The following is a 72,089-nucleotide window of genomic DNA, read 5'->3' as shown; positions in this document are numbered from 1 at the left end:
TTTTCTCCTCTCGCCCGGTACTTCTTTCTTGTTTCTGCAGCCATGGCCCTCTCCTCCCTCGTCATGTCCCTCTGGAGGAATACTTTTTTGAATTCTCCCACATTTTGCAGGTGGCTCTTCCTTGTTAGAATCTTCTCCATTGAGGCCTCGTTTGCAAACACTATCTTTAACACACGGTTTCTATCCTTGTTGTACCAGCCCATGTGTGTGTGTGTGTGTGTGTGTATGCGTGAGTGCGCACGTGTGTGTGTGCGTGCATGCGACTGTTTGTGCGAGCGTGTTTGTGTGTCCTCGTATTTGTGTGTGGGTGTGTGTAAGATGGATGGGTGGCAGCGATCCAACTGAGGTCAGAAGAAAGGATTGGGGGAGATGGGGAGGAGAGGGAGAGAGAGGGGGGAATGGGAGAGAGAAGGGGGAGAGGTAAGAGGAAGAGAGAGGGGTGGGAGAAGGGGGAGAGAGAGGGAGGAGAGAGGGAGGGAGAAGGGGGAGAGAGGGAGAAAAAGTGTGTTTATGGGTGTATGTGTTTATGGGTGTATGTATTTATGGGTGTGTGTGTACGCACCTATTTGTGCTTGCAGGATCGAGCATTGGCTCTTGGATCCCGCCTTTCCAGCAATCGGTTGTTTACAGCAATGACTCCTGTCCCGTTTCCCTATCATACCTAATTTAAAAAGTATGAATAGAGTTTGCTTCCACAAACTGTTCCCCAAGTGCATTCCATTTTTCCACAACTCTCACGCTAAAAGAAAACTTCCTAACATCTCTGTGACTCATCTGAGTTTCCAGTTTCCACCCATGTCCCCTCGTTCTGTTTTTATTCCATGTGAACATTTCATCTATTTCCACTTTGTCAATTCCCCTGAGTATTTTATATGTCCCTATCATATCTCCTAGTGCCGTAAGGTTCAGTTCCCTCAGACGTTCTTCATATCCCATCCCTCGTAACTCAAGGGACAAGCCTCGTCGCAAACCTCTGAACCTTCTCCAGTTTCCTTATGTGTTTCTTCAGGTGGAGGCTCCATGATGGCGCGTCATACTCTAAGACTGGTCTCACGTAGGCAGTGTAAAGCGCCCTAAAAGCCTCCTCACTTAGATTTCTGAATGAAGTTCTAATTTTCGCTAGTGTAGAGTACGCTGCTCTCGTTATCCTATTTATATGTGCCTCAGGAGTTAGATTAGATGTCACATCCACTCCAAGGTCTCTTTCTCGAATCGTTACAGGTAGGCAGTTCCCCTTCATTGTGTACTGTCCCTTTGGTCGTCTATCACCTGATCCCATTTCCATAACTTTACATTTACTGATGTTGAACTCCAGTAGCCATTTCCCTGACCATCTCTGCAACCTGTTTATGTCCACTTGGAGGATTCTACTATCCTCATCTGTCACAATTCTTCTCATTAATTTTGCGTCATCCGCAAACATTGACATGTATGATTCCACTCCTGTAAACATATCATTTACGTAAATTAGAAAGAGGATTGGGCCCAGCACCGATCCTTAAGGTACTCCACTCGTTACTGTTCGCCAGTCCGACTTCTCGCCCCTTACCATTACCCTCTGGCTCCTTCCTGTTAGGGAGTTCCTCACCCATACTAGGGCCTTTCCGCTTACTCCTGCCTGCCTCTCAAGTTTGTAAAGCAGTCTCATGTGCGGTACTGTATCAAAGGCTTTTTGGCAGTCAAGAAATATGCAGTCTGCCCAGCCTTCTCTGTCCTGCCTTATCCTTGTTACTTTGTCATAGAGTTCTAAAAGGTTTGTTAGGCATGATTTCCCTGTCCGGAACCCATGTTGGTGCTTGTTTACAAACCCAATGCTCTTCAGGTGCCCAACAAGTCTTAGCCTAATTATTCTTTTAAGTATTTTGCAGGGGATGCTTGTCAGTGTTATGGGTCTGTAGTTAAGTGCCTCCTCCCTATCACCTTTCTTGAAAATCTGAACGACATATGCCTCCTTCCAGCAATTAGGCAATTCTCCCGACATAAGTGACTCATTAAAGATCATTGCCAGAGGCATGCTGAGAGCCTGCACTGCCTCTTTTAGTATCCACGGTGATACTTTGTCTTGTCCAACAGCTTTATTTGCATCCAGTATTGTCAACTGTTTCATTACCTCCTCTGCTGTCACCTCTATATCTGATAGTCTTTCATCTAGGGTAATCTCTTCTAACAATGGGAGTCACTCAGGCTCGGTTGTGAACACTCCTTGGAAACTTGTATTCTGTACCTCGCAGATTTCCTTGTCGCTTTCTGTATATGCCCCTACTGTTTTCCTCAGTCTTGTCACTTGGTCATTTACCGACATCTTCCTTCTTATTTGGCTATGAAGCAATTTAGGTTGCTTTTTCGCTTTGATTGCAATATCATTCTCATAATTTCTTTCCGACACTCGCCTTATGTTAATGTAATCGTTCCTAGCTCTGTTACATCTAATCCTGTTGTCCTCTGTCCTTTGTCTTCTGTACTTCCTCTACTCCCTCCTGCTTCTCACTTTTGCTTCCTGACACTGTCTATTAAACCATGGGTTATTATATTCCCTCCTGCTTTTTTTTTCTTTTGCTGTTGGAATAAATCTCTCTTCAGCCTCCTTGCATTTCCATATGACTTGGTTCATCATATCTTGCACTGTTTTTCCTCTAATTTCTTCCTCCCAGTGCACTTCTCCCAGGTAGTCCCTTATTCTCCTGTAGTCCCCTCTTCTGTAATCAAGTCTCCTTACTCGGACCTCTTGTCCTTTGGTCACAGTTTTAAGCTCCATCATATAGTCAAAGACTAGGAAACAATGGTCACTGGCTCCTAGTGGTAATTCATGTTCTAAATGCTCGATGTCTTCTACATTCTGGGTGAAAACGAGGTCTAATAGGCTGGACGTATCCCTTCCTTTTTCCCTAGTATCTTCCATCACATGCTGTGTTAGGAAATTCCTGTCAATAACGTCTACCAGCTTCGCTCCCCAGGTCTCCTCCCCGCTATGGGGATTCCTCGTTTCCCAATCTATCTCGCTGTGATTTAGGTCCCTCATGACCAGCAGCTTCGCTTTCATTCTATGCGCTTTAGTTGCTACCCTCTGCAGTTCATCTACACATGCCTTGTTGCTGTCTTTATACTCCTGCCTGGTCCTTCTACTGTTTGGTGGGGGATTGTAGAGTATCAAGATTACAATCTTCTTCCCATCTACTGTCAGAGTTCCATGTATGGAGTTCGTGCTTTCATTGGTACTCGGATTTTCCAGCTCATCAAACATCCATTTCCGCTTTATTAGTAGTGCCACTCCTCCTCCCTGTCTCTGAGTCCTTTCTATTCTTATCACCTGGTACTCCTCTGGAATGATTGCATCATAGATCATGCCATTTATTTTAGTTTCCACTATTGCCACTATGTCTGGGTCTGCCTCACTAGCTCTTTCTTCTATCTCTTCAGCTTTATTGGATACCCCATCAGCATTGGTGTACCAAACCTTGAGACTCTTCTTGGGAACTCTGGTGCCAGAGTTCCCCCTTTCACCAGGGGTCTGGGGGGTACTGGGGGTGTCTGTGGGGCGAGTGGGGGCTGTGGGATGTCTGGGGGGGTGCTAGGGGGGTGCCTGGAAGGCGAATGGGGTCCGAGCATCTAGAGGGGTAGGAAGGGCATAATGGGTCTGAAAGTTTGGGAGAGTCTGATGGCATAGGGGGGTTGAGAAATAGAGTGAGACTGAGAGTCAGATAGAGGTTAAGAGGTTGGGAGGGAGAAGGATATTGAGGGCAGAGGGCTGAGAGGAGAATGGAACATGGATGCTGGGAGTGGAAGAGAGGGTGTATTAGTTAAGGGGGAATCGGGGGTAGGTGGGGGTTTTGGGGCAGAAGAGGGGAAGAGGGAGATGGGGGAAGGTGTTAGGGGGTCACAAGGGGAGGGGGTTAAAGGTGGGCTGCAGGTGCATAGGAGGGGTGAGGGTTGGGTGGGGTTTGGGGGTGAGTGGAAGAGGGGTGCAGTGGAAGCTGGAATGGAGTAGTGTGTGTGTGTGTGTGTGTACTCACCTAGTTGTGTGTGTGTGTGTGTGTGTGTGTGTGTGTGTGTGTGTGTGTGTGTGTGTGTGTACTCACCTAGTTGTACTCACCTAGTTGTGTTTGCGGGGGTTGAGCTCTGGCTCTTTAGTCCCACATCTCAACCGTCAATCAAAAGGTGTAAAGATTACTGAGCCTATTGGGCTCAATCATATCTACACTTGAAACTGTGAATGGAGCCAGCCTTCACCACATCACTTCCTAATGCATTCCATTTGTCAACCACTCTGACACTAAAAAAGTTCTTTCTAATATCTCTGTGGCTCATTTGGGCGCTCAGTGTGTGTGTGTGTGTGTACTCACCTAGTTGTGTCTACACAACTAGGTGAGTACACACACACACACACACACAACTAGGTGAGTGTGTGTGTGTACTCACCTAATTGTACTCACCTAATTGTGCTTGCAGGGGTTGAGCTTTGGCTCTTTGGTCCCGCCTCTCAACCGTCAATCAACTGGTGTACAGATTCCTGAGCCTACTGGGCTCTATCATATCTACATTTGAAACTGTGTATGGAGTCAGCCTCCACCACATCACTTCCTAGTGCATTCCTTTTACTAACTACTCTAACACTGAAAAAGTTCTTTCTAATGTCTCTGTGGCTATTTTGGGTACTCAGCTTCCACCTGTGTCCCCTTGTTCGCGTCCCTCCAGTGTTGAATAGTTCATCCTTGTTTACCCGGTCGATTCTCCTGAGGATTTTGTAGGTTGTGATCATGTCCCCCCTTACTCTTCTGTCTTCCAGTGTCGTAAGGTGCATTTCCCGCAGCCTTTCCTCATAACTCATGCCTCTTAGTTCTGGGACTAGTCTAGTAGCAGACCTTTGGACTTTTTCCAGTTTTGTCTTGTGCTTGACAAGGTACGGGCTCCATGGTGGGGCCGCATACTCCAGGATTGGTCTTACATATGTGGTGTGCAAGATTCTGAATGATTCCTTACACAATTTCCTGAACGCCGTTCTGATGTTAGCCAGCCTCACATATGCCGCAGACGTTATTCTCTTTATGTGGGCTTCAGGAGACAGGTTTGGTGTGATATCAACTCCTGGATCTTTCTCTCTGTCTCTTTCATTAAGTACTTCATCTCCTATTCTGTATCGTGTGTCTGGCCTCCTGTTTCCACTGCCTAGTTTCATTACTTTGCATTTACTCGGGTTGAACTTTAACAGCCATTTGTTGGACCATTCACTCAGTCTATCTAGGTCATCTTGTAGCCTCCTACTATCATCCTCTGTTTCAATCCTCCTCATAATTTTTGCATCGTCGGCAAACATTGAGAGGAACGAATCTATACCTTGTGTGTGTGTGTGTGTGTGTGTGTGTGTGTGTGTGTGTGTGTGTGTGTGTGTGTGTGTGTGTGTGTGTGTGTGTGTGTGTGTGTGTGTGTGTGTGTGTGTGTGTGTGTGTGTGTGTGTGTGTGTGTGTGTGTGTGTGTGTGTGTGTGTGTGTGTGTGTGTGACCTCGTCTCGTAATTTCGAACTCTTCCAAGGATACCTGGTTTACCTCCCTTTCTCCTAGCACAGTGACCTCACCAGTGTGTGTACTCACCTAGTTGTGCTTGCGGGAGTTGAGCTCTGGCTATTTCGTCCCGTCTCTCAACGGTCAATCAACAGGTGTACAGGTTCCTGAGGCTATTGGGCTCTATCATATCTACACTTGAAACTGTGTATGGAGTCAGCCTCCATCACATTACTTCCTAATGCATTTCATTTGTCAACCACTCTGACACTAAAAAAGTTCTTTCTAATATCTTTCTAATATCAGTTTCCACCTGTGTCCCCTTGTGCGTGTGCCCCTTGTGTTAAATAGCCTGTATTTATCAACCCGGTCAATTCCCTTCAGAATCTTGAATGTGGTGATCATGTCCCCCCTAACTCTTCTGTCTTAAAGCGAAGTAAGGTTTAATTCCCGTAGTTTCTCCTCGTTGCTTATACCTCTCAGCTCGGGTACTAGTCTGGTTGCAAACCTTTTAACCTTTTCCAGTTTAGTCCTATCCTTGACTAGATATGGACTCCATGCTGGACCCGCATACTCCAGGATTGGCCTGACATATGTGGTATACAAAGTTCTGAATGATTCTTTACACAAGTTTCTAAATGCCGTTCGCATGTTGGCCAGCCTGGCATATGCCACTGATGTTATCCTCTTGATGTGTGCTGCAGGAGACAGGTCTGGCGTGATATCAACCCCCAGGTCTTTCTCTCTCTCTGACTCTTGAAGTATTTCATCTCCCAAATGATACCTTGATTAGGTGTGTGTGTGTGTGTACTCACCTAATTGTGCTTGCGGGGGTTGAGCTTTGGCTCTTTGGTCCCGCCTCTCAACTGTCAATCAACTGGTGTACAGATTCCTGAGCCTACTGGGCTTTATCATATCTACATTTGAAACTGTGTGTGGAGTCAGCCTCCACCACATCACTTCCTAGTGCATTCCATTTATTAACTACTCTGACACTGAAAAACTCTTTCTAACGTCTCTGTGGCTCATCTGGGTACTAAGTTTCCACTTGTGTCCCCTTGGTCGTGTCCCACCCCTGCTGAAGAGTTTGTCTTTGTCCACCCTGTCAATTCCCCTGAGAATTTTGTAAGTGGTTATCATGTCTCCCCTTTCTCTTCTGTTTTCCAGGGATGTGAGGTTCAGCTCCTTTAGCCTTTCCTCGTAGCTCAATCCTCTCAGTTCCGGGACGAGCCTGGTGGCATACCGCTGAATCTTCTCTAACTTTGTCTTGTGTTTAACTAGGTATGGACTCCAGGCTGGAGCTGCATACTCCAGGATTGGTCTTACATAAGTGGTATACAGGGTTCTGAAAGATTCCTTACACAAGTTTCTGAAGGCAGTTCTTATGTTGGCCAGTCTAGCATATGCAGCTGATGATATTCTATTGATGTGGGCCTCTGGGGACAGGTTCGGTGTGATATCAACCCCCAGATACTTCTCTCTATTTGACTCTTGCAGGATTTCCTCTCCCAGATGGTACCTTGTGTTCAGCCTCCTGCTCCCTTCGCATAATTTCATTACCTTACACTTTCCTGAGTTGAACTTTAGCAGCCATTTTCTAGACCATTCCTCCAGTTTATCCAGGTCATCCTGTAGTCTCTGTCTATTCTCATCCGTCTTGATTCTTCTCATAATTTTTGCATCATCAGCAAACATCGAGAGCAATGAGTCTATACCCTCTGAAAGATCGTTCTAATATATATTAGAAACAGGATGGGTCCAAGTACTGAGCCCTGTGGGACTCCGCTGGTGACATCTCGCCACTCTGATGTCTTCCCCCCTCACCGTTACTCGCTGTTTCCTGTTGCTTAAGTACTCCCTTATCCACTGGAGCACCTTCCCTTTTACTCCTGCCTGTTGCTCCAACTTTTTTAACAGCCTTTTATGGGGTAATGTGTCAACGGCTTTTTGGCAATCCAGGAAAATGCATCTCAACCCTTCTCTTTCCTGCCTAATTTTTGTTGCCTGGTCATAAAACTGTGAGGCACGATATACCATCTCTGAACCCATGTTGGTGGTGCGTTACAAAGTTATTTCCCTCCAGATGCTCTACGAGCCTTTTCCTCACGATCTTCTCCAGCACCTTGCATGGTATACAAGTTAAGGAAACTGGCCTGTAATTCAGTGCCTCTTGTCTGTCACCCTTTTTATATATTGGGACCACGTTAGCTGTCTTCTAACTTTCTGGTAAGTCTCCTGTTTCCAGTGACCTGTTATACACCATAGAGAGTGGCACACTTAGTGCTTCTGCACCTTCCTTTAGTATCCATGGTGAGATTCTATCAGGCCCAACAGCCTTTGTCACATCCAGCTCCTGCAGACACCTTTTGACCTCATCACTGGTGAGGTCAAATTCCTACAAGGTTGCTTGGTTTGCCGCCTTCTCATTTAGTGCAGGGGCTTCTCCTTGTTCTATTGTGAAGACCTCCTGGAATCTCTTGTTGAGTTCTTCACACACCTCCTTGTCATTCTCTGTGTATCTGTTCTCCCCTTTCCGCAGCTTCATCACATGTTCCTTCACTGCTGTTTTCCTCCTGATGTGGCTGTGGAGCAGCTTTGGTTGGGTCTTGGCTTTACTCGCGATGTCATTTTCAAACTGTCTCTCTGCTTTCCTCCTCACTCTGATGTACTCATTTCTGGCCCTCCGGTATCTCTCCCTGCTCTCCGGTGTTCTGTTATTTCTGTAGTTTCCCCTTGTACAGTTGGTTTGCAACCTTGCATTCCTGGTTGAACAATGGGTTTTTCTGTTGTTTTTCGTTTTTCTCCTTTTAGACGGGGATAAACCTGTCTGCAGCTTCCTGGCACTTCTAGGTGACTTCTTCAAAATCCATCATGTCCTGCACATTCATGACTCTAAGTTCTGTTTCCCATGGTATTCCCCTGAGGAAGTTCCTCATCTCGTCATATTTTCCTCTTTGGTAAATTAGTCTTTTCCCTCTGATCCCATCCTTGGATAGGTTATCCCTACCTCCACCAAGTACTAAAAAATCAGTACACTGTGGTCACTCATTCCTATGGGGGCTTCAACTTTGACTTCCTTTATTTCTGACTCATTCAGGGTGAATATCAAGTCGAGTCTAGCTGGTTCATCATTGCCTCACACTCTCGTGGGTTCCTTGACATGCTGGGTCAGACAGTTCCTTGTGTGTGTGTGTGTGTGTGTGTGTGTGTGTGTGTGTGTGTGTGTGTGTGTGTGTGTGTGTGTGTGTGTGTGTGTGTGTGTGTGTGTGTGTGTACTCACCTATATACTCACCTATATGTGCTTGCAGGATCGAGCATTGACTCTTGGATCCCGCCTTTCGAGCATCGGTTGTTTACAGCAATGACTCCTGTCCCATTTCCCTATCATACCTGGTTTTAAAATTATGAATAGTATTTGCTTCCACAACCTGTTCCTGAAGTGCATTCCATTTCCCCACTACTCTCACGCTAAAAGAAAACTTCCTTACATCTCTGTGACTCATCTGAGTTTCAAGCTTCCATCCATGTCCTCTCGTTCTGTTACTATTCCGTGTGAACATTTCGTCTATGTCCACTCTGTCAATTCCTCTGAGTATCTTATACGTTCCTATCATGTCCCCCCTCTCCCTTCTTCTTTCTAGTGTCGTAAGGCACAGTTCCCTCAGGCGCTCTTCATACCCCATCCCTCGTAGCTCTGGGACGAGTCTCGTTGCAAACCTCTGAACCTTTTCCAGTTTCATTATATGCTTCTTCAGATGGGGACTCCATGATGAGGCGGCATACTCTAAGACTGGCCTTACGTAGGCAGTGTAAAGCGCCCTAAATGCCTCCTTACTTAGGTTTCTGAATGATGTTCTAACTTTTGCCAGTGTAGAGTACGCTGCTGTCGTTATCCTATTAATATGTGCCTCAGGAGATAGATTAGGTGTTACGTCCACCCCCAGGTCTCTTTCACGCATCGTTACAGGTAGGCTGTTCCCCTTCATTGTGTACTGTCCCTTTGGTCTCCTATCTCCTAGTCCCATTTCCATAACTTTACATTTGCTCAAACGGTTAGGTGGGCAGGAAATTCTCATAAAGTTTCAAAACGGTATGAAAAACATTAATGGAATGTGTGTGTGTGTGTGTGTGTGTGTGTGTGTGTGTGTGTGTGTGTGTGTGTGTGTGTGTGTGTGTGTGTGTGTGTGTGTGTGTGTGTGTGTGTGTGTGTGTGTGTGTGTGTGTGTGTGTGTGTGTGTGTGTGTGTGTGTGTGTGTGTGTGTGTGTGTGTGTGTGTTTGTGTGTGGGGTGAGTGGTGTAAGGTGAAATAAAAACTAAAAACACTGTACACACAAAAACACAAACACTGGAGTATGTGTATGGGGAGGTTAGGGGGAGAGATATTGAGAGGAAGGGGGAGAGGCACAGAAGAGATCTATTTGCGAATGCTTAAGGGGGAAGAGGAAGGAGGAGGTTGAGAGATTGGAGGTATATTCAGTTGTCCAACAGTTGTCAACTAAGTGTCAAAGGCCCCTATTTAGACGGTTCCCATTCAATGGGAGGGGGGAGGGAGTGTTTTGGGCCAGATGGGGTGGGTCCGAATTTGGACGTAATTTGAAATTGAAAAAAAAATGAAAATAAATTTGGGATTTTTTTTTTCAACAACAGTAAGTTAAGGGTCCTCTGATAGGTTAGGTGGGCAGGACATTCTCATAAAGTTTCAAAACGTTATGAAAAACGTTAATTTAAAGTGTTCTCTTATAACCTCTGTGCGTACGCTGGACGACTCCAAGGATATCATCTATACGATGTAAAGGGTACAACCTGTCCTCTTAAAAAGAACGTCGCTTTTGGCCGTTTACCCGTATGGCCGAATATGGACGTAATTTGAAAATAAAAAAAAATGAAAATAAATTTGAGATTTGTTTTTTCAACAACAGTAAGTTAAGGGTCCTCTGATAGGTTAGGTGGGCAGGAAATTCTCATAAAGTTTCAAAACGGTATGAAAAACATTAATGGAAAGTTGCCTTTTCTAAGCTTGCCGAGTAAGCCGGACGACCCAAACAGAAAACGGAACAGTACGTCACTTTTGTGAGTCGATTTCATTTCAAATTACGTCCAAATTTGGCCATAGTGCGCATACGAGCCAAAAGTGATGTTATTTTTAAGGGACGGGTTGGGGAAAGAGGAGGGTGGGAGGGGGGTTTATCCTGTGACTGGCGTGATGTTTCACATAAGTGAAAACCCTTCGTATTTTGATTTACTCCATCCCTTTACTGTGTGTGTGTGTGTGTGTTTGTTTGCTTGTGTGTGTGTGTGTGTTTGCTTGTGTGTGTTTGTGTTTGCTTGTGTATGTGTTTGCTTGTGAGTGTGAGTGTCACGAGCGTCCCCTATGTGTCCCACTTCTACCCGGTATGAGCCACTTTGTGAGTCTAAATGTATATGATGATCTGAACAAGATTTCTCTTATAATTGACCTTACTGTACACCAGTTAACCGACAGGAGCAGGCAGTACTCACCGGCCAAAACCGTCCCGCTCACACAACCAGGTGAGTTTATAATGATTTCCTTATGTCGTGGGCCTCGGTGGATTCGTCATCTCTCCACGTGGTGTGGGGTCCCACTCTTCCACTAAGTGCCAGTGGATCGGTGCTGGTGGCTGTTTCAGTATGCTGAATCCTTTCGCCTGTTGTGTTACCGTTCACTAATTTACTGTATCACTGTTCTCTATAGTCCAATTATAGCTTGATACAAATATGTAAACATAGGCCTTGTGACACTGTGTTGTTGTCTGGACTCTCCTTACAAGCTTAATGGTTCGCTATGGTGAACACAAAAGTAAATATTTCTATATAACGTGCATATATATTGTGTAATAACAGCAAAAGGAGTATGTTGGGAGGAGCCATTTTTGTGAGGAAGGGAGTAAGGCTGTCGTCTGCTGGCTGGTGTGTGACATGTCATGCCATGTATTGTGGCCACTATGCTGTTTGCACACCATACTAGCTTAGTTGTACAATTATGGTGTATAAAAGATTAAGATACTTATATAAAACGTGTGGATATAGTTTAATTAATGCGCAAACAGTATTGTAGGAGGAGGAATGCTGGCGAATAAGGTGTTGAAGGAGTGAGGGAGATGGCGTCTGCTGGCTGGGTCTGGCAGTTCACTCTTGTTGTTTGGACTCACCATTCCAGTTTTGTGGTTCGCTATGGTGGACACAAATGTATATACCTATATATAACCTGTGTATATATATAGTGTAATAACAGCAAAAGGATATGCTGGGAGGAGGCATTTTGGTGAGGGACGTGTTAGTGTGGGAGGGAATGAGGCTGTCGTCTGTTGTCACTTGTCATGCAGATTCTTGTGGCCACTATGTTGATTGGACATCATACCTACCAGCTTTGTTGTACAATTATGTTGAATAAAACATGTAGATACGTATATATATACACTTACGAATAAGTGTTTATATATAAACACTTACGAGATGGAAAAGGATGGGAAACTGCCCTTTCTAGATGTAACAGTCATGGAAAAGAGCGGAGGTTTCCACACTGCAGTCTACACTAAGGAAACGAACATAGGAATGTGCCTAAATGCCAACAGCGACTGCCCAGACAGGTACAAGAGGAGTGTTGTTAACGCATATGTCGACCGTGCTCTAAGCCACAGCTCAGAATGGAAGCCAGTCGACGAAGAACTCTGTAGGGTAAGGCAGGTCCTAGTCAACAACAGCTTCTCCAATGGTTTCGTCGAAGACATCATAAGAAGGAAAGTGAAACGCCATGCAACCTCTGAAGAGACAACTAACACAACACCTATACCCCCTATTAGACTATTTTACAGGAACTTCTTTTCCACAGCTCATAAAACAGAGGAAAGGGTCCTGAAAGATATTGTTAATAGAAACTTTATCCCTACAGACAAAAATCAGAGGATACAACTGACGATTTACTATAAAACCAGAAAAACGGCCAGCCTACTCATGAGAAACTCTCCAGACACAAAGCAGAACGCTTTAAAAGAGACCAACGCCGTCTATGCCTTCAAATGCCCACTTGGGGACTGTAAGCTCCAAAAAACCCAGTATATAGGCAAGACAACAACATCTCTTTCTAGGCGTTTAACGATGCATAAACAACAGGGCTCCATTAAGGAACATATAATCTCTTCCCACAACCAAACCATCGCCAGAGAAATCCTAGTAAACAACACAGAAATCATCGATAGATACAGCGATAGCAGGCGGCTTGATGTTTGCGAGGCACTACACATTAAGAAGTCAACACCAGCAATCAACAGCCAATTAATGCACAACTATATTCTACCCACCTCAAGACTCCGCTCCAATATAGAAGCATCAAGAAATATGGACCAATAGGCTTTCTACAATCACTTCCATTTCAATACCCATTGTTTCGTGTTCTGTCTTGTGTTGATGAAATTAATACCTTATTAATGCCACCTCACCCCATCCACCTCACTCAAATGTAGATATAAACAAAATCGTAGATGTTTAAGTTCTATTCAATTGTGTATTTGTAAACTAAAGTCTTTTAAAATGTAATAAGTTTTACGAAACGCGCTCGTGTAGCGTCAGGCTAGAAATAAAAATGAATTTTGGAGAATTGATTTTTGAATTACCTCCAACAGTGAAAAGAAATGTACGAAAGATTGAGAAAATTCGTGTTAGAATTATTAATCTTACTTTTTCGGTCATATTTAATAATAAATATATATATATATATATATATATATATATATATATATATATATATATATATATATATATATATATATGTCGTACCTAGTAGCCAGAACTCACTTCTCAGCCTACTATGCAAGGCCCGATTTGTCTAATAAGCCAAGTTTTCATGAATCTTCTGGATTTACCAAAGTCGTTAAAGACTTCATGTGCTAAGGAGGAAACAGTAACTGCTGGATTTCGCAGTTAAGAAGGCTCACTTGGATTTGGAATTTCTACAAACCTGTAAGGCGCATCGTTTGGTCCCAAGATTCCTCAGGTTTAAAGTGTATTCCGACAAATTTGCGTTGACAAGTGAATATAATTCTTGGTTATTAAGATTGTTGGACTTTGAAATATCTGAAAAGCAGAAGCGGGTAAATAAGCTGAAAAGTGAATTGCACGTATACTTGGAGAAATTCAAGATCTTGGTTTCCTGGGTTGATTTTGCATCTTTAAAATGTAAATATGAAAATTATAATGAAAAAAGGGTTAACAAATGTAGACTTATTCACGAGAAGAAATTGCGTAACTTGGATATACCTTCATTTAATTCGGTGGACCCTGATAACGTGGTTTTCAATTTTTCAAAGAGAGTTCTGTCTCCCATTGAGAAAGAACGTCTCTCTCTAGGGTTGGACTTCGGGTTGACGTGTAAAAAACCTAAATTTGTTAATCATTTTTTAGGTTTTGAGCGGTTATGCAACACATTGAAAACTTGTACCCTAAGGACTGGTACAAATTATAGTTGGACCAATATCATCAGTACTGTTTCCTCCTTAGCACATGAAGTCTTTAACGACTTTGGTAAATATATATCTACATTCCCTCCTTTTGACAAAAGGAAATTGGAGTGTATTAATGGCTTAAAGAACGATAGGAGTATTTGCATTACCGGGCCAGATAAAGGTAGGGGTATAGTGGTTTTGGACAAGTTAGAGTATGTTAATAAGGTGGAAAGGTTGTTAGAAGACCCCTCTAAATTTACGTTGGTTGATATAGACCCATTCTCGTATATTTTGAAATGTGAGGTTAAACTGAATAGAGTTTTAAGAAGTTTGAAAGACTCTCTTTTCGATGATACTAAATTACTTGCAACTGGCTCTAAGCCTGGCATCTTATATGGGTTACCTAAAGTTCATAAAACAGGTATACCGATTCGTCCTATTTTATCAGCGATTGGCACTTTTAATTATAAACTGGCTAAGTTTCTGGTTCCATTTTTAGAACCATTAACGCATAATGAATTTACTGTGAGAAATTCTCAGGATTTTGTAGAAGAACTTTCCTCTTTAAATTTTGAGTTCCCAACTATAATGGCCAGTTTCGATGTTGAATCACTTTTTACTAATATTCCTCTGTTGGAAACCATTGATATCTGTGTAAGTCAATTATTTGCTGACACTAACTTAGTGTCTGGATTTTGTAGTAAAATATTCAGACGGCTGTTAGAAATAGCAGTTAAAGACTCCATCTTTATGTTTAATAATATTTATTATAAACAAATTGATGGAGTAGCAATGGGGTCTCCTTCAGGTCCTGCACTGGCTAATGCTTTTTTTAGTTTTCATGAAATAAATTGGCTTGATAATTGTCCTTCGGCCTTTAAACCAGTCTTGTACAGGAGATATGTAGATGACACTTTTTTGTTGTATAGGGACCAGTGTCATATTGAGAAATTTAGAGAGTATCTTAATGCAGAACATAGTAATATACGGTTTACTGCAGAGTGTGAAGTTGATAATTCATTGTCGTTTCTTGATGTAAAAGTGAATAACCTCAATGGGTTCAACACTAATGTTTTTAGGAAACCAACCTTTACTGGTTTAGGTTTAAATTTTAATTCCTTTGTTCCTGATATTTTTAAGAAATATGCTATTAACACTCTACTGAATAGGGCCTTTGTTTTATTTTCTAATTGGAATAACTTTGATCAGGAAATTAATTTTCTTGTGAAATTTTTTTCAAATAATGGTTATCCTGTGCATATGGTTTATACTTTTATAAGGAATTTCTTAAATAAGAAGTTTCACCCATCGTGTAGGATTACTACAGTGGAAAGGGATCTTAAATATATTAAATTACCATTTTATGGCAGTATTAGCTTTTCTGTAAGGAGTCGTTTGAGGAGACTGTTGCAGCAGTGTTATCCTCAAGTAGACTTTAGATTTATTTTTGTCAACACAAATACCATAGGCTCTTATTTTAAATTTAAAGATAAAGTGCCTACCCCCTTGTGCTCAAATGTCGTATATATGTATAATTGTTCCAGCTGTAATGCTGGATATGTCGGGAGTTCCATTCGGAACTTTAAGATTAGGATACTTGAGCACCGGGGATTATCTTTTAGGACTGGATTACCATTGTCTAAACCAGCATTTTCGGAGATTAGAAACCATTGTTATGAGTTTGATCATTCTCTGCTGGAATCTGATTTTAAAATTCTGGACACTTGTATGAATGGCCAGTCAGATTTGAGAGTAATGGAATCCTTGTATATAAAGGAGCTGCGGCCTCTGTTAAATAGCAACCTTTCAGCTGTTCAATTGTACACTGTATAGTGCACAGTAGGCCCTGTAATTTGATTTTTAGTTTATTTTGGTAGTTTAATTTTGTTTAGTTTACCATGTCTTTGCCCTTTCTTACTTATTTCAAGTCTTAACATTGTACATTAATATAATCTTTTATTTAGGATATATAATACATTTTTTGGTATTTAATTTTATTTAATATTTGAGTTTTTATAAGATTTTGGTTAGTACTTTATAATTGTCGTTTATTCTGTTTGTATTTTACATAAATTTTTTGTAGATTTGTAGTCATTATATAAATATTTGTTATAGTGTTTTGTATCTATGTGTTAGGTATCAAGTTTCACTTCTGATCACTTTACGTAAGTTGAATGGAATGGTTTGTTTTAGTAGTTATAAATTTCATCTTGTAGTTTAATGGATTTTAAATTAGTTTTAATATATGTGACAGTTAATAAGTTTTATTTGTATTGATCACTTTAAGTGTGCTTAAGTGTTTTGTTTTTTAATCATTTTCCTTTCTTTGATAGGCAATTATATTCAGTATGAGTTCTTTGTTTACCAGCTATTTGATTGTGATTTCTGTTTTTTCTTTTAGATCTGATGATGAATACGATAAGTATTCGAAACGTTATGTTTTTTAAAGTAAAGATTCTGATACAAGATGTTCAGTATATCCCTGGTTTTCCTATTCATCTTAAAATTAAGATTCCCGAAGGGAACATCGATCATAAATAATTTATATATATATATATATATATATATATATATATATATATATATATATATATATATATATATATATATTTATTTATATATATATATTTATTTATATATATATATTTATTTATATATATATTTATTTATATATATATATTTATTTATATATATATATATATATTTATTTATATATATATATATATTTATTTATATATATATTTATTTATATATATATATATATATATATATATATATATATATATATATATATATATATATATATATATATATATATATTATTAAATATGACCGAAAAAGTAAGATTAATAGTTCTAACACGAATTTTCTAAATATTTCTTATGTTTCTTTTCACTGTCGATGGTAATTGAAAAGTCAATTCTCCAAAATTCATTTTTATTTCTAGTCTGTCGCGAAACTTGAACGCGTTTCGTACACCTCTTGGACCTCATCATGTCCAACAGGTACCTGATGTCAGACATCTGCAGGAGCTGAAAGAGGCATTTGAGCGGAATTCTGTGTTGCGTTTCACTTACGAGATGGAGAAGGATGGGAAGCTGCCCTCTCTAGATGTAACGGTCATAGAAAGGACCGGAGGTTTCCACACTGCAGTTTACACCAAGGAAACATAGGAATGTGCCTCAATGCCAACAGTGACTGCCCAGACAGGTACAAGACGAGTGTTGTTAACTCTTATACCGACCGTGCTCTCAGCCACAGCTCAGGATGGAAGCAAATCGATGAAGAACTCTGTTGGGTAAGGCAGGTCCTAGTCAACAATGGCTTTTATAATGGTTTCGTTGAAGACATCATAAGAAGGAAGGTGAAACGCCATTCAACCTCTGAAGAGACAACTAACACAACACCTTTACCCCCTATTAGACTATTTTACAGGAACTTCTTTTACACAGCTCATAAAATGGAGGAAAGGGTCCTGAATGATATTGTTGATAGGAACGCTATCCATACAGACAAAAATCAGAACATACAATTGACGATTTACTATAAAACCTAAAAAACGGTCAACCTACTCATAAGAAACTCTCCAGACACAAAGCAGAACGTTTTAAAAGAGATCAACGTCGTCTATGCCTTCAAATGCCCACTTGGGGACTGTAAGCCTCAAAGAACTCAGTATATAGGCAAGACAAAAGCATCTCTTTCCAGGCGATTAACGATGCATAAGCAACAGGGCTCCATTAAGGAACATTTAATTTCTTCCCACAACCAAACCATCACCAGAGAAATCTTAACAAACAACACAGAAATCATCGATAGATACAGCGATAGCAGGCGGCTTGACGTTTGCGAGGCACTACACATTAAGAAGTCAACACTAGCAATCAACAGCCAATTAATGCACAACTATATTCTACCCACCTCAAAACTCCGCTCCAATATAGAATCATCAAGAAATATGGACCAATAGGCTTTCTACAATCACTTCCATTTCAATACCTATTGTTTCGTGTTCTGTCTTGTGTTGATGAAACTAATACCCTATTAATGCCACCTCTTGTTCTGTCTTGTGTTGATGAAATTAATACCCTATTAATGCCACCTCTTGTTCTGTCTTGTGTTGATGAAATTAATACCCTATTAATGCCACCTCACCCCATCCACCTCACTCAAATGTAGATATAAACAAAAATCGGAGATGTGTAAGTTGTATTCAGTTGTGTATTTGTAAACTAAAGTCTTTGAAAATGTATTAAGTTTTACGAAACGCGCTCGTGTCGCGTCAGATTAGAAATAAAAATGAATTTTGGAGAATTGATTTTTGAATTACCTCCAACAGTGAAAAGAAATGTACGAAAGATTGAGAAAATTCGTGTTAGAATTATTAATCTTACTTTTTCGGTCATATTTAATAATATATATATATATATATATATATATATATATATATATATATATATATATATATATATATATATATATATATATATATATATATATATATATATATATATTATTTATATAATATATATATATATATATATTATTTATATAATATATATATATATATATATTATTTATATAATATATATATATATATATATATATATATATATATATATATATATATATATATATATATATATATATATATATATATTATTTATATAATATATATATATATATATGTGTGTATATCACGAAAATAAACACGTGATTAAGAATGTGACAATGTCAGACCACGGAGGAAAAATGAAACAGGAAATTTCCTTAAGTACTTTCGTATATTAAATACATCTTCAGAAGGTCATTTTACAGATCGAGTGATGGGTATAAATAGGCAGGAGAGAGTGGTGAAGTAAGGTGAGGTACAATACTTGGACAACGCAGAAGGCCCATTGGCCCATCAGATGCACCCAATTGGCCCATCCGATGTAGCCCAATGGCCCATCTGATACAGCAGACATACAAGCATAATACATAGGTAATTATAACATAAAGAGGTAAATATATACAATAAATTAGTGAGACAAATGTTTTTCAATGATTCTACTTAAATCGCCCTTTAGCTGATCTATTAGAAATGGATCTAAGTTATATAGACCACTGCTAATATTCAAATTACTTTCTTTGGTGATCTGTATCAAAGCGGATTCAATTATGTTTCTGTTATAGGTGCTTTTACAATTTGTTATTGAAGACGCACTCTCCCTTGCATTTGTCAGAAAAAGCTCACCAAATTGATTGGGAGAGTGCGTCTTCAATAACAAATTGTAAAAGCACCTATAACAGAAACATAATTGAATCCGCTTTGATACAGATCACCAAAGAAAGTAATTTGAATATTAGCAGTGGTCTATATAACTTAGATCCATTTCTAATAGATCAGCTAAAGGGCGATTTAAGTAGAATCATTGAAAAACATTTGTCTCACTAATTTATTGTATATATTTACCTCTTTATGTTATAATTACCTATGTATTATGCTTGTATGTCTGCTGTATCAGATGGGCCATTGGGCTACATCGGATGGGCCAATTGGGTGCATCTGATGGGCCAATGGGCCTTCTGCGTTGTCCAAGTATTGTACCTCACCTTACTTCACCACTCTCTCCTGCCTATTTATACCCATCACTCGATCTGTAAAATGACCTTCTGAAGATGTATTTAATATACGAAAGTACTTAAGGAAATTTCCTGTTTCATTTTTCCTCCGTGGTCTGACATTGTCATATATATATATATATATATATATATATATATATATATATATATATATATATATATATATATATATATATATATATATATATATATATATATATATATATATATATATATATATATATATATATATATATATATATATATATTATATATAATTATATAGGTCATATGTTTTTGAATTGAATCCGCTTTGATACAGATCACCAAAGAAAGTAATTTGAATATTAGCAGTGGTCTATATAACTTAGATCCATTTCTAATAGATCAGCTAAAGGGCGATTTAAGTAGAATCATTGAAAAACATTTGTCTCACTAATTTATTGTATATATTTACCTCTTTATGTTATAATTACCTATGTATTATGCTTGTATGTCTGCTGTATCAGATGGGCCATTGGGCTACATCGGATGGGCCAATTGGGTGCATCTGATGGGCCAATGGGCCTTCTGCGTTGTCCAAGTATTGTACCTCACCTTACTTCACCACTCTCTCCTGCCTATTTATACCCATCACTCGATCTGTAAAATGACCTTCTGAAGATGTATTTAATATACGAAAGTACTTAAGGAAATTTCCTGTTTCATTTTTCCTCCGTGGTCTGACATTGTCATATATATATATATATATATATATATATATATATATATATATATATATATATATATATATATATATATATATATATATATATATATATATATATATATATATATATATTTATATATATTATATATAATTATATAGGTCATATGTTTTTGTATTTTTGCTGATTTGTTAGTAAATAATAAAAGAAATATAAATTATTTGATTTTTTTACCCTTAAATTGGTTTTAATATTTAAATTGAAAATAATATAATATAAAATAAAATATAACAAAAATAATAATACTATATAAAATATAATAAAAATAATAATATAAAATAATATAATTTAATTTCAAGAAAAATAACTTTAAACACAAAGATGCGAAAAGGGTTCAGATTAGGCTCAAACCTTTCACAAGAAATTCATATTGGTATATGAATGGATTATGAATGATTCATGTTAGGATTGTAAAGTTGCCACAACATCTCAAATTAGTGTTAGATACGTAGGTTTTGGTTATAATTTTTGGAAACCTATTTAAGTCCACACACAATATCGTATCTGATACGATAAAACAAACGTTTCCAATCCTTTCAAATACTTTCCACATATGTTGTGGCAACCTTAAATTGTTTGCTGGGTAGTTCCGTGATTTGGGTGTTCATGGTAGGTTGTTCTATTCTTATGTGAATTGCCTCAAGAATTTGTAATCTTCTTGCATCTTGGGTTTTGTCTATTTTGCAGGTATTCTTGTTCAACATTTCTCTTGTTAGGGTGATGCCATGGGCTTGTCTCATGTGATTCCTAGGGGCACCGGATTGAAGATGGCATGTCAAACGCCTCGTCAGCTTGGTCGACGTCATACCTATGTACTTAGATTGAAAGTTACATCCTTCGTGGGGGCAAGTGTACATGTATACAACGCTTGACTGCTGTAGAGGGTTCTCCGTCGGCTTCGGGCTGTTTTTGATAAGGAGTTTAGAAGTCTTCTTGGTTTTGTAGAATATTATCAGGTTTATGTTTTGGTTAGGAGTAGTGCTTTTTACTCCTTTAAGAACATAAGAATAAAGGTAACTGCAGAAGGCCTATTGGCCCATACGAGGCAGCTCCTATCTATAACCACCCAATCCCACATCATATACTTGTCCAACCCACGCTTAAAACAATCGAGGGACCCCACCTCCACCACGTTACGTGGCAATTGGTTCCACAAATCAACAACTCTGTTACTGAACCAGTATTTACCCAAGTCTTTCCTAAATCTAAACTTATCCAATTTATACCCATTGTTTCGTGTTCTGTCTTGTGTTGATATTTTTAATACCCTATTAATATCCCCCCCTGTTATGTCCATTCATCCACTTGTAAACCTCTATCATGTCACCCCTAACTCTTCGCCTTTCCAGTGAATGCAACTTACATAAGAACAAAGGTAACTGCAGAAGGCCTATTGGCCCATACGAGGCAGCTCCTATTCTATAACTACCCAATCCCACTCATATACATGTCCAACCCGCGCTTGAAACAATCGAGGGACCCCACCTCCACCACGTTACGCGGCAATTGGTTCCACAAATCAACAACCCTGTTACTGAACCAGTATTTACCCAAGTCTTTCCTAAATCTAAACTTATCCAATTTATACCCATTGTTTCGTGTTCTGTCTTGTGTTGATATTTTTAATACCCTATTAATATCCCCCCCTGTTATGTCCATTCATCCACTTGTTAACCTCTATCATGTCACCCCTAACTCTTCGCCTTTCCAGTGAATGCAGCTTAAGCTTTGTTAATCTTTCTTCATATGAAAGATTTCTAATTTGAGGAATTAACTTAGTCATCCTACGTTGGACACGTTCAAGTGAATTTATATCCATTCTATAATACGGCGACCAAAACTGAACTGCATAATCTAAATGGGGCCTAACCAGAGCAAGATATAGCTTAAGAACCACACCAGGTGTCTTGTTATTAACGTTTCGATTAATAAATCCCAGTGTCCTATTCGCCTTATTACGAACATTCATGCATTGATCCTTTTGTTTTAAATTCTTACTAATCATAACTCCCAGATCCCTTTCGCAATCCGACTTCGCAATCTCAACACCATCTAGCTCGTATCTTGTAACTCTATCATCATTACCTAGCCTCAGAACTTTACATTTATCAGCATTAAACTACATTTGCCAATCCTTTGACCATTTCAAAACCCTATCTAGATCAACTTGAAGTGATGGTGAGTCCTCCTGAGAATTAATTTCCCTACCGATTTTCGTATCATCGGCAAATTTGCAAATGTTGCTACTCAAGCCTGAATCTAAATCATTTATATATATTTTAAACAACAGAGGTCCCAGGACAGAGCCCTGAGGTACTCCACTAACAACATTATCCCACTCTGACTTAACCCCATTTATACTAACTCTCTGTTTCCTTTGGAATAGCCATGCCCTAATCCAAGTCAATGTAGCACCCCCAATACCATGAGCTTCTATTTTTTTAATTAGTCTTTCATGTGGCACTGTATCAAAAGCTTTGCTAAAGTCAATGTACACAACATCACAATCCTTACCACTATCAACTGCCTCAACTATGCTGGAATAAAAAATTAGCAAATTTGTTAAACATGAACGGCCATTTGTAAAACCATGTTGCAACTCATTTAATAATTTATGTTTTTCAAGATGGAGACGAATTGTATTTGCAATTATTGATTCAAGTAACTTTCCCACAATAGACGTTAGGCTAATTGGCCGATAGTTTGACGCAAGTGATCTATCTCCTTTCTTAAAAATTGGTACCACATTAGCTACCTTCCATGACTCTGGCACTCTGCCTGACTCTATTGATTTATTAAATATGGTAGACAGCGGCTCGGAAAGCTCCTCTTTGCATTCTTTAAGCACCCTGGCAAACACTTCATCCGGCCCAGGGGATTTGTTTGGTTTTAGTTTTTCTAATTGTTTAATTACATCCTCCCTGGTAACTGCTAAACTTGTCAACCTGTCCTCATCCCCACCCACATAGACTTGTTCGGCTGAAGACATATTGTTAAGTTCTTCTTTAGTAAATACAGTTATAAAATATTCGTTAAAAATACTACTCATCTCCTTGTCATTATCCGTTATTTGACCTGTCTCAGATTTTAATGGACCTATCCTTTCCCTAGTCTTAGTTCGATATAACTGAAAAAAACTTTTAGGATTTGACTTTGCTTGCTCTGCTATGCGAACTTCAGTTTCTTTTTGCTTTCCTAATCTGTTTTTTAACATTTCTAACTAGTTGTATGAATTCCTGTTCTAAACTGACTTCCCCATTCTTAATCCTTTTGTACCAAGCTCTCTTTTTACCTATAAGGTTCTTTAAATTATTTGTTATCCACTTTGGGTCATTAGTATTCGATCTATTCAATTTGTATGGTATGCTACGTTCCTGTGCTTTGTATAGAATATTCTTAAATAAGTTATATATTAAATCCACATCGAAATCCCCTTTTTCGTTACCTATCGCTGAGATCATATCTCGCTCCAAGACCGGCCCACACCCCATACCCAAGCCTTTCCAATCTATTTGACCCAAAAAATTTCTTAGGCTATTAAAATCAGCTTTTCAAAAATCTGGCACTTTAACAGAATTTTCTCCTACAGATCTATTCCATTCTATGCTAAATCTGATTACCCTGTGATCACTGTTCCCTAGCTCACTCCCTATTTCGATGTCATTAATTTGTGTTTCCCTGTTAGTTAACACTAAATCTAAAATGTTATTTTCCCGCGTTGGTTCCTTAATGTGTTGCGTAAGAAAGCAATCGTTAATTTATTCTAGAAAATCTTCTGCTTCACTATTCCCTGTTTTGTTCACCCAATTTATTCCACTAAAATTAAAGTCACCCATGACATAAATACTGAATATTTGCGGATTATTTCTTTCATTATTCTTTCCTCTTTTATATGTTCACTGTGCATGGTTGATTTGTAATATAATTTTATTGGAGGTGTTGTGGTTTCTGTTCTAGGTTCTGGATTATACCAACGGTCCAAGTGTCTTCTTATAGCAGCGTTTATTTCAGCGTTGCTATATCCGTTGTTCACCAATACCTGAGTTACTCTTTCAAACTCTCTACTCACGTTGCTCCATTCAGAGCAGTGGGTAAGCGCTCGACGAATATAAGCATTGAGAACACTGGCTTTGTATCTTTGGGGGCACTCTCTTCTACCGTTCAGGCATAATCCTATGTTGGTGGGCTTGGTATATACGTTGGTGCTTAAAGAGGTTCCTGTTTTTGTTATTAGTACATCCAGGAATGGCAGACTGTTATTTTCACTATTTTCATGTGTAAATCGGAGTACTGACTCTCTCTCTAGATGTCTTTTTAGATCAATTAGTTCATCTGAGTCTTTTACTATTACGAATATGTCATCTACATAACGGCAATATACAGTTGGTTTTTGTCTGCTACTGAAGACCCTGTCTTCAATGGTTCCCATATAAAAATTATCAAATAAAACTCCAAAGGGGGGAGCCCATTGTTACTCCGTCTATTTGTAAATACATGTCTCCTTGTGGACTGATGAAAGGGGCTTCCTTTGTAAATGTTTCGAGAAGACTCTTCAAGTGTGGCTCAGGTATGACTAATTTGGGGGTGCTCTCGTCTCTGTATACTCTGTCCAGTATCATTCCTATGGTTGTGTCGACTGGGACGTTGGTAAATAGGGATTCAACGTACAGAGATGCGATGATTCCATCGGGCTTGGTAGATTTGATGAATTCTAGGAAAAATTTTCCTAGATAATATATATATATATATATATATATATATATATATATATATATATATATATATATATATATATATATATATATATATATATATATATATATATATATATATATATATATATATATATATATATTATAATACTTTATATATATATAACGTCCAGGGATGCGATGATTTCATCGGGCTGGGTAGATTTCATCAATTCTAGGAAAATTCTTCCTAGAATATATATATATATATATATATATATATATATATATATATATATATATATATATATATATATATATATATATATATATATATATATATATATATACATATATATATATATATATATATATATATATATATATATATATATATATATATATTTATATATATATATGTCGTACCTAGTAGCCAGAACTCACTTCTCAACCTACTATTCAAGGCCCGATTTGCCTAATAAGCCAAGTTTTCCTGAATTAATATATTTACTATAATTTTTTTCTTATGAAATGATAAAGCAACCCTTTTCTCTATGTATGAGGTCAATTTTTTTTTATTGGAGTTAAAATTAACGTAGATATATGACCGAACCTAACCAACCCTACCTAACCTAACCTAACCTATATTTATAGGTAAGGTTAGGTTAGGTAGCCAAAAAAAGCTAGGTTAGGTTAGGTAGGTTAGGTAGACGAAAAAACATTAATTCATGAAAACTTGGCTTATTAGGCAAATCGGGCCTTGAATAGTAGGCTGAGAAGTGCGTTCTGGCTATTAGGTACGACATATATATATATATATATATATATATATATATATATATATATATATATATATATATATATATATATATATATATATATATATATATATATATATATATATATATATATATATATATATATATATATATGTCGTACCTAGTAGCCAGAACTCACTTCTCAGCCTACTATGCAAGGCCCGATTTGCCTAATAAGACAAGTTTTCATGAATTAATGTTTTTTCGTCTACCTAACCTAACCTAACCTAGCTTTTTTTGGCTACCTTACCTATAAAGATAGATTAGGTTAGGTAGGGTTGGTTAGGTTCGGTCATATATCTACGTTAATTTTAACTCCAATAAAAAAAAATTGACCTCATACATAGTGAAAAGTTCAGCTTTATCATTTCATAAGAAAAAAATTATAGAAAATATATTAATTCAGGAAAACTTGGCTTATTAGGCAAATCGGGCCTTGCATAGTAGGCTGAGAAGTGAGTTCTGGCTACTTGGTACGACATATATATATATATATATATATATATATATATATATATATATATATATATATATATATATATATATATATATATATATATATATATATATTATATTATTAAATATGACCGAAAAAGTAAGATTAATAATTCTAACACGAATTTTCTCAATCTTTCGTACATTTCGTACAGAACACGAAACAATGGGTATTGAAATGGAAGTGATTGTAGAAAGCCTATTGGTCCATATTTCTTGATGCTTCTATATTGGAGCGGAGTCTTGAGGTGGGTAGAATATAGTTGTGCATTAATTGGCTGTTGATTGCTGGTGTTGACTTCTTAATGTGTAGTGCCTCGCAAACGTCAAGCCGCCTACTATCGCTGTATCTATCGATAATTTCTGTGTTGTTTACTAGGATTTCTCTTTCGATGGTTTGGTTGTGGGAAGAGATTATATGTTCCTTAATGGACCCCTGTTGTTTATGCATCGTTAAACGCCAAGAAAGAGATGTTGTTGTCTTGCCTATATACTGTTTTTTTTGGAGCTTACTGTCCCCAAGTGGGCATTTGAAGGCATAGACGACGTTGGTCTCTTTTAAAGCGTTCTGCTTTGTGTCTGGAGAGTTTCTCATGAGTAGGCTGGCCGTTTTTCTGGTTTTATAGTAAATCGTCAGTTTTATCCTCTGATTTTTGTCTGTAGGGATAACGTTTCTATTAACAATATCTTTCAGGACCCTTTCCTCTGTTTTATGAGCTGTGGAAAAGAAGTTCCTGTAAAATAGTCTAATAGGGGGTATAGGTGTTGTGTTAGTTGTCTCTTCAGAGGTTGCATGGCGTTTCACTTTCCTTCTTATGATGTCTTCGACGAAACCATTGGAGAAGCCGTTGTTGACTAGGATCTGCCTTACCCTACAGAGTAATATATATATATATATATATATATATATATATATATATATATATATATATATATATATATATATATATATATATGTCGTACCTAGTAGCCAGAACGCACTTCTCAGCCTACTATGCAAGGCCAAATTTGCCTAATAAGCCAAGTTTTCCTGAATTAATATATTTTCTATAATTTTTTTCTTATGAAATGATAAAGCTACCCATTTCATTATGTATGAGGTCAATGTTTTTTTATTGGAGTTAAAATTAACGTAGATATATGACCGAACCTAACCAACCCTACCTAACCTAACCTAACCTATCTTTATAGGTTAGGTTAGGTTAGGTAGTAGAGAAAGTTAGGTTAGGTTAGGTTAGGTAGGTTAGGTAGTCGAAAAACAATTAATTCATGAAAACTTGGCTTATTAGGCAAATCGGGCCTTGCATAGTAGGCTGAGAAGTGAGTTCTGGCTACTAGGTACGACATATATATATATATATATATATATATATATATATATATATATATATATATATATATATATATATATATATATATATATATATTAGTATATTTTGGTAGCAGTCTTTCCTGTAGACATATATTATTAAATATGACCGAAAAAGTAAGATTAATAATTCTAACACGAATTTTCTCAATCTTTCGTACATTACGCTTCACTGTTGGAGGTAAATCAAAAATCACTTCTCCAAAATTCATTTTTATTTCTAGTCTGACGCGACACGGGCGCGTTTCGTAAAACTTATTACATTTTCAAAGACTTCACAAATACACAACTGATTAGAACTTACGTCTCTCTGATATTATATCTACATTTGAGTGAGGTGGGAAGGGTGATGTGGCATAACACAAGACAGAACAGGAGGGGATATTAATAGGGTATTAAAAGTATCAACACAAGACAGAACAGAAACAATGGGTATTGAATAGAAGTGTTTGTAGAAAGCCTATTGGTCCATATTTCTTGATGCTTCTATATTGGAGCGGAGTCTTGAGGTGGGTAGAATATAGTTGTGCAATAATTAGCTGTTGATTGCTGGTGTTGACTTCTTGATGTGTAGTGCCTCGCAAACGTCAAGCCGCCTGCTATCGCTGTATCTATCGATGATTTCTGTGTTGTTTACTAGGATTTCTCTGGCGATGGTTTGGTTATGGGAAGAGATTATATGTTCCTTAATGGAGCCCTGTTGCTTATGCATCGTTAAACGCCTAGAAAGAGATGTTGTTGTCTTGCCTATATACTGGGTTTTTTGGAGCTTACAGTCCCCAAGTGGGCATTTGAAGGCATAGACGACGTTAGTCTCTTTTAAAGCGTTCTGTTTTGTGTCTGGAGAGTATCTCATGAGTAGGCTGGCCGTTTTTCTGGTTTTATAGTAAATCGTCAGTTGTATCCTCTGATTTTTGTCTGTAGGGATAACGTTTCTATTAACAATATCTTTCAGGACCCTTTCCTCCGTTTTATGAGCTGTGGAAAAGAAGTTCCTGTAAAATAGTCTAATAGGGGGTATAGGTGTTGTGTTAGTTGTCTCTTCAGAGGTTGCATGGCTTTTCACTTTCCTTCTTATGATGTCTTCGATGAAACCATTGGAGAAGCCGTTATTGACTAGGACCTGCCTTTCCCTACAGAGTTCTTCGTCGACTTGCTTCCATTCTGAGCTGTGGCTGAGAGCACGGTCGACGTATGCGTTAACAACACTCCTCTTGTACCTGTCGGGGCAGTCGCTGTTGGCATTTAGGCACATTCCTATGATTGTTTCCTTAGTGTAGACTGCAATGTGGAAACCTCCGCCCTTTTCCATGACTGTTACATCTAGAAAAGGTAGCTTTCCATCCTTTTCCGTCTCGTAAGTGAAACGCAGCACAGAACTCTGCTCAAATGCCTCCTGCAGATGTCTGACATCAGGTACCTGTGTAAAAATGTCGTCAACATACCTGCAGTATATGGCCGGTTTCAAGTTCATGTCGACTAAGACTTTTTGCTCGATGGTACCCATGTAGAAGTTTGCAAACAGGACACCTAGGGGAGAACCCATGGCGACCCCATCGCCATGGGTAGATGGGGTCGCCATGGGTTCTCCCCTAGGTGTCCTGTTTGCAAACTTCTACATGGGTACCATCGAGCAAAAAGTCTTAGTCGACATGAACTTGAAACCGGCCATATACTGCAGGTATGTTGACGACATTTTTACACAGGTACCTGATGTCAGACATCTGCAGGAGCTGAAGGAGGCATTTGAGCAGAGTTCCGTGCTGCGTTTCACTTACGAGACGGAAAAGGATGGGAAGCTGCCTTTTCTAGATGTAACAGTCATGGAAAAGGGCGGAGGTTTCCACACTGCAGTCTACACTAAGGAAACAAACATAGGAATGTGCCTAAATGCCAACAGCGACTGCCCCGACAGGTACAAGAGGAGTGTTGTTAACGCATACGTCGACCGTGCTCTCAGCCACAGCTCAGAATGGAAGCAAGTCGACGAAGAACTCTGTAGGGTAAGGCAGGTCCTAGTCAATAACGGCTTCTCCAATGGTTTCATCGAAGACATCATAAGAAGGAAAGTGAAAAGCCATGCAACCTCTGAAGAGACAACTAACACAACACCTATACCCCCTATTAGACTATTTTACAGGAACTTCTTTTCCACAGCTCATAAAACGGAGGAAAGGGTCCTGAAAGAAATTGTTAATAGAAACGTTATCCCCTACAGACAAAAATCAGAGGATACAACTGACCATTTACTATATAACCAGAAAAACGGCCAGCCTACTCATGAGAAACTCTCCAGACACAAAACAGAACGCTTTAAAAGAGACTAACGTCGTCTATGCCTTCAAATGCCCACTTGGGGACTGTAAGCTCCAAAAAACCCAGTATATAGGCAAGACAACAACATCTCTTTCTAGGCGTTTAACGATGCATAAGCAACAGGGCTCCATTAAGGAACATATAATCTCTTCCCATAACCAAACCATCGCCAGAGAAATCCTAGTAAACAACACAGAAATCATCGATAGATACAGCGATAGCAGGCGGCTTGACGTTTGCGAGGCACTACACATCAAGAAGTCAACACCAGCAATCAACAGCCAATTATTGCACAACTATATTCTACCCACCTCAAGACTCCGCTCCAATATAGAAGCATCAAGAAATATGGACCAATAGGCTTTCTACAAACACTTCTATTCAATACCCATTGTTTCTGTTCTGTCTTGTGTTGATACTTTTAATACCCTATTAATATCCCCTCCTGTTCTGTCTTGTGTTATGCCACATCACCCTTCCCACCTCACTCAAATGTAGATATAATATCAGAGAGACGTAAGTTCTAATCAGTTGTGTATTTGTGAAGTCTTTGAAAATGTAATAAGTTTTACGAAACGCGCCCGTGTCGCGTCAGACTAGAAATAAAAATGAATTTTGGAGAAGTGATTTTTGATTTACCTCCAACAGTGAAGCGTAATGTACGAAAGATTGAGAAAATTCGTGTTAGAATTATTAATCTTACTTTTTCGGTCATATTTAATAATATATATATATATATATATATATATATATATATATATATATATATATATATATATATATATATGTATATATATTCCTAGTAGCCAGAACGTCGTACTCGGCCTGCTATGCAAGGCCCAATTTGCCTAATAAGCCAAATTTTCCTGAATTAATATATTTTCTCTAATTTGTTTCTTATGAAATGATAAAGCTACCCATTTCATTATGTATGAGGTCAATTTTTTTTTATTGGAGTTAAAATTAACGTAGATATATGACCGAACCTAACCAACCCTACCTAACCTAACCTAACCTATCTTCATAGGTTAGGTTAGGTTAGGTAGCAGAAAATTTTAGGTTACGTTAGATTAGGTAGGTTAGGTAGTCGAAAAACAATTAATTCATGAAAATTTGGCTTATTAGGCAAATCGGGCCTTGCATAGTAGGCTGACAAGTGCGTTCTGGCTACTAGGTACGACATATATATAAATATATATATATATATATATATATATATATATATATATATATATATATATATATATATATATATATATATATATATATATATATATATATATATATATATATATATATATATATATATATATATATATATATATATATATATATTATTAGTATATTTTGGTAGCAGTCTTTCCTGTAGACATATATTATTAAATATGACCGAAAAAGTAAGATTAATAATTCTAACACGAATTTTCTCAATCTTTCGTACATTTCTTTTCACTGTTGGAGGTAAATCAAAAATCAATTCTCCAAAATTCATTTTTATTTCTAGTCTGACGCAACACGAGCGCGTTTCGTAAAACTTATTACATTTTCAAAGACTTTAGTTTACAAATACAGAACTGAATATAACTTACGCATCTCCGATTTTATATCTACATTTTAGTGAGGTGGATGGGGTGAGGTGGCATTAATAGGGAATTAATTTCATCAACTCAAGACAGAACAAGAGGTGGCATTAATAGGGTATTAATTTCATCAACACAAGACAGAACACGAAACAATGGGTATTGAATAGAAGTGTTTGTAGAAAGCCTATTGGTCCATATTTCTTGATGCTTCTATATTGGAGCGGAGTCTTGAGGTGGGTAGAATATAGTTGTGCATTAATTGGCTGTTGATTGCTGGTGTTGACTTCTTGATGTGTAGTGCCTCGCAAACGTCAAGCCGCCTGCTATCGCTGTATCTATCGATGATTTCTGTGTTGTTTACTAGGATTTCTCTGGCGATGGTTTGGTTGTGGGAAGAGATTATATGTTCCTTAATGTAGCCCTGTTGTTTATGCATCGTTAAACGCCAAGAAAGAGATGTTGTTGTCTTGCCTATATACTGTTTTTTTTTGGAGCTTACAGTCCCCAAGTGGGCATTTGAAGGCATAGACGACGTTGGTCTCTTTTAAAGCGTTCTGCTTTGTGTCTGGAGAGTTTCTCATGAGTAGGCTGGCCGTTTTTCTGGTTTTATAGTAAATCGTCAGTTGTATCCTCTGATTTTTGTCTGTAGGGATAACGTTTCTATTAACAATATCTTTCAGGACCCTTTCCTCCGTTTTATGAGCTGTGGAAAAGAAGTTTCTGTAAAATAGTCTAATAGGGGGTATAGGTGTTGTGTTAGTTGTCTCTTCAGAGGTTGCATGGCGTTTCACTTTCCTTCTTATGATGTCTTCGACGAAACCATTGAAGAAGCCGTTGTTGACTAGGACCTGCCTTACCCTACAGAGTTCTTCGTCGACTTGCTTCCATTCTGAGCTGTGACTGAGAGCACGGTCGACATATGCGTTAACAACACTCCTCTTGTACCTGTCTGGGCAGTCGCTGTTGGCATTTAGGCACATTCCTATGTTCGTTTCCTTAGCGTAGACTGCAGTGTGGAAACCTCCGCTCTTTTCCATGACTGTTACATCTAGAAAGGGCAGCTTCCCATCCTTTTCCATCTCGTAAGTGAAACGCAGCACGGAACTCTGCTCAAATGCCACCTTCAGCTCCTGCAGATGTCTGACATCAGGTACCTTTTGTAAAAATGTCGTCAACATACCTGCAGTATATGACCGGTTTCAAGTTCATGTCGACTAAGACTTTTTGCTCGATGGTACCCATGTAGAAGTTTGCAAACAGGACACCTAGGGGAGAACCCATGGCGACCCCATCTACTTGCTTATACATGTGCCCATCCAGGCTCAAGAAGGGTGCCTCTTTAGCACAAGCTTGGAGTAGTTTCCTCAGAATATTTTCTGGTATGTCAAGAGGAGTAAAGGCTGGATCACGATACACTCTGTCGGCTATCATCCCGATTGTCTCGTCCACAGGTACGTTGGTAAACAGCGATTCTACGTCCAACGAGGCTCTTATCCCTGTGGCCTGTGTGCCCCGCAGTAAGTCAACAAATTCCTTTGGAGACTTCAGGCTGAAGGCGCAGGGAACATAACGAGTCAGCAGGCCGTTGAGTCGCTTCGCCAGTCTGTACGTGGGTGTGGGTATCTGGCTAATGATTGGCCGAAGTGGGTTTCCAGGCTTGTGTGTCTTGACATTTCCATACGCATATCCAGGTTTATATTCCCCAATGATCTTTGGCAGGTGGAGTCCGGATTTCTTGGCGTTCACAGTTTCGATCAGTTTGTTGACCTTTGCTTTCAATTCGGCTGTAGTGTCCTTCCTTACCCTTTGGAACTTAGTTTGGTCAAAGAGTATGAGGTTCATTTTCGCCAGATATTCGTCTTTTTTAAGAATGTTCTTAAAAGTTTTGAATGTTTTTAAGAACATTTCATAAGAAATGTTTACCATTTAATACCTGGTTGATACCTGGTTGATGGGGTTCTGGGAGTTCTTCTACTCCCCAAGCCCGGCCCGAGGCCAGGCTCGACTTGTGAGAGTTTGGTCCACCAGGCTGTTGCTTGGAGCGGCCCGCAGGCCCACATACCCACCACAGCCCGGTTGGTCCGGCACTCCTTGGAGGAATAAATCTAGTTTCCTCTTGAAAATGTCCACGGTTGTTCCGGCAATATTTCTTGTGCTTGCTGGGAGGACGTTGAACAACCGCGGACCTCTGATGTTTAATTCATAATTCATAAGAAAAAAATTAGAGAAAATATATTAATTCAGGAAAACTTGGCTTATTAGGCAAATCAGTCCTTGCATAGTAGGCTGAGAAGTGCGTTCTGGCTACTAGGTACGACATATATATATATATATATATATATATATATATATATATATATATATATATATATATATATATATATATATATATATATATATATATATATATATATATGTGTCGTACCTAGTAGCCAGAATGCACTTCTCAGCCTACTATGCAAGGCCTGATTTGCCTAGTAAGCCAAGTTTTCATGAATTAATTGTTTTTCGACTACCTAACCTACCTAACCTAACCTAACCTAACTTTTTCGGCTACCATACTTAACCTAACCTATAAAGATAGGTTAGGTTAGGTTAGGTAGGGTTGGTTAGGTTCGGTCATATATCTAAGTTAATTTTAACTCCAATAAAAAAAATTGATCTCATACATAATGAAATGGGTAGCTTTATCATTTCATAAGAGAAAAATTAGAGAAAATATATTAATTCATGAAAACTTGGCTTATTAGGCAAAATGGGCCTTGCATAGTAGGCTGAGAAGTGCGTTCTGGCTACTAGGTACGACATATACATAGTAGTAGGCATCCATATATATATACATATATATATATATATATATATATATGACAATGTCAGACCACGGAGGAAAAATGAAACAGGAAATTTCCTTAAGTACTTTCGTATATTAAATACATCTTCAAAAGGTGAAGACACCTTCTGAAGATGTATTTAATATACGAAAGTACTTAAGGAAATTTCCTGTTTCATTTTTCCTCCGTGGTCTGACATTGTCACATTCTTAATCACGTGTTTATTTTCGTGATATACACATATATATATATATATATATATATATATATATATATATATATATATATATATATATATATATATATATATATATATATATAGGGAAGGGGGTACCACCTCTGGCTGGAAGAAGGGGGACCCATAGCCTCGGAGGAAACCACACATAACGCATTGGAGGGAATGTGGGTCCCCTCCAATACAGTTTCTGTGTGCTTTTCTCCTACCACCCCCTTCCCTTTTTTTTCCTTTATTGTGTATTTAAAGGTTATATATATATATATATATATATATATATATATATATATATATATATATATATATATATATATATATATATATATATATATATATATATATATATATATATATATATGTCGTACCTAGTAGCCAGAACGCGCTTCTCAGCCTACTATGCAAGGCCCGATTTGCCTAATAAGCCAAATTTTCCTGAATTAATATATTTTTTCTAATTTTTTTCTTATGAAATGATAAAGCTACCCATTTTATTATGTATGAGGTCAATTTTTTTTATTGGAGTTAAAATTAACGTCGATATATGACCGAACCTAACCAACCCTACCTAACCTAACCTAACCTATCTTTATAGGTTAGGTTAGGTTAGGTAAACGAAAAAGTTAGGTTAGGTTAGGTTAGGTAGGTTAGGTAGTCGAAAAACAATTAATTCATGAAAACTTGGCTTATTAGGCAAATCGGGCCTTGCATAGTAGGTTGAGAAGTGAGTTCTGGCTACTAGGTACGACATATATATATATATATATATATATATATATATATATATATATATATATATATATATATGTCGTACCTAGTAGCCAGAACGCACTTCTTGGCCTACTATGCAAGGCCCGATTTGCCTAATAAGCCAAGTTTTCATGAATTAATTGTTTTTCGACTACCTAACCTACCTAACCTAACCTAACCTAACTTTTTCGGCTACCTAACCTAACCTAACCTATAAAGATAGGTTAGGTTAGGTTAGGTAGGGTTGGTTAGGTTCGGTGATATATCTACGTTAATTTTAACTCCAATAAAAAAAAATTGACCTCATACATAATGAAATGGATAGCTTTATCATTTCATAAGAAAAAAATTAGAGAAAATATAATAATTCAGGAAAACTTGGCTTATTAGGCAAATCGTGCCTTGCATAGTAGGCTGAGAAGTGAGTTCTGGCTACTAGGTACGACATATATATATATATATATATATATATATATATATATGTCGTACCTAGTAGCCAGAACATCGTTCTCGGCCTACTATGCAAGGCCCGATTTGCCTAATTAGCCAAGTTTTCCTGAATTAATATGTTTTCTCTAATTTTTTCTTATGAAATGATAAAACTACCCATTTCTTTATGAATGAGGTCAATTTTTTTTATTGGAGTTAAAATTAACGTAGATATATGACCGAACCTAACCAACCCTACCTAACCTAACCTAACCTATCTTTATAGGTTAGGTTAGGTTAGGTAGCCGAAAAAGTTAGGTTAGGTTAGGTTAGGTAGGTTTGGTAGTCGAAAAAACATTAATTCATGAAAACTTCGCTTATTAGGCAAATCGGGCCTTGCATAGTAGGCTGAGAAGTGCGTTCTAAGCTACTATGTACGACATATATATATATATAATATATATATATATATATATATATATATATATATATATATATATATATATATATATATATATATATATATATATATATATATTGTTTATATATATATAATATATATTATATATATATATATATAATATATATATATATATATATATATATATATATATATATATATATATATATATATATATATATATATTATACCTTACAGAAGGACAAGAGACACCTGCTGGATCCAGATCCAGCAGGTGTCTCTTGACCTCTTCTCTCATAATTTCGAACCCTTCCAAGGCCGCCTGGTTTACTTCCCTTTCTCTTAGCACAGTGACCTCACCTTGTTCTGTTGTGAAGACCTCTTGGAACCTCTTGTTGAGTTCATCACACATCTCTTTGTCATTCTCTGTATACGTGTCCTCGCTTGTTCTAAGTTTCACTACCTGTTCTTTAACTGTTGGTTTCCTACTGATGTGACTGTGGAGTAGCTTTAGTTCGGTCCTGGCTTTGTTTGCTATATCATTTTCATAACTTGCCTCTGTTTCTCTTCTCACCCTGACATACTCATTCCTGGTTCCCTCGTATCTCTCTCTGCTTTCTGGTGTTCTGTTATTCCAGAAGTTCCTCCACGCCCTTTTCGTTCAGTTTCTTGGCTTCCGTACATGCCTTATTATACCATGGATTCTTCTGTTGCTTCTCGGATTTTTCCCTTTGGGCCGGGATGAACCTGTTTACTGCCTCCTGACACTTTTGGGTGACGTAGTCCATCATATCTTGTACTGACTTAGCTCTGAGGTCTCTGTCCCAAGGTATTGCCCCTTAGGGAACTTCTCATCTCCTCACAATTTCCTTTTCGGTATGTCAGCCTTTTGTTTCCTAGTTCTTTTTTGGGGGATATAATTCCTAGCTGTACCATGTACTCAAAGTTCAATACACTGTGATCACTCATTCCCATGGGTGCTTCCATCATAACTTCCCTTATAGCCCACTCATTTAGAGAAAATATCAAATCAAGCATTACTGGTTCATCTTCTCCTCTCATTCTTGTTGGTTCCTTGATGTGCTGGCTTAGAAAGTTTCTTTTTGCCACGTCCAACAGCGTAGCTCTCCATGTTTCTGGTCCTCCATGCAGGTCTCCGTTCTCCCAATCAATCTTCCCATGGTTGAAGTCTCCCATGATTAATAGTCGAGATCCATTCCTGCTAGCAACAGAAGCTGCTCTCTCTATTATGTTAATCGTGGCCATGTTGTTTCTATCATATTCCTGTCAGGGTCTTTTGTCATTTGGTGGTGGATTATATATGACTATGACTATATTTTTTTTGCCCTATAGTTTATGGTGCCTGTTATGTAGTCACTGAAACCTTCACAGCCCTGAATAACCATCTCCTCAAAATCCCAGCCTTTTCTTACCAGCAGAGCGACACCACCACCACCTCTTCCTTCTCTTCTTTCCTCATAACATAATAGTCTTGTGGAAACTTTGCATTTGTTATGGTTTTCGTTAGCTTTGTTTCTGTGAGAGCTATTATATCTGGGTTTTCCTCTAGTACCCTTTCTCCAAGCTCATTTGCTTTATTTGTAATTCCATCTATGTTAGTGTACATCGCTTTGAGGCTCACTTTCTTCTGTCCCTTCTCAAATCGCGTCCTTGGTGAGTGTTCTGCTGGTGGGGGAAGCGTTCCATGGGTGTGAGGATTTGTGAGATGGATAACAGGGTCTCAGAGGATACTGGGATGATGGGTGGGGGGTCAAGTGAAAGGGGGGAGACAGGGAGGGTATGGGGTGAAGGGGAAGGGAGGGCAGGTAGGAAAAGGGGGGACATGGCGGGAGGAGGGGAGGAGTTGAAGGGTGGGGGATTGGGGGTGGGAGGAGGGAGATTTGGCTGAGTATTTGTGTACTCACCTATTTGTTCTTGCAGGATCGAGCATTGACTCTTGGTGCCCGCCTTTCCAGCTATCGGTTGTTTACAGCAATGACTCCTGTCCCATTTCCCTATCATACCTAATTTTAAAAGTATGAATAGAGTTTGCTTCCACAACCTGTTCCCCAAGTGCATTCCATTTTTCCACTACTCTCACGCTAAAAGAAAACTTCCTAACATCTCTGTGACTCATCTGCGTTTCCAGTTTCCACCCATGTCCCCTCGTTCTGTTTTTATTCTATGTGAACATTTCATCTATTTCCACTTTGTCAATTTCCCTGAGTATTTTATATGTCCCTATCATATCTCCTCTCTCCCTTCTTTTCTCTAGTGTCGTAAGGTTCTGTTCCTTCAGACGCTCTTCATATCCCATCCGTCGTAACTCTGGGACAAGCCTCGTCGCAAACCTCTGAACCTTCTCCAGTTTCCTTATGTGTTTCTTCAGGTGGGGGCTCCATGATAGCACGGCATACTCTAAGACGGGTCTCACATAGACAGTGTAAAGCGCCCTAAAAGCCTCCTCATTTAGGTTTCTGAATGAAGTTCTAATTTTCGTCAGTGTAGAGTACGCTGCTGTCGTTATCCTATTTATATGTGCCTTAGGAGTTAGATTAGGTGTCACATCCACTCCCAGGTCTCTTTCTCGAATCGTTACAGGTAGGCAGTTCCCCTTCATTGTGTACTGTCCCTTTGGTCTCCTATCACCTGATCCCATTTCCATAACTTTACATTTACTGGTGTTGAACTCCAGTAGCCATTTCCCTGACCATCTCTGCAACATGTTTAAGTCCTCTTGGAGGAACCTACAATCCTCGTCTGTCACAACTCTTCTCATTAATATTGCGTCATCCGCAAACATTGACATGTATGATTCCACTCCTGTAAACATATCTTTTATGTAAATTAGAAAGAGGATTGGTCCCAGCACCGATCCTTGAGGTACTCCACTTGTCACTGTTCGCCAGTCCGACTTCTCGCCCCATACCATTATCCTCTAGCTCCTTCCTGTTAGGTAGTTCTTCACCCATGCTAGGGCCTTTCCGCTTACTCCTGCCTGCCTCTCAAGTTTGTATAGCAGTCTGTGTGAGTGTGTGTGTGTGTATTCACCTACTTGTGTTTGCGGGGGTTGAGCTTTGCTCTTTCGGCCCGCCTCTCAACTGTCAATCAACTGTTTACTAACTTCCCCCCCCTCAGGAAGCAGCCCGTGACAGCTGACTATCTCCCAGGTACCTATTTACTGCTAGGTAACAGGGGCATTCAGGGTGAAAGAAACTTTGCCCATTTGTTTCTGCCTCGTGCGAGAATTGAGCCCGCACCACAGAATTACGAGTCCTGAGCACTATCCACCAGGCTATGAGGCCGTGTGTGTGTATATGTATGTATATATATATATGTATGTACTCAACTAGTTGTGTATGCCGGGGTTGAGCTCTGGCTCTTTGGTCCCGCCTCTCAACCGTCAATCAACAGGTGTACAGATTCCTGGGCCGATTGGGCTCTGATATGGAAACTGTGTATGGAGTCAGCCTCCACTACATCACCTCCTAATGCATTCCATTTGTCAACCACTCTGACACTAAAAAAGTTCTTTCTAATATCTCTGTGGCTCATTTGGGCTCTCAGTTCCACCTGTGTCCCCTAGTGCATGTGCCCCTTGTGTTAAATAGCCTGTCTTTATCTACCATATCAATTCCCTTCAGAATCTTGAATGTAGTGATCATGTCCCCCCTAACTCTTCTGTCTTCCAGCGAGGTGAGGTTTAATTCCTGTAGTCTCTCCTCGTAGCTCATACCTCTCAGCTCGGCTACTAGTCTGGTGGCAAACCTTTGAACCTTTTCCAGTTTAGTCTTATCCTTGACTAGATATGGACTCTATGCTGGGGCTGCATACTCCAGGATTGGCCTGACATATGTGGTATACAAAGTTCTGAATGATTCTTTACACAAGTTTCTAAATGCCGTTTGTATGTTGGCCAGCCTGGCATATGCCGCTGATGTTATCCTCTTGATATGGGCTGCAGAAGACAGGTCTGGCGTGATATCAACTCCCAAGTCTTTTTCTTTTTCTGACTCCTGAAGAATTTCCTCTCCCAGATGATACCTTGTATTTGGCCTACTGCTCCCTACACCTATCTTCATTACATTACATTTGGTTGGGATAAACTCTAACAACCATTTGACCATTCCTTCAGTTTGTCTAGGTCTTGTTGAAGCCTCACACAGTCCTCTTCTGTCTTAATCCTTCTCATAATTTTGGCATCGTTCGCAAACATTGAGAGAAATGAATCGATACCCTCCGGGAGATAATTTGCATATATCAGAAACAAGATAGGACCGAGTATAGAGCCCTGTGTGAATCCACTGGTGACTTCACGCCAATCCGAGGTCTCACCCCTCACCGTAACTCTCTGCTTCCTATTGCTTTGGTACTCCCTTATCCACTGGAACGCCCTACCAGTTACTCCTGCCTGTTTCTCCAGCTTATGCATCAACCTTTTATGGGGTACTGTGTCAAAAGCTTTCTGAAAGTCCAAAAAATGCAGTCGCCTGATCGTAGAATTCTATCAAGCCTGTAAGGCAAGATTTACCCTCTCTGAACCAATGTTGATGGGTTGTCACGAAGTCTCTTCTCTCCAGATGTGTTACTAGGTTTTTTCACAATCTTCTCCATTACATTGCATGGTATACAAGTTAAGGACACTGGCTTGTGGTTCAGTGCCTCTTGTCTGTCACTCTTTTTGTATATTGGTACTACATTAGCAGTCTTCTATATTTCTGGTAGGTCTCCCGTTTCCAGTGACCTACTATACACTATGGAGAGTGGCAAGCAAAGTGCTCCTGCACACTCTTTCAATACCCATGGTGAGATTCCGTCCGGCCCAACAGCTTTTCTCATATCCAGCTCCAATAGGTGCTGCTTGACCTCATCTTTTGTAATTTCGAACCTATCCAAGGTCACCTGGTTTGTTGCCACCTCTTCTAGCGCTGTGACTTCTCCCTGTTCTATTGTAAAGACCTCCTGGAACCTTTTGTTGAGTTCTTCGCACACCTCTTTGTCGTTCTCTGTGTACCTGTCCTCGCCCATCCTAAGTTTCATCACCTGTTCCTTCACCGTTGTCTTCCTCCTGTTGTGACTGTGTAATAGCTTTGGTTCAGTCTTGGCTTTATTAGCTATATCTTTTTCATACCTTTTCTCAGCTGCTTTTCTCACACTAACATACTCGTTCCTGGTTCTCTGGTATCTCTCTCTACTTTTTGGTGTTCTGGTATTACAGAAGTTCCTCCATGCCCTTTTGTTCAGCTCCTTTGCTTTTATACATTTCCTATTAAACCACAGATTCATCCTTTGCTTCTCTGTTTTTTCCTGTCGGGCTGGGACAAACCTGCTTACAGCCTCGTGACATTTTTGGGTGACATAGTCCATCATGTCTTGTACGGACTTGGTTCTGAGTTCTGTGTACCAATGTATATACCATAGGAATTTATTCATCTCCTCATAGTTTCCCTTTCGGTACGCCAGCCCTTTGTTTCCCAGTTCATTTTTGGGGGTGATAATTCCTAGCTCAACCAGGTACTGAAGGCTCAATACACTATCATCACTCATTTCCAATGGGGCTTCCACTTTAACTTCCCTTATATCCGACTCATTTAGGGTAAATATCAGATCAAGCAAGGCTGGTTCATCCCCTCCTCTCATTCTTGTCGGTCCCTTGATGTGTTGACTTAGGAAGTTTCTTGTTGCCACATCCAGCAGCTTAGCTCTCCATGTGTCTGGGCCTCCATGTGGGTCTCTGTTCCCCCAATCTATCTTCCCATGGTTGAAGTCTCTCATGAGTAGTAGTCTGGATCCGTTCCTGCTAGTCACAGAAGCTGCTCTCTCTATTATATTGATGGTGGCCAAGTTGATTCTTTCATATTCCTGTCTGGGTCTTCTGTCATTTGGTGGGGGGTTATATATGACTACTTCTATAATTTTCTGTCCTCCAGTTGCTATGGTGCCTGATATGTAGTCACTGAAACCATCACAGTTCTGAATTCTCTCAGTCTCCGTGGTGTAGTGGTAAGACACTCGCCTGGCGTTCCGCGAGCGCTATGTCATGGGTTCGTATCCTGGCCGGGGAGGATTTACTGGGCACAATTCCTTAACTGTAGCCTCTGTTTAACGCAACAGTAAAATGTGTACTTGGATGAAAAAACGATTCTTCGCGGCAGGGGATCGTATTCCAGGGACCTGCCCGAAACGCTACGCGTACTAGTGGCTGTACAAGAATGTAACAACTCTTGTATATATCTCAAAAAAAAAAAAAAAAAAATTACCATTTCTTCGAAACTCCAACCTTCTCTAAGTAGCAAATCTACACCACCTCCTCCTCTCCCTTCTCTCTCTTTCCTAACTACATAGTAGCCCTGTGGAAACACTGCTCTTGTTATAGTTTTCGTTAGCTTTGTTTCTGTGAGTGCTATTATGTCTGGGTTGTCTTCTAGTGCCAATTCTCCGAGTTCACTTGTTTTATTTGTAATCCCATCTATGTTAGTGTACATTGCCTTGAAGCTCACTTTCTTCTGTTCATTTTCTTGTCCCTTTCTTGGCGAGCATTCTGCTGGTGTGGGAAGCTGTTCCGTGGGTGAGAAGATCTGTGAAGTGGTTTGTAGGATCTCAGAGGATTTAGAAGTGGGGGGTGGGGGTTTTAGGGAAGGGGGGATGGGTAGGGTGTGGGTTAAGGAGATAGGGGGGACATGGAGGATACAGGGTGAGGGGGGAGGAGGGATAGGGGAGAGTATGGGATGAAGGGGGAGGGGAGACAGGGGGGACAGGTGGGATGGGGGACATGAAGGGAATGGGGAAGGGGTGACAGGGTCAGAATGGAGTGGGGGGGAGGGAGGGTTGGGTGGGGGCAGGTAGGGTGAGGGGAAGGGAGGGTTTCTATGCAGAGGGGGTGGTGGCGTTGCCCTCGCCTCTAGTGTTGCTGGGATGCTGGTCTTGGGTTCCCCTCTTGTCTCTAGGACTGTTGTGTTTAGGGCTGTGATTTCCTGGTTTGCTCCTCTCTCCCTGCGCTTCCTCCTTGCCTCTGCTGCCCTGGCTCTCTCCACCTTCGTCCTGTCCCTCTGCAGGAATACTTTTTTCGTATCCCTCCACATACTGCAGACGACTCTTCTTTTCGAGAATATACTCCTTCGTTGTTTCATTTGTAAACACCACCCTTACAAGTCGGTTTCTGTCCTTGTTGTACCAGCCTAACCTGAAAACCTTCTCAATGTTTTGTTAAGCTCCTTACATTTGTAACCCCTTTAGTAGCCCATGTACTGCCTCTCTATCCTTGCTATTCCATTCTTGCCTGTTGGATCCTTCCTGTTCTTTGATGCCTACAACTATCACTGATCTTTTTCTCTCTAGCAGCTGAGTGGTGCATCTTGCTGCTTCCTGTGAGGTAGCAGCTTGCATGGCTACCTCCCTCACTGTTGCCATTGCTTCTGAGCTCTTTTTCAGTATGTCCGCAAATGTTTCAGGTACAGATGCATTTCCTTCCAATGTAACATTCCCACCTTCCCTTTGGACGATAATCTGATGCTCGGTCTCTTTATTTTTCTCTATGAGGGATTTGATCTCCTCCCTTGCTGATGTCAGCTCACTTTGCAGATTGTTAATTGTAATTCTCATTTCATGCATCTCCCTCCTGAATTCCTCCAGAACTTGGGTTAACATTTCCTTCGTTTGGTCACTCTGGCTGTTTCCTGTGTCCCTGTTGCATCTTCCTACCATTTTGCCCCTTGTCAAGAGAGAGAGCAAGTGAGCAAGAGAGAGAGAGAGAGCTAGAGAGAGCAAGAGAGCAAAAGAGAGAGAGCAAGAGAGAGCAGGAGAGAGAGAACGAGAGAATGAGAGCAAGAGAGAGAGAGAGAGAGAGAGAGAGAGAGAGAGAGAGAGAGAGAGAGAGAGAGAGAGAACGTGTGTGTGCGTTTGTGTGCGTGGGATAGGGGTTAAGAAGAGGTGTGGTGTTGTCTGCAGATTACGGCAGGAAAGAGAGGGGGGTAAGAGAAGGGGTAAGAGAGGGGGGTGGATTATCGGTGATGTGTAATCCCCTTTCCACGAAAGGTGTTAATCCCTTCTAGCCTGACTGGACTTATGTGTGCGTGCGTGTGTTTGTTTTTGCGTGTGTGTGCGTGCGTGTGTTTGTTTTTGCGTGTGTGTGCGTGCGTGTGTTTGTTTTTACGTTAGCGTGCGTGTGTTTGTTTTTGCGTGTGCGTGCGTGTGTTTGTTTTTGCGTGTGCATGCGTGTGTGCTTGCAAACGTACATGTGCATGCGTGCGTATGTGTGTGCATGCGTGTGTTACGGGAGTCTTGAGGGACAGGGTCTGGAGGAACAGCAGTAGCAGTAGAGTCAGCTGGCTGTGGTCGTGCAGCTTGTGCACGGGTGGTCACCAAAACCGGAGGAGAAACTTCATCACTCTCTTGAACCTTTGCTGGAACATACTCAAAGATGGGATTATCCATTACAGAGGTACACACCTGGGGTTTGTCCATGACGATCAGGTTGGTCGGTTGCAGGTCTTCTGCCAAGTCGTTGCCCAGGAGAAGTTGCATTCCAGGCATGGGAAAAGGCTTTTCCCTGATGGCGACTTGGACTTCACCGGTCACGAAGGGACAATCCAGGTGGACTCTGGCGAGTGGATAAGGAGTGGTAGCAGTGAGGTCAGTGATGAAGACGGTTTCCCCGGTGTAGACGATATTGGGCACAGCTGATTTCAAAATGATTGATTGAAGAGCCGCTGTGTACCTCAAGATTTTCAGTTTGAAACGTCCCTCCGGATCTGAACCGTTGGTAGAGACAGTTCCAGTATACAGGTGTTTACTGAAGAGAGAAAGATCATTAACATGAACACCAACATTCATCACAGGCTTACCGGACTTAGGAGGAGTCTGTTTGGGTTTAGTGGATTCAGTATTACCTTTGTATTGAGACTTACCACATTTATCTATGGTATGTCCATAGAGTCTACAATACTTACAGTACAATTGCAAATTAGCTTTATCAGTACTCACTTTCTCGTAACTGTACCAAGACTTCTTACTGGAAGGTGGTTCTGGTGTCAGCCGGTGGATGAGGCTGTAAGTGTCAGCCGACTTAGCACATTTTAGGTAGTCGGTCTCCTCTTTATCTGCTAAATATAAACGGACAGGAGGAGGCACACGCCTCAAGAATTCTTCAACTAGCATGAGGTTGACGAGTTCTGCATAGGTAGAGACATGTGCAGCTTCCAGCCATTTCATAAAATATCTCCTTTTGGTATTAGCAAATTCTAGAAAGGTGGTGGTACTTGCCTTTAGGTTGTCACGGAATTTTCGTCGGTAGCTTTTGGTGGAGAGAAGGTAGGCGTCCAACACTGCTTGCTTCAGGGTCTGGTAGTCATTCTCAGACGCCAAAGTACTGAGTGTAACTGCAGCTCTACCTGTGTGATGTACTCTGAGAAGGGTAGCCCATTGGTCGGCAGGCCAGCTAAGTTGATTAGCAAGGGTCTCAAAGGTCGTAAAAAATACGTCGACCTCTGTCTCTACGAATGGTGGCATTAACTTACTTGCATGGGAGATATTGAAACTTAATGGAAGACTGGCGGTAGTTGCTGGCGTTGAGTGAGGTGTGTAGTTTCCAACACGAGTTCTTGTTTGACGACATTCTATAACCATAGCAGCTTGCTGTTTGTCATGCTCGCGTTGCATCTCCAGGTGGCGTTGTTTTGCTTCAAGCTGTATTCGCTCACGCTCACGGAGTATTGCAATCTCACGTTCTTGTTCTTCTTTTCTCAGTGCAGCTTCTCGTTCCTTGAGGGCGACTTCACGTTCCGTTTCTTATTTTCGTATTGCAGCTGCTTCCCTTTGTTGCTCTCGCTCGATCTTGGCAAGTTCTAGATTGAGTTTCATAGTTGCCAAATAAGGTTTATCTGCAATAGAGTAAGTTTCGTGAGTTTCAGAGTCAATTTTACCTTCCTCTAAGAGATAATCCAGTAACAGGTTATGCAGTTCATTTTTGTTGGCTCCATGGGGAACATCTAGTTGATACTCATGTGCAAGAGTTTGTAATTCGGTCCTCTTGGCACGACTTAAGTTCCCTATTTCACCTGCTGGATCTGCACGGAAAGCTTGGAGACGAAACTTGGTGAAATTAGCAAATAAATGTACAACGAATATACTGTTGTGATATAGTGAATGTCAGAAACAGGACAACGTGGCAACTTGCACCTATCCTGTGGAATCGTTAACAATTAATGTTAATTTCAAGATGGTAAATGATTAATAAATCAAGATCGCAGGAAATCTTGTACCCGGTACTCAATGTAAGAGGATAAGGGCAAGAAAATCCTACTAAGTAAGCGAAACTGAGTTTCTAAAATAAATGAAACATTTAATTGCCTCAAAAGTGAATTAGGTAGTCCAAGAATGTAGGCATACCTTGCCGAATCTCTATAGGACATAAACAAGTTTTTCCACTGAAATGAAATATGATACTTACAGAATTAGCGAACTTTTGTGCTCTGAAAAAAAGAAAGCTAATTCCCTACCTAAGTAAATATCATCATCTCTGACAGACGTGTAGGGGTGCGAGGTGTCAACTGGTGACGAGAACTGCTGCTGAGGTCCCAATTCAGCAACAAAGTTCGTGCGAGAGGAACTATGGCTCTCATTATCCTCCTACAGTCGGATTGCAGAATATTAGGTGCTCTTGACCCGGGGACAGACCAAAGTGCCAGGGTACCAATATGATGATCTGCCGAAAATATGAGAAATATCCCAGGGACAAAAGGTGGTAAACACGAGTAATAACACGGAGGGAGAGATGACCAATAAAGAGAATGACTGAGGCCTACAGTCACCACGTAATCCAAAGTTGTCTCACACTCACCATATGCTACTCTCGGAATGCACAATACACACACAGCACCATATGAAAATAAAATTGAATATTGAAAATAGTGAAAAGCAACTGTACCAACGCCAAGTACGCTTACCACAAATTTACGTTCTGGTACTAGTACCTGAGTGAAGCTCCTTGGACAGGCCCCCATGAAATGTGACGGTAAAGTGTTGGAGTGTTGATGTTCGGCAGTCCTTCAATGGCAGGTGTCAATGCCTGGTCACACTTACAAAAAAAATAGACTGCTTGCCTGTTTGGCTGTGGTAAGGTAATGGGAAGACACGCAAAACACAAAATATAAACAATGAAATTTTAATTACTTTAGAAAACAAGATATGAACAAAGACAATTCCTTGGCTTACGTAAAATTCAAAACAAGTCAATAAACAAAACAACATGAATAATTACTAGATATAAAAATTTACTCTACAATAAAATAATGTTCAAGACAATAAATATCAGGTGCTGAGAATATTAGCTATAGCTGCTATGCTACAAAACAATGGGTATAAATTGGGTAAATTAAAGGGAAGAATGGAAGTAACTGCAAAGGGCCTATTGGCCCATATTTCTTGATGCTTCTATATTGGTGCGAAGTCTTGAAGTGGGTAGAATATAGTTGTGCATTAATTGGCTGTTGATTGCTGGTGTTGACTTCTTGATGTGTAGTGCATCGTTAAACGCCTAGAAAGAGATGTTGTTGTCTTGCCTATATACTTGGTTTTTTGGAGCTTACAGTCCCCAAGAGGGCATTTGAAGGCATAGTCGACGTTGGTCTCTTTTAAAGCGTTCTGCTTTGTGTCTGGAGAGTTTCTCATGAGTAGGCTGGCCGTTTTTCTGGTTTTATAGTAAATCGTCAGTTGTATCCTCTGATATTTGTCTGTAGGGATAACGTTTCTATTAACAATATCTTTCAGGACCCTTTCCTCCGTTTTATGAGCTGTGGAAAAGAAGTTCCTGTAAAATAGCCTAATAGGGGGTATAGGTGTTGTGTTAGTTGTCTCTTCAGAGGTTGCATGGCGTTTCACTTTCCTTCTTATGATGTCTTCGACGAAACCATTGGAGAAGCCGTTGTTGACTAGGACCTGCCTTACCCTACAGAGTTCTTCGTCGACTTGCTTCCATTCTGAGCTGTGGCTTAGAGCACGGTCGACATATGCGTTAACAACACTCCTCTTGTACCTGTCTGGGCAGTCGCTGTTGGCATTTAGGCACATTCCTATGCTCGTTTCCTTAGTGTAGACTGCAGTGTGGAAACCTCCGCTCTTTTCCATGACTGTTACATCTAGAAAGGGCAGCTTCCCATCCTTTTCCATCTCGTAAGTGAAACGCAGCACGGAACTCTGCTCAAATGCCTCCTTCAGCTCCTGCAGATGTCTGACATCAGGTACCTGTGCAAAAATGTCGTCAACATACCTGCAGTATATGGCCGGTTTCAAGTTCATGTCGACTAAGACTTTTTGCTCGATGGTATCCATGTAGAAGTTTGCAAACAGGACACCTAGGGGAGAACCCATGGCGACCCCATCTACTTGCTTATACATGTGCCCATCCGGGCTCAAGAAGGGTGCCTCTTTAGTACAAGCTTGGAGTAGTTTCCTTAGAATATTTTCGGGTATGTCAAGAGGAGTACAGGCTGGATCACGATACACTCTGTCGGCTATCATCCCGATTGTCTCGTCCACAGGTACGTTGGTAAACAGCGATTTTACGTCCAACGAGGCTCTTATCCCTGTGGCCCGTGTGCCCCGCAGTAAGTCAACAAATTCCTTTGGAGACTTCAGGCTGAAGGCGCAAGGAACATAAGGAGTCAGCAGGCCGTTGAGTCGCTTCGCCAGTCTGTACGTGGGTGTGGGTATCTGGCTAATGATTGGCCGAAGTGGGTTTCCAGGCTTGTGTGTCTTGACATTTCCATATGCATATCCAGGTTTATATTCCCCAATGATCTTTGGCAGGTGGAGTCCGGATTTCTTGGCGTTCACAGTTTCGATCAGTTTGTTGATCTTTGCTTTCAATTCGGCTGTAGTGTCCTTCGTTACCCTTTGGAACTTAGTTTGGTCAGAGAGTATGAGGTTCATTTTCGCCAGATATTCGTCTTTTTTAAGAATGTTCTTAAAAGTTTTGAATGTTTTTAAGAACATTTCATAAGAAATGTTTATCATTTCTTAAGAAAAAAATTAGAGAAAATATATTAATTCAGGAAAACTTGGCTTATTAGGCAAATCAGTCCTTGCATAGTAGGCTGAGAAGTGCGTTCTGGCTACTAGGAACAACATATATATATATATATATATATGTTTCATTGAATATGACCGCATACTCTGTATTTATTATTTTCTGGTTTAGGGCTTCTATCCCTCTAACTATTTTCTTAGCATCAGGGCTTAATTGAAATAGGAGTTCTCCAAAACTCATTTTCGTACTTTTAAGGTGAAGAAAAGAAGTGATTTACTATAGAGTGTATTACACTTATTTGTATAATTTGCACGACGTTTCGAACCTCCATGGTTCATTCTCAAGTGAACAGATCTTACAATACTAGTTGATTTTATACCCGCATTAGGTCAGGTGATAATACAATGAAGGTGAAAACATGGGGGGATACATAAGGGATAAATGTGAGGTGAAACATAGAGGCTGCAGATGGCTTATTGGCCCATACGAGGCATCTCCTATCTAAACACAAAGATTAATCCAGTGTAATTGGCCTGTTATGTTGGACATTGTCTTCTGTGTTGGCATCGATATGTTCTTGTCTTGTCCTTACTCTCATGGTGGGTAGAGTAAATAGTTCCGTGATTTGGGTGTTCATGGTAGGTCGCTCTATTCTTATGTGAATTGCCTCAAGAATTTGTAATCTTCTTGAATCTTGGGTTTTGTCTATTATGCAAGTATTCTTGTTCAACATTTCTCTTGTTAGAGTAATCTTAGGAGTAGTGCTTTTTACGCACTTTTTACGTAAAAAGCACTACTCCTAACCAAAACATAAACCTGATAATATTCTACAAAACCAAGAAGACTTCCGAACTCCTTATCAAAAACAGCCCAAAGCCGACGGAGAACCCTCTACAGCAGTCAAGCGTTGTATACATGTACACTTGCCCCCACGAAGGATGTAACCTTCAATGTAAGTACATAGGTATGACGTCGACCAAGCTGACGAGGCGTTTGACATGCCATCTTCAATCTGGTGCCCCTAGGAATCACATGAGACAAGCCCATGACATTACTCTAACAAGGGAAATGTTGAACAAGAATACTTGCATAATAGACAAAACCCAAGATTCAAGAAGATTACAAATTCTTGAGGCAATTCACATAAGAATAGAGCGACCTACCATGAACACCCAAATCACGGAACTATTTACTCTACCCACCATGAGAGTAAGGACAAGACAAGAACATATCGATGCCAACACAGAAGACAATGTCCAACATAACAGGCCAATTACACTGGATTAATCTTTGTGTTTAGATAGGAGATGCCTCGTATGGGCCAATAAGCCTTCTGCAGCCTCTATGTTTCACCTCACATTTATCCCTTATGTATCCCCCCATGTTTTCACCTTCATTGTATTATCACCTGACCTAATGCGGGTATAAAATCAACTAGTATTGTAAGATCTGTTCACTTGAGAATGAACCATGGAGGTTCGAAACGTCGTGCAAATTATACAAATAAGTGTAATACACTCTATAGTAAATCACTTCTTTTCTTCACCTTAAAAGTACGAAAATGAGTTTTGGAGAACTCCTATTTCAATTAAGCCCTGATGCTAAGAAAATAGTTAGAGGGATAGAAGCCCTAAACCAGAAAATAATAAATACAGAATATGCGGTCATATTCAATGAAACATGTTTGAAAGAAAACCTGCTGCCAGTATACACCAATATATATATATATATATATATATATATATATATATATATATATATATATATATATATATATATATATATATATATATATATATATATATATATATATATATATATATATATATATATATATATATATATATATATTTATATATATATATATATATATATATATATATATATATATATATATATATATATATATATATATATATATATATATATATATATATATATATATATATATATATAAGGCACAACTCTCCTAAACACGAGAGTGAAGTATACAACTTTATAACACTTTCCCACCAGGAGACTCGAACCCTAGCAAGCACAGAAGCCTTCCAGCAACTGGCATAACAGGTACGCCTTAACCCGCTCCACCACCTGCTCAGACCCTTAAAAGAGATGGTAATTTCGGAGTATTTAAATACCCCAAAGATCAACACCTCCCAAGAGCACTAGAGCAAGTGAGGGGTCATTTATACGTTTATTTCATCAAGTCCCTGTTAATATGGGAAGACACAGTGTCTATGCTTAAGGCACAACTCTCCTAAACACGAGAGTGAAGTATACAACTTTAGAACACTTTCCCACCAGGAGACTCGAACCCTAGCCAGCACAGAAGCCTTCCAGTAACTGGCATAACAGGTACGCCTTAACCCGCTCCACCACCTGCTCAGACCCTTAAAAGAGATGGTAATTTCGGAGTATTTAAATACCCCAAAGATCAACACCTCCCAAGAGCACTAGAGCAAGTGAGGGGTCATTTATACGTTTATTTCATCAAGTCCCTGTTAATATGGGAAGACACAGTGTCTATGCTTAAGGCACAACTCTCCTAAACACGAGAGTGAAGTATAAAACTTTAGAACACTTTCCCACCAGGAGACTCGAACCCTAGCCAGCACAGAAGCCTTCCAGCAACTGGCATAACAGGTACGCCTTAACCCGCTCCACCACCTGCTCAGACCCTTAAAAGAGATGGTAATTTCGGAGTATTTAAATACCCCAAAGATCAACACCTCCCAAGAGCACTAGAGCAAGTGAGGGGTCATTTATACGTTTACTTCATCAAGTCCCTGTTAATATGGGAAGACACAGTGTCTATGCTTAAGGCACAACTCTCCTAAACACGAGAGTGAAGTATACAACTTTAGAACACTTTCCCACCAGGAGACTCTAACCCTAGCCAGCACAGAAGCCTTCCAGCAACTGGCATAACAGGTACGCCTTAACCCGCTCCACCACCTGCTTTGGGGTATTTAAATACTCCGAAATTACCATCTCTTTTAAGGGTCTGAGCAGGTGGTGGAGCGGGTTAAGGCGTACCTGTTATGCCAGTTGCTGGAAGGCTTCTGTGCTGGCTAGGGTTCGAGTCTCCTGGTGGGAAAGTGTTCTAAAGTTGTATACTTCACTCTCGTGTTTAGGAGAGTTGTGCCTTAAGCATAGACACTGTGTCTTCTCATATTAACAGGGACTTGATGAAATAAACGTATAAATGACCCCTCACTTGCTCTAGTGCTCTTGGGAGGTGTTGATCTTTGGGGTATTTAAATACTAGGAAATTACCATCTCCTTTAAGGGTCTGAGCAGGTGGTGGAGCGGGTTAAGGCGTACCTGTTATGCCAGTTGCTGGAAGGCTTCTGTGCTGGCTAGGGTTCGAGTCTCCTGGTGGGAAAGTGTTCTAAAGTTGTATACTTCACTCTCGTGTTTAGGAGAGTTGTGCCTTAAGCATAGACACTGTGTCTTCCCATATTAACAGGGACTTGATGAAATAAACGTATAAATGACCCCTCACTTGCTCTAGTGCTCTTGGGAGGTGTTGATCTTTGGGGTATTTAAATACTCCGAAATTACCATCTCTTTTAAGGGTCTGAGCAGGTGGTGGAGCGGGTTAAGGCGTACCTGTTATGCCAGTTGCTGGAAGGCTTCTGTGCTGGCTAGGGTTCGAGTCTCCTGGTGGGAAAGTGTTCTAAAGTTGTATACTTCACTCTCGTGTTTAGGAGAGTTGTGCCTTAAGCATAGACACTGTGTCTTCCCATATTAACAGGGACTTGATGAAATAAACGTATAAATGACCCCTCACTTGCTCTAGTGCTCTTGGGAGGTGTTGATCTTTGGGATATTTAAATACTCCGAAATTACCATCTCTTTTAAGGGTCTGAGCAGGTGGTGGAGTGGGTTAAGGCGTACCTGTTATGCCATTTGCTGGAAGGCTTCTGTGCTGGCTAGGGTTCGAGTCTCCTGGTGGGAAAGTGTTCTAAAGTTGTATACTTCACTCTCGTGTTTAGGAGAGTTGTGCCTTAAGCATAGACACTGTGCCTTCCCATATTAACAGGGACTTGATGAAATAAACGTATAAATGACCCCTCACTTGCTCTAGTGCTCTTGGGAGGTGTTGATCTTTGGGGTATTTAAATACTCCGAAATTACCATCTCTTTTAAGGGTCTGAGCAGGTGGGGGAGCGGGTTAAGGCGTACCTGTTATGCCAGTTGCTGGAAGGCTTCTGTGCTGGCTAGGGTTCGAGTCTCCTGATGGGAAAGTGTTCTAAAGTTGTTTACTTCACTCTCGTGTTTAGGAGAGTTGTGCCTTAAGCATAGACACTGTGTCTTCCCATATTAACAGGGACTTGATGAAATAAACATATAAATGACCCCTCACTTGCTCTAGTGCTCTTGGGAGGTGTTGACCTTTGGGGTATTTAAATACTCCGAAATAACCATCTCTTTTAAGGGTCTGAGCAGGTGGTGGAGCGGGTTAAGGCGTACCTGTTATGCCAGTTGTTGGAAGGCTTTTGTGCTGGCTAGGGTTCGAGTCTCCTTGTGGGAAAGTGTTCTAAAGTTGTATACTTCACTCTCGTGTTTAGGAGAGTTGTGCCTTAAGCATAGACACTGTGTCTTCCCATATTAACAGGGACTTGATGAAATAAACGTATAAATGACCCCTCACTTGCTCTAGTGCTCTTGGGAGGTGTGGATCTTTGGGGTATTTAAATACTCCGAAATTACCATCTCTTTTAAGGGTCTGAGCTGGTGGTGGAGCGGGTTAAGGCGTACCTGTTATGCCAGTTGCTGGAAGGCTTCTGTGCTGGCTAGGGTTCGAGTCTCCTGGTGGGAAAGTGTTCTAAAGTTGTATACTTCACTCTCGTGTTTAGGAGAGTTGTGCCTTAAGCATAGACACTGTGTCTTCCCATATTAACAGGGACTTGATGAAATAAACGTATAAATGACCCCTCACTTGCTCTAGTGCTCTTGGGAGGTGTTGATCTTTGGGGTATTTAAATACTCCGAAATTACCATCTCTTTTAAGGGTCTGAGCAGGTGGTGGAGCGGGTTAAGGCGTACCTGTTATGCCAGTTGCTGGAAGGCTTCTGTGCTGGCTAGGGTTCGAGTCTCCAGGTGGGAAAGTGTTCTAAAGTTGTATACTTCACTCTCGTGTTTAGGAGAGTTGTGCCTTAAGCATAGACACTGTGTCTTCCCATATTAACAGGGACTTGATGAAATAAACGTATAAATGACCCCTCACTTGCTCTAGTGCTCTTGGGAGGTGTTGATCTTTGGGGTATTTAATTACTCCGAAATTACCATCTCTTTTAAGGGTCTGAGCAGGTGGTGGAGCGGGTTAAGGCGTACCTGTTATGCCAGTTGCTGGAAGGCTTCTGTGCTGGCTAGGGTTCGAGTCTCCTGGTGGGAAAGTGTTCTAAAGTTGTATACTTCACTCTCGTGTTTAGGAGAGTTGTGCCTTAAGCATAGACACTGTGCCTTCCCATATTAACAGGGACTTGATGAAATAAACGTATAAATGACCCCTCACTTGCTCTAGTGCTCTTGGGAGGTGTTGATCTTTGGGGTATTTAAATACTCCGAAATTACCATCTCTTTTAAGGGTCTGAGCAGGTGGTGGAGCGGGTTAAGGCGTACCTGTTATGCCAGTTGCTGAAGGCTTCTGTGCTGGCTAGGGTTCGAGTCTCCTGGTGGGAAAGTGTTCTAAAGTTGTATACTTCACTCTCGTGTTTAGGAGAGTTGTGCCTTAAGCATAGACACTGTGTCTTCCCATATTAACAGGGACTTGATGAAATAAACGTATAAATGACCCCTCACTTGCTCTAGTGCTCTTGGGAGGTGTTGATCTTTGGGGTATTTAAATACTCCGAAATTACCATCTCTTTTAAGGGTCTGAGCAGGTGGTGGAGCGGGTTAAGGCGTACCTGTTATGCCAGTTGCTGGAAGGCTTCTGTGCTGGCTAGGGTTCGAGTCTCCTGGTGGGAAAGTGTTCTAAAGTTGTATACTTCACTCTCGTGTTTAGGAGAGTTGTGCCTTAAGCATAGACACTGTGTCTTCCCATATTAACAGGGACTTGATGAAATAAACGTATAAATGACCCCTCACTTGCTCTAGTGCTCTTGGGAGGTGTTGACCTTTGGGGTATTTAAATACTCCGAAATAACCATCTCTTTTAAGGGTCTGAGCAGGTGGTGGAGCGGGTTAACGCGTACCTGTTATGCCAGTTGCTGGAAGGCTTTTGTGCTGGCTAGGGTTCGAGTCTCCTGGTGGGAAAGTGTTCTAAAGTTGTATACTTCACTCTCGTGTTTAGGAGAGTTGTGCCTTAAGCATAGACACTGTGTCTTCCCATATTAACAGGGACTTGATGAAATAAACGTATAAATGACCCCTCACTTGCTCTAGTGCTCTTGGGAGGTGTTGATCTTTGGGGTATTTAAATACTCCGAAATTACCATCTCTTTTAAGGGTCTGAGCAGGTGGGGGAGCGGGTTAAGGCGTACCTGTTATGCCAGTTGCTGGAAGGCTTCTGTGCTGGCTAGGGTTCGAGTCTCCTGGTAGGGAAAGTGTTCTAAAGATTGTATACTTCACTCTCGTGTTTAGGAGAGTTGTGCCTTAAGCATAGACACTGTGTCTTCCCATATTAACAGGGACTTGATGAAATAAACGTATAAATGACCCCTCACTTGCTCTAGTGCTCTTGGGAGGTGTTGATCTTTGGGGTATTTAAATACTCCGAAATTACCATCTCTTTTAAGGGTCTGAGCAGGTGGTGGAGCGGGTTAAGGCGTACCTGTTATGCCAGTTGCTGGAAGGCTTCTGTGCTGGCTAGGGTTCGAGTCTCCTGGTGGGAAAGTGTTCTAAAGTTGTATACTTCACTCTCGTGTTTAGGAGAGTTGTGCCTTAAGCATAGACACTGTGTCTTCCCATATTAACAGGGACTTGATGAAATAAACGTATAAATGACCCCTCACTTGCTCTAGTGCTCTTGGGAGGTGTTGATCTTTGGGGTATTTAAATACTCCGAAATTACCATCTCTTTTAAGGGTCTGAGCAGGTGGTGGAGCGGGTTAAGGCGTACCTGTTATGCCAGTTGCTGGAAGGCTTCTGTGCTGGCTAGGGTTCGAGTCTCCTGGTGGGAAAGTGTTCTAAAGTTGTATACTTCACTCTCGTGTTTAGGAGAGTTGTGCCTTAAGCATAGACACTGTGTCTTCCCATATTAACAGGGACTTGATGAAATAAACGTATAAATGACCCCTCACTTGCTCTAGTGCTCTTGGGAGGTGTTGATCTTTGGGGTATTTAAATACTCCGAAATTACCATCTCTTTTAAGGGTCTGAGCAGGTGGTGGAGCGGGTTAAGGCGTACCTGTTATGCCAGTTGCTGGAAGGCTTCTGTGCTGGCTAGGGTTCGAGTCTCCTGGTGGGAAAGTGTTCTAAAGTTGTATACTTCACTCTCGTGTTTAGGAGAGTTGTGCCTTAAGCATAGACACTGTGTCTTCCCATATTAACAGGGACTTGATGAAATAAACGTATAAATGACCCCTCACTTGCTCTAGTGCTCTTGGGAGGTGTTGATCTTTGGGGTATTTAAATACTCCGAAATTACCATCTGTTTTAAGGGTCTGAGCAGGTGGTGGAGCGGGTTAAGGCGTACCTGTTATGCCAGTTGCTGGAAGGCTTCTGTGCTGGCTAGGGTTCGAGTCTCCTGGTGGGAAAGTGTTCTAAAGTTGTATACTTCACTCTCGTGTTTAGGAGAGTTGTGCCTTAAGCATAGACACTGTGTCTTCCCAATATTAACAGGGACTTGATGAAATAAACGTATAAATGACCCCTCACTTGCTCTAGTGCTCTTGGGAGGTGTTGACCTTTGGGGTATTTAAATACTCCGAAATAACCATCTCTTTTAAGGGTCTGAGCAGGTGGTGGAGCGGGTTAACGCGTACCTGTTATGCCAGTTGCTGGAAGGCTTTTGTGCTGGCTAGGGTTCGAGTCTCCTGGTGGGAAAGTGTTCTAAAGTTGTATACTTCACTCTCGTGTTTAGGAGAGTTGTGCCTTAAGCATAGACACTGTGTCTTCCCATATTAACAGGGACTTGATGAAATAAACGTATAAATGACCCCTCACTTGCTCTAGTGCTCTTGGGAGGTGTTGATCTTTGGGGTATTTAAATACTCCGAAATTACCATCTCTTTTAAGGGTCTGAGCAGGTGGGGGAGCGGGTTAAGGCGTACCTGTTATGCCAGTTGCTGGAAGGCTTCTGTGCTGGCTAGGGTTCGAGTCTCCTGGTAGGAAAGTGTTCTAAAGATGTATACTTCACTCTCGTGTTTAGGAGAGTTGTGCCTTAAGCATAGACACTGTGTCTTCCCATATTAACAGGGACTTGATGAAATAAACGTATAAATGACCCCTCACTTGCTCTAGTGCTCTTGGGAGGTGTTGATCTTTGGGGTATTTAAATACTCCGAAATTACCATCTCTTTTAAGGGTCTGAGCAGGTGGTGGAGCGGGTTAAGGCGTACCTGTTATGCCAGTTGCTGGAAGGCTTCTGTGCTGGCTAGGGTTCGAGTCTCCTGTTGGGAAAGTGTTCTAAAGTTGTATACTTCACTCTCGTGTTTAGGAGAGTTGTGCCTTAAGCATAGACACTGTGTCTTCCCATATTAACAGGGACTTGATGAAATAAACGTATAAATGACCCCTCACTTGCTCTAGTGCTCTTGGGAGGTGTTGATCTTTGGGGTATTTAAATACTCCGAAATTACCATCTCTTTTAAGGGTCTGAGCAGGTGGTGGAGCGGGTTAAGGCGTACCTGTTATGCCAGTTGCTGGAAGGCTTCTGTGCTGGCTAGGGTTCGAGTCTCCTGTTGGGAAAGTGTTCTAAAGTTGTATACTTCACTCTCGTGTTTAGGAGAGTTGTGCCTTAAGCATAGACACTGTGTCTTCCCATATTAACAGGGACTTGATGAAATAAACGTATAAATGACCCCTCACTTGCTCTAGTGCTCTTAGGGAGGTGTTGATCTTTGGGGTATTTAAATACTCCGAAATTACCATCTCTTTTAAGGGTCTGAGCAGGTGGTGGAGCGGGTTAAGGCGTACCTGTTATGCCAGTTGCTGGAAGGCTTCTGTGCTGGCTAGGGTTCGAGTCTCCATGGTGGGAAAGTGTTCTAAAGTTGTATACTTCACTCTCGTGTTTAGGAGAGTTGTGCCTTAAGCATAGACACTGTGTCTTCCCATATTAACAGGGACTTGATGAAATAAACGTATAAATGACCCCTCACTTGCTCTAGTGCTCTTGGGAGGTGTTGATCTTTGGGGTATTTAAATACTCCGAAATTACCATCTCTTTTAAGGGTCTGAGCAGGTGGTGGAGCGGGTTAAGGCGTACCTGTTATGCCAGTTGCTGGAAGGCTTCTGTGCTGGCTAGGGTTCGAGTCTCCTGGTGGGAAAGTGTTCTAAAGTTGTATACTTCACTCTCGTGTTTAGGAGAGTTGTGCCTTAAGCATAGACACTGTGTCCTTCCCATATTAACAGGGACTTGATGAAATAAACGTATAAATGACCCCTCACTTGCTCTAGTGCTCTTGGGAGGTGTTGATCTTTGGGGTATTTAAATACTCCGAAATTACCATCTCTTTTAAGGGTCTGAGCAGGTGGTGGAGCGGGTTAAGGCGTACCTGTTATGCCAGTTGCTGAAGGCTTCTGTGCTGGCTAGGGTTCGAGTCTCCTGGTGGGAAAGTGTTCTAAAGTTGTATACTTCACTCTCGTGTTTAGGAGAGTTGTGCCTTAAGCATAGACACTGTGTCTTCCCATATTAACAGGGACTTGATGAAATAAACGTATAAATGACCCCTCACTTGCTCTAGTGCTCTTGGGAGGTGTTGATCTTTGGGGTATTTAAATACTCCGAAATTACCATCTCTTTTAAGGGTCTGAGCAGGTGGTGGAGCGGGTTAAGGCGTACCTGTTATGCCAGTTGCTGGAAGGCTTCTGTGCTGGCTAGGGTTCGAGTCTCCTGGTGGGAAAGTGTTCTAAAGTTGTATACTTCACTCTCGTGTTTAGGAGAGTTGTGCCTTAAGCATAGACACTGTGTCTTCCCATATTAACAGGGACTTGATGAAATAAACGTATAAATGACCCCTCACTTGCTCTAGTGCTCTTGGGAGGTGTTGACCTTTGGGGTATTTAAATACTCCGAAATAACCATCTCTTTTAAGGGTCTGAGCAGGTGGTGGAGCGGGTTAACGCGTACCTGTTATGCCAGTTGCTGGAAGGCTTTTGTGCTGGCTAGGGTTCGAGTCTCCTGGTGGGAAAGTGTTCTAAAGTTGTATACTTCACTCTCGTGTTTAGGAGAGTTGTGCCTTAAGCATAGACACTGTGTCTTCCCATATTAACAGGGACTTGATGAAATAAACGTATAAATGACCCCTCACTTGCTCTAGTGCTCTTGGGAGGTGTTGATCTTTGGGGTATTTAAATACTCCGAAATTACCATCTCTTTTAAGGGTCTGAGCAGGTGGGGGAGCGGGTTAAGGCGTACCTGTTATGCCAGTTGCTGGAAGGCTTCTGTGCTGGCTAGGGTTCGAGTCTCCTGGTAGGAAAGTGTTCTAAAGATGTATACTTCACTCTCGTGTTTAGGAGAGTTGTGCCTTAAGCATAGACACTGTGTCTTCCCATATTAACAGGGACTTGATGAAATAAACGTATAAATGACCCCTCACTTGCTCTAGTGCTCTTGGGAGGTGTTGATCTTTGGGGTATTTAAATACTCCGAAATTACCATCTCTTTTAAGGGTCTGAGCAGGTGGTGGAGCGGGTTAAGGCGTACCTGTTATGCCAGTTGCTGGAAGGCTTCTGTGCTGGCTAGGGTTCGAGTCTCCTGGTGGGAAAGTGTTCTAAAGTTGTATACTTCACTCTCGTGTTTAGGAGAGTTGTGCCTTAAGCATAGACACTGTGTCTTCCCATATTAACAGGGACTTGATGAAATAAACGTATAAATGACCCCTCACTTGCTCTAGTGCTCTTGGGAGGTGTTGATCTTTGGGGTATTTAAATACTCCGAAATTACCATCTCTTTTAAGGGTCTGAGCAGGTGGTGGAGCGGGTTAAGGCGTACCTGTTATGCCAGTTGCTGGAAGGCTTCTGTGCTGGCTAGGGTTCGAGTCTCCTGGTGGGAAAGTGTTCTAAAGTTGTATACTTCACTCTCGTGTTTAGGAGAGTTGTGCCTTAAGCATAGACACTGTGTCTTCCCATATTAACAGGGACTTGATGAAATAAACGTATAAATGACCCCTCACTTGCTCTAGTGCTCTTGGGAGGTGTTGATCTTTGGGGTATTTAAATACTCCGAAATTACCATCTCTTTTAAGGGTCTGAGCAGGTGGTGGAGCGGGTTAAGGCGTACCTGTTATGCCAGTTGCTGGAAGGCTTCTGTGCTGGCTAGGGTTCGAGTCTCCTGGTGGGAAAGTGTTCTAAAGTTGTATACTTCACTCTCGTGTTTAGGAGAGTTGTGCCTTAAGCATAGACACTGTGCCTTCCCATATTAACAGGGACTTGATGAAATAAACGTATAAATGACCCCTCACTTGCTCTAGTGCTCTTGGGAGGTGTTGATCTTTGGGGTATTTAAATACTCCGAAATTACCATCTCTTTTAAGGGTCTGAGCAGGTGGTGGAGCGGGTTAAGGCGTACCTGTTATGCCAGTTGCTGGAAGGCTTCTGTGCTGGCTAGGGTTCGAGTCTCCTGGTGGGAAAGTGTTCTAAAGTTGTATACTTCACTCTCGTGTTTAGGAGAGTTGTGCCTTAAGCATAGACACTGTGCCTTCCCATATTAACAGGGACTTGATGAAATAAACGTATAAATGACCCCTCACTTGCTCTAGTGCTCTTGGGAGGTGTTGATCTTTGGGGTATTTAAATACTCCGAAATTACCATCTCTTTTAAGGGTCTGAGCAGGTGGTGGAGCGGGTTAAGGCGTACCTGTTATGCCAGTTGCTGGAAGGCTTCTGTGCTGGCTAGGGTTCGAGTCTCCTGGTGGGAAAGTGTTCTAAAGTTGTATACTTCACTCTCGTGTTTAGGAGAGTTGTGCCTTAAGCATAGACACTGTGTCTTCCCATATTAACAGGGACTTGATGAAATAAACGTATAAATGACCCCTCACTTGCTCTAGTGCTCTTGGGAGGTGTTGATCTTTGGGGTATTTAAATACTCCGAAATTACCATCTCTTTTAAGGGTCTGAGCAGGTGGTGGAGCGGGTTAAGGCGTACCTGTTATGCCAGTTGCTGGAAGGCTTCTGTGCTGGCTAGGGTTCGAGTCTCCTGGTAGGGAAAGTGTTCTAAAGATTGTATACTTCACTCTCGTGTTTAGGAGAGTTGTGCCTTAAGCATAGACACTGTGTCTTCCCATATTAACAGGGACTTGATGAAATAAACGTATAAATGACCCCTCACTTGCTCTAGTGCTCTTGGGAGGTGTTGATCTTTGGGGTATTTAAATACTCCGAAATTACCATCTCTTTTAAGGGTCTGAGCAGGTGGTGGAGCGGGTTAAGGCGTACCTGTTATGCCAGTTGCTGGAAGGCTTCTGTGCTGGCTAGGGTTCGAGTCTCCTGGTGGGAAAGTGTTCTAAAGTTGTATACTTCACTCTCGTGTTTAGGAGAGTTGTGCCTTAAGCATAGACACTGTGTCTTCCCATATTAACAGGGACTTGATGAAATAAACGTATAAATGACCCCTCACTTGCTCTAGTGCTCTTGGGAGGTGTTGATCTTTGGGGTATTTAAATACTCCGAAATTACCATCTCTTTTAAGGGTCTGAGCAGGTGGTGGAGCGGGTTAAGGCGTACCTGTTATGCCAGTTGCTGGAAGGCTTCTGTGCTGGCTAGGGTTCGAGTCTCCTGGTGGGAAAGTGTTCTAAAGTTGTATACTTCACTCTCGTGTTTAGGAGAGTTGTGCCTTAAGCATAGACACTGTGTCTTCCCATATTAACAGGGACTTGATGAAATAAACGTATAAATGACCCCTCACTTGCTCTAGTGCTCTTGGGAGGTGTTGATCTTTGGGGTATTTAAATACTCCGAAATTACCATCTCTTTTAAGGGTCTGAGCAGGTGGTGGAGCGGGTTAAGGCGTACCTGTTATGCCAGTTGCTGGAAGGCTTCTGTGCTGGCTAGGGTTCGAGTCTCCTGGTGGGAAAGTGTTCTAAAGTTGTATACTTCACTCTCGTGTTTAGGAGAGTTGTGCCTTAAGCATAGACACTGTGCCTTCCCATATTAACAGGGACTTGATGAAATAAACGTATAAATGACCCCTCACTTGCTCTAGTGCTCTTGGGAGGTGTTGATCTTTGGGGTATTTAAATACTCCGAAATTACCATCTCTTTTAAGGGTCTGAGCAGGTGGTGGAGCGGGTTAAGGCGTACCTGTTATGCCAGTTGCTGGAAGGCTTCTGTGCTGGCTAGGGTTCGAGTCTCCTGGTGGGAAAGTGTTCTAAAGTTGTATACTTCACTCTCGTGTTTAGGAGAGTTGTGCCTTAAGCATAGACACTGTGCCTTCCCATATTAACAGGGACTTGATGAAATAAACGTATAAATGACCCCTCACTTGCTCTAGTGCTCTTGGGAGGTGTTGATCTTTGGGGTATTTAAATACTCAAATATTACCATCTCTTTTAAGGGTGGAGCGGGTTAAGGCGTACCTGTTATGCCAGTTGCTGGAAGGCTTCTGTGATGGCTAGGGTTCGAGTCTCCTGGTGGGAAAGTGTTCTAAAGTTATATATATATATATATATATATATATATATATATATATATATATATATATATATATATATATATATATAAATATATATATATATATATATATATATATATATATATATATATATATATATATATATATATATATATATATATATATATATATATGTCGTACCTAGTAGCCAGAACTCACTTTTCAGCCTACTATTCAAGGCCTGATTTGCCTAATAAGCCAAGTTTTCATGAATTAATATATTTACTATAATTTTTTTCTTATGAAATGATAAAGCAACCCTTTTCTCTATGTATGAGGTCAATTTTTTTTTATTGGAGTTAAAATTAACGTAGATATATGACCGAACCTAACCAACCCTACCTAACCTAACCTAACCTATATTTATAGGTAAGGTTAGGTTAGGTAGCCAAAAAAAGCTAGGTTTGGTTAGGTTAGGTAGACGAAAAAACATTAATTCATGAAAACTTGGCTTATTAGGCAAATCGGGCCTTGAATAGTAGGCTGAGAAGTGCGTTCTGGCTATTAGGTACGACATATATATATATATATATATATATATACATATATATATATATATATATATATATATATATATATATATATATATATATATATATAAATATATATATGTCGTACCTAATAGCCAGAACGCACTTCTCAGCCTACTATTCAAGGCCCGATTTGCCTAATAAGCCAAGTTTTCATGAATTAATGTTTTTTCGTCTACCTAACCTACCTAACCTAACCTAACCTAGCTTTTTTTGGCTACCTAACCTGACCTTACCTATAAATATAGGTTAGGTTAGGTTAGGTAGGGTTGGTTAGGTTCGGTCATATATCTACGTTAATTTTAACTCCAATAAAAAAAAATTGACCTCATACATAGAGAAAAGGGTTGCTTTATCATTTCATAAGAAAAAAATTATAGTAAATATATTAATTCAGGAAAACTTGGCTTATTAGGCAAATCGGGCCTTGAATAGTAGGCTGAGAAGTGAGTTCTGGCTACTAGGTACGACATATATATATATATATATATATATATATGTCGTACCTAATAGCCAGAACGCACTTCTCAGCCTACTATTCAAGGCCCGATTTGCCTAATAAGCCAAGTTTTCATGAATTAATGTTTTTTCGTCTACCTAACCTACCTAACCTAACCTAACCTAGCTTTTTTTGGCTACCTAACCTAACCTTACCTATAAATATAGGTTAGGTTAGGTTAGGTAGGGTTGGTTAGGTTCGGTCATATATCTACGTTAATTTTAACTCCAATAAAAAAAAATTGACCTCATACATAGAGAAAAGGGTTGCTTTATTATTTCACAAGAAAAAAAATATAGTAAATATATTAATTCAGGAAAACTTGGCTTATTAGGCAAATCGGGCCTTGAATAGTAGGCTGAGAAGTGAGTTCTGGCTACTAGGTACGACATATATATATATATATATATATATACATATATATATATATATATATATATATATATATATATATATATATATATATATACGACATATATATATATATATATATATATATATATATATATATATGTCGTACCTAGTAGCCAGAACGCACTTGTCAGCCTACTATTCAAAGCCCGATTTGCCTAATAAGCCAAGTTTTCATGAAATAATTGTTTTTCGACTACCTAACCTACCCTAACTTTTTCGGCTACCTAACCTAACCTAACCTAACCTATAAAGATAGGTTAGGTTAGGTTAGGTAGGGTCGGTTAGGTTCGGTCAAATATCTACGTTAATTTTAACTCCAATAAAAAAAAATTGACCTCATATGTAATGAAATGGGTAGCTTTATCATTTCATAAGAAAAAAATTAGAGAAAATATATTAATTCAGGAAAACTTGGCTTATTAGGCAAATCGGGCCATGCATAGCAGGCCGAGTACGACGTTCTGGCTACTAGGTACGAAATATATATATATATATATATATATATATATATATATATATATATATATATATATATATATATATATATATATATATATATATATATGTATATATATATATATATATATATATATATATATATATATATATATATATATATATATTGTCCTGGGGACCATTCAGGCTTGTTCGCATATATATATATATATATATATATATATATATATATATATATATATATATATATATATATATATGTCGTACCTAGTAGCCAGAACGCACTTCTCAGCCTACTATTCAAGGCCAGATTTGCCTAATAAGCCAAGTTTTCCTGAATTAATATATTTTCTCTAATTTTTTTCTTATGAAATGATAAAGCTACCCATTTCATTATGTATGAGGTCAATTTTTTTTTATTGGAGTTAAAATTAACGTAGATATATGACCGAACCTAACCAACCCTACCTAACCTAACCTAACCTATCTTTATAGGTTAGGTTAGGTTAGGTGGCCGAAAAAGTTAGGTTAGGTTAGGTTAGGTAGGTTAGGTAGTCGAAAAACAATTAATTCATGAAAACTTGGCTTATTAGGCAAATCGGGCCTTGCATAGTAGGCTGAGAAGTGCGTTCTGGCTACTAGGTACGACATATATATATATATATATATATATATATATATATATATATATATATATATATATATATATATATATATATATATATATATATATATATATGTCGTACCTAGTAGCCAGAACGCACTTCTCAGCCTACTATGCAAGGCCTGATTTGCCTAATAAGCCAAGTTTTCATGAATTAATTGTTTTTCGACTACCTAACCTAACTTTTTCGGCTACCTAACCTAACCTAACCTATAAAGATAGGTTAGGTTAGGTTAGGTAGGGTTGGTTAGGTTCGGTCATATATCTACGTGAATTTTAACTCCAATAAAAAAAAATTGACCTCATACATAATGAAATGGGTAGCTTTATCATTTCTTAAGAAAAAAATTAGAGAAAATATATTAATTCAGGAAAACTTGGCTTATTAGGCAAATCGGGCCTTGCATAGTAGGCCGAGTACGACGTTCTGGCTACTAGGTACAACACACACATATATATATATATATATATATATATATATATATATATATATATATATATATATATATATATATATATATATATATATATATATATATATATGTCGTACCTAATAGCCAGAACGCACTTCTCAGCCTACTATTCAAGGCCCGATTTGCCTAATAAGCCAAGTTTTCATGAATTAATCGTTTTTTGACTACCTAACCTACCTAACCTAACCTAACCTAACTTTTTTGGCTACCTAACCTAACCTAACCTATAAAGATAGGTTAGGTTAGGTTAGGTAGGGTTGGTTAGGTTCGGTCATATATCTACGTTAATTTTAACTCCAATAAAAAAAAATTGACCTCATACATAATGAAATGGTTAGCTTTACCATTTCATAAGAAAAAATAGAGAAAATTTATTAATTCAGGAAAACTTGGCTTATTAGGCAAATCGGGCCTTGCATAGTAGGCTGAGAAGTGCGTTCTGGCTACTAGGTACGACATATATATATATATATGCGAACAAGCCTGAATGGTCCCCAGGACATATGCAACTGAAAACTCACACCCCAGAAGTGACTCGAACCCATACTCCCAGAAGCAACGCATCTGGTATGTACAAGACGCCTTAATCCACTTGACCATCACGACCGGACATAATGAGGTCGTGTTCGCATTTGTGTTCCTCACGTGTTGCCCCAAAGAATGAGGTGATTTGGTAAAATGCTATGCCCAAGATAACTATCCGAGTGCCGGCGGTGGGGTGGTTCAAATAGCCTCGGCTATCACCTCATTATGTCCGGTCGTGATGGTCAAGTGGATTAAGGCGTCTTGTACATACCTGATGCGTTGCTTCTGGGAGTATGGGTTCGAGTCACTTCTGGGGTGTGAGTTTTCAGTTGCATATGTCCTGGGGACCATTCAGGCTTGTTCGCATTTGTGTTCCTCACGTGTTGCCCCAAAGAATGAGGTGATTTGGTAAAATGCTATGCCCAAGATAACTATCCGAGTGCCGGCGGTGGGGTGGTTCAAATAGCCTATATATATATATATATATATATGCAAGAACAGTTAGTGATGCAGCGGCCAACATGCTGAAGCCAAAACAGCTCGGGTTTGGCATTCCACAAGGGTGTGAGGGGGCAGCCCATGCAGCTCGAGCCTTCATCGCCAACATCACAGACGAAAAGGCCCTTATCAAGCTAGATTTCAAAAATGCCTTCAATTTGGTGCGGAGGGATGCTGTGCTCCGTGCGGTTCATAGTCATTTTCCTTCCCTCTACCCTTTTGTACATTCATGCTACAGTATGGATCTTAAGCTACTTTTTGGCGAGCATGAAATTGACTCGCGAGAAGGCGTCCAACAGGGTGACCCCCTCGCTCCTCTCCTTTTCTGCTTAGTCATCAAACAAGTCACAGAGGTCCTGTCCAGCGAGCATAACATCTGGTTCTTGGATGATGGTACCCTAGATGGTTCCCAAGACTCCCTCCTGGAGGACATCAGAAAAATCCAGGAGCAAGGTGCAGTTTTAGGCCTCACCCTGAACCCTTCTAAATGTGAAATAATATGTTCCAACCAGGGCATCGTAGAGAGAATAGAGGGTCTTCTGCCAAATATCCATAAAACTAAACCTGAAGACAGCACACTCCTAGGAGCTCCCCTGGGGTTGAAAGCCATCGATGAGGTCCTTGATAAGAAAATCGCCGACCTTAAGAGGATGGATGGGAGGATTGAGGATATTGATGCTCATGATGCACTCTACCTCATCACCAGATGTCTGTCCCTCCCCAGGTTAACCTACTTTCTGAGGTGTTCACCATCTTACAGTAGCCAAAAACTAAGTGAGTATGACCGGTTACTGAAATCAATGCTAGAAAAAGCCCATAACCTCTCTCTCGATGACCTACAGTGGAAACAAGCCTCTCTTCCCGTAAGACTTGGGGGCCTCGGAGTTCGAACAGCAACGCAAATCGCTGTTCCAGCCTTCCTGTCCTCCTTATCAGCATCCGACGACCTTGTGAAGGAAATTCTACCTGCCCACTTACATCAGCTGGCAGGTGTACATGATCCCAATTTTACACGCTGTGCCACAGAGTGGGCCTCTCGTGCAGGCCAATCACCTCAACCACCATCCCCAAAATCCCACAAGCAATCCAGCTGGGATGGTCCCATTGTAGACCAAGTTGCTGCAGAGTGCCTGGGTGCTGCAACAACACAACACGACATTGCTCGCCTCACAGCAGTAGCAGCACCACATGCAGGGGATTTCCTGTTAGCAACCCCAATGTCGGCAACTGGCACGCGTCTCACACCACACGCCCTCCGAATTGCTGTGGCCCTCCGCCTTGCTGCCCCTATCCACACCAGATATAGGTGTATTTGCGGCGAGGTGGTGGCTGACAGGTACGGTCACCATGGCCTACTCTGCCAAAGCACAGGGGGATGGCACTCGAGGCACAGTGAAGTTAACGACATCATCAAGAGGAGCCTCACCACAGCTGGATACCCAGCTGAAAGAGAGCCCCGTTACCTAACGCCCCGTAACTCTGATGCTCTTATTGGTCGCCCGGATGGTATCACAGTGAACCCCTGGAAGAATGGCAAGCAGTTGGTATGGGACTACACGTGCGTATCAACCCTGGCTAACACCTACATTAACCTCAGTGTTGCACAACCAGGTGGCGCTGCCACCCACAGGGAAGCAGCCAAATCCCGTAAGTATAGAGAACTGGATCACCACTACAATTTTGTCCCCATTGCTTCTGAGACGCTCGGCGCCTGGGGTAAAAGTGCTACCAGTTTTTTGAAGGAACTGGGTTCTAGGCTCATTGAAACAACAAGGGACCCGAGAGCTGCAAGCTTTCTTTTCCAGCGCCTCAGTGTGGCGATACAGAGGGGAAATGCGCACTGCATCCAGGGTTCCTGCCCGCCATCTGAGGAGCTGGAGGAACTCAACAACCTATGACAACCATCTTTGTAACCCATATGTAACTCCTTTTTTGTAACAAAGTTCAAATAAAGTAAATATATATGTGTACATACAAAAGAATGGGGGTAGTAGGAGAAGATAATATTAGTGTTCAGTGAGAAACCACAAGGTCTCCTCTGAATACTTTTTATTTTCTTCTCCGAGGCTATGGGTCCACACATTGGCACCAGAGGTGGTACCCTCACAAATTTAAAAAAAAAAAAAAAAAAAAATATATATATATATATATATATATATATATATATATATATATATATATATATATATATATATATATATATATATTATTAAATATGACCGAAAAAGTAAGATTAATAATTCTAACACGAATTTTCTCAATCTTTCGTACATTACGCTTCACTGTTGGAGGTAAATAAAAAATCACTTCTCCAAAATTCATTTTTATTTCTAGTCTGACGCGACACGGGCGCATTTCGTAAAACTTATTACATTTTCAAAGACTTCACAAATACACAACTGATTAGAACTTACGTCTCTCTGATATTATATCTACATTTGAGTGAGGTGGGAAGGGTGATGTGGCATTAACACAAGACAGAACAGGAGGGGATATTAATAGGGTATTAAAAGTATCAACACAAGACAGAACAGAAACAATGGGTATTGAATAGAAGTGTTTGTAGAAAGCCTATTGGTCCATATTTCTTGATGCTTCTATATTGGAGCGGAGTCTTGAGGTGGGTAGAATATAGTTGTGCAATAATTGGCTGTTGATTGCTGGTGTTGACTTCTTGATGTGTAGTGCCTCGCAAATGTCAAGCCGCCTGCTATCGCTGTATCTATCGATGATTTCTGTGTTGTTTACTAGGATTTCTCTGGCGATGGTTTGGTTATGGGAAGAGATTATATGTTCCTTAATGGAGCCCTGTTGCTTATGCATCGTTAAACGCCTAGAAAGAGATGTTGTTGTCTTGCCTATATACTGGGTTTTTTGGAGCTTACAGTCCCCAAGTGGGCATTTGAAGGCATAGACGACGTTAGTCTCTTTTAAAGCGTTCTGTTTTGTGTCTGGAGAGTTTCTCATGAGTAGGCTGGCCGTTTTTCTGGTTTTATAGTAAATCGTCAGTTGTATCCTCTGATTTTTGTCTGTAGGGATAACGTTTCTATTAACAATATCTTTCAGGACCCTTTCCTCCGTTTTATGAGCTGTGGAAAAGAAGTTCCTGTAAAATAGTCTAATAGGGGGTATAGGTGTTGTGTTAGTTGTCTCTTCAGAGGTTGCATGGCTTTTCACTTTCCTTCTTATGATGTCTTCGATGAAACCATTGGAGAAGCCGTTATTGACTAGGACCTGCCTTACCCTACAGAGTTCTTCGTCGACTTGCTTCCATTCTGAGCTGTGGCTGAGAGCACGGTCGACGTATGCGTTAACAACACTCCTCTTGTACCTGTCGGGGCAGTCGCTGTTGGCATTTAGGCACATTCCTATGTTTGTTTCCTTAGTGTAGACTGCAGTGTGGAAACCTCCGCCCTTTTCCATGACTGTTACATCTAGAAATGGCAGCTTCCCATCCTTTTCCGTCTCGTAAGTGAAACGCAGCACGGAACTCTGCTCAAATGCCTCCTTCAGCTCCTGCAGATGTCTGACATCAGGTACCTGTGTAAAAATGTCGTCAACATACCTGCAGTATATGGCCGGTTTCAAGTTCATGTCGACTAAGACTTTTTGCTCGATGGTACCCATGTAGAAGTTTGCAAACAGGACACCTAGGGGAGAACCCTAGGAAAGGGTCCTGAAAGATATTGTTAATAGAAACGTTATCCCTACAGACAAAAATCAGAGGATACAACTGACGATTTACTATAAAACCAGAAAAACGGCCAGCCTACTCATGAGAAACTCTCCAGACACAAAACAGAACGCTTTAAAAGAGACTAACGTCGTCTATGCCTTCAAATGCCCACTTGGGGACTGTAAGCTCCAAAAAACCCAGTATATAGGCAAGACAACAACATCTCTTTCTAGGCGTTTAACGATGCATAAGCAACAGGGCTCCATTAAGGAACATATAATCTCTTCCCATAACCAAACCATCGCCAGAGAAATCCTAGTAAACAACACAGAAATCATCGATAGATACAGCGATAGCAGGCGGCTTGACGTTTGCGAGGCACTACACATCAAGAAGTCAACACCAGCAATCAACAGCCAATTATTGCACAACTATATTCTACCCACCTCAAGACTCCGCTCCAATATAGAAGCATCAAGAAATATGGACCAATAGGCTTTCTACAAACACTTCTATTCAATACCCATTGTTTCTGTTCTGTCTTGTGTTGATACTTTTAATACCCTATTAATATCCCCTCCTGTTCTGTCTTGTGTTAATGCCACATCACCCTTCCCACCTCACTCAAATGTAGATATAATATCAGAGAGACGTAAGTTCTAATCAGTTGTGTATTTGTGAAGTCTTTGAAAATGTAATAAGTTTTACGAAACGCGCCCGTGTCGCGTCAGACTAGAAATAAAAATGAATTTTGGAGAAGTGATTTTTGATTTACCTCCAACAGTGAAGCGTAATGTACGAAAGATTGAGAAAATTCGTGTTAGAATTATTAATCTTACTTTTTCGGTCATATTTAATAATATATGTCTACAGGAAAGACTGCTACCAAAATATACTAATATTAAAGTGCACGACCCAGCAGCAAGGAATCAAGCCTTCACAATAAAATATCGCCAGGATCTGATTCGTGATCAGATATACAAGGCAGAGAATGAAATCAAAGACAACAAAACGCAACTACTTCATGCTACAAACGAGTGGAGAAATAGCAACATCGACCATAGTATCCGTACCCGCATTGAACAACACCTCGACATCCTCACAGACCAACATCACCTCAGCACTGAAACAAGGATTATCAAGAAACTAACAACATTATATGGAGGACCTATGGCAATTCCACGACCAAGAGATGGCTTCCTGAACCTTGCAGGAATTAACCTCACTGAGGACCAAGTCACTCTCCTAAATCTGGGCATAAACTGTCATGTTATGTCCAGACCGAGTGAA

The sequence above is a fragment of the Procambarus clarkii genome, chromosome 51 (genome assembly GCF_040958095.1).
Source record: "Procambarus clarkii isolate CNS0578487 chromosome 51, FALCON_Pclarkii_2.0, whole genome shotgun sequence".
Classification (NCBI taxonomy): Eukaryota; Metazoa; Arthropoda; class Malacostraca; order Decapoda; family Cambaridae; genus Procambarus; species Procambarus clarkii.
Note: the sequence above shows the minus strand (reverse complement) of the source record.